Raw genomic sequence first — 60,948 nt, forward strand, 5'->3', positions numbered from 1 at the left:
ACACGTGGCAATCGCGCAACGGATCTCCCGGACCAACGGCCACGATCAAACGGACTGACGGCCACGATCAAACGGACTGACCGCCACGATCAAACGGACTGACGGCCACGATCAACTCAGCTATGGAGAAACCAGACCAAATAATGTTCTTCCCTCTCTTCCTTCGGTCTCTGATCTTACCGGTTTAACATTCATCCGGTTTTTACCGTATACAGATAGTCCCCACACTTTTCGGACCGTAGTTTATCGGAGTAACGGGAAGTGGATGCATCAAAAAACCGGTGTCTCGATTCATTCGTTGTTATCTTTTCATTTTGGCGGGAACAGTTGTGCCACGTCCCTCTGTCGTTGGCCACGTGTTCTCATCCCGGATGGTCAACTCTGACAACCGCCGTAACGCACGTCGCTTCAATTCATTCCTCATTAATTATGGGACACGTGGCACTCCCCGGTTGGCTGAGAACTGTAACCGCCTGGATCCCACGTCTATATAACGTCTTCCAACACTTCATTTTTTCATTTTACGGTCCCTTCAATCTCTATCTCCAATCCTTCACTTCTTATACCTTCAATTCTCCACTTCATTTCTTACTGCTTCAGTTCTTCATTTCTTCTTCATTTCACTTTTCATTCCATATTTTTCGTTTCACTTTTCATTCCATATTTCTCGTTGAGTCATTACTGACATTACGCGAACGGAAATAGCTTTGCCACCTCCTTCATCTAACCATTTTTTGTTGAGTGTGCTGTTGCTTCTTCCTCTTGTTCCTGACCATTTTTGAATTCTGACTGTTCCCCTCACTTCTGTTCTTAACTCCCTTTTCAAATTCACCCAATCTCTCTTTTCCATATTTTCAAATGTCTGCCAACACCGAATCACTTCCCATGATGTTCCCTCGGTTTCTTCTCAAGGAACCGAGCCAACTTCGCCGCCTAAGGCAAAAACCGCCTTCGAGCCTACTGCTTCGGACATTGTACCGGCCAAACCTAATTTCAACAAAGATTTTGAGGTTGAAAAACCTTCTCCGGTATCCGATAGAGGGTTTGATGTGAGACGATATCCCTCATCCATTACCGAGGATAAACTCGACTTAGTCCGGGCTGATTGTGGATGGGACAACCCCTCAGTCCAAGTTTTTGCCCCTGAGCCAGACGAATCAGTCACCGACCATCGGGAGGGCTTCCTATATGTTTATACTTATCATTTCACCCTCAAGCTCGCCCCCCGGTCGATCCGGTCATCTTAGACATGTGTCGGACTTACAACGTAACCTTGGCACAGATTGGTCTGATTGTTTGGAGGGCCGTGGCCTGCCTCCGGCTGTTGGCCAATAATGCAGGAAAGAAATTCACGCTGGCCCACTTAATACGATTATACTCCCCGAGGTTGTTCCGGGGTGGTGTAATAAAACTCGCAAAGCGTAGCCGGAATCCAATTTTCTCGAAAATGGACGAAGACAGAGACCGGGGCTGGTTGGAGCGATATGTCCGGGTTCGGACCTCGGACATTATTCAGGACACCTACATGCCTTTTCCGGAAAGGTGGAATAATAATCGTATGTCTGAACTCTTTTAATAATTGCCTTTGTATGTTTTGTCGAACTTCAGTTCTTCCACCTTCTCACTACTTTTCTTATTTATGTTAGCCGTGGGTTGGATTCCTCCAGTCGGGATCTCAATGAATGGGTTACTGCTCTCCTCAGCCAATATGCCCACGACGATCGGACGTGGGGACACCTATCACGTGGCCGATGGGTTGCCCAGAACCACGGTAATACTTTGCTTCTATCCGCATTCATTGCATCTTCTACCTTTCTGTAACATCTTCGATTTTCAGGTTTACCTAAGGGCTCGGTGGATCCAAGGCCGGAGTCAGCAGCTGAGCCCGCAACGTCGGTACCCGAGTTCGATTCAGCGGGTGTATCTCGTATCCTTGCTGCCGCCGCCAAGAGAAAAAGGCCCTCGGACAAAGGGCAGAAACCGAAGAAAAGGGCGAGGAGTGTCGTTAGGACTTTAAGGGATGAAGTAGAGCCTGAGCTTCTCGTTCGGAGGATCAGTGTTGCCCCTTCTGTGGCTTCCATTCCGGAGGGGGGCATTACCGTTTCACCACCTCCTTTAGCTGGGGAAGGACCTTCAGCTCTGACATTATACACATGTGAGGAAGAAATTCATTACCCGACTCCTCTAAGGTCGATTGAATTCATTGATATTTCAGGCGATGTTTCTTCCGAAGAGACACCTCTACAAAGGACAAGAAGACCTGGGGAGGCACCGGCTGCCGAAGCCGGTCAAAGGACTGAGCCGGTCCTGGAGACCGAAGTCCCCATTGATGTTCATCCGATGCCCGACCATAAGGTTGACGCAACTTCGGAGATCCCTGCCTTTGCCGAAGCTGCTGAAGTCCTTCCGAGTTCTCTAGCCCCGGCTTCAAGATCGGATGAGTTTGAAGACATGATTTCGGACACCCCTCCTACTACCGGCGAAGCTGCCGGTTTCGGACATCTCCCGATCCCTCGAGCCACGAGGGCGGCTAGTCGAACCACCGAGTCCGGTGCTAGGGATAGCTTGGTCCGCACCTTTCCGGCCCCTAGTGTGGAACCGAGGAGGACAAGATAGGCTGTGATCACCGTTCCCGAGGATTGCAGTTTTCTTTCTCGCCCGGTGGGTGTGGCAAGGTACCTGAGGCCCCTTGTCTCGGACTCGGACAAACGAAAGATGAACGGAGTCCCTTGGCAGTGCCTCATTAATGAGGGTATGCACGTGGGCAATCGAGTAAGTATATCAGCCATCTTCGCATAATTTCATTGAGAATTTTAATCTCGTTTATTCAAGTTTTTGACTTCATTTGCAGAGTGTGGTGCTTGTCAACGAAGCCTTTGTCCGTGCTCAGCAAGAGGTGGACGATCTTAAGGGCCAACTGGATGCCCAAGGCCGAGAGACGGAGAAATTTCAACACCTTCTGCGGGTGAAAGAGGATGAGCTGAACCGAGCAATTACTCTTTCCAACCTCCGACCCGAGCTCGATGCAACAAAGGCTGAAAACCGTCGATTAAAGGGTGAGCTGGCCGAGATGGTCGAATATAACCGGAGTCTCGAAGCGGACAAGATCGGCCTTAGCCGAGATAACACTCGCCTTTCTTCAAAGCTTGGTGAGCTCGAAACCACCACCTCTCAACTCCGGGAGGAGCTAGACTCTGTCAACTCCGAAGCTATGAGCATGGCCGAGAGGCATCGGCTGCTCGAATCTGAAAGTGCCCGGTATAAAGACCGTATGAGGGTGTTTGAGGAGAAGGCGGAGAAGAGGACCCAGATATGTGCTGATCTAAAAACCGAGCTCGAAGAGACGGTTGATGCTAATGACACTCTCAAGGCCGAGCTCGAGTCGGCCACCCAAATGCAAAATGTCCTCGAAGAGGCTCGGGATGTTCTGGCGGCAAAGCTGGCCCAGGCCGAGGCCGATTTGGAAGAAGCTCTAAAGAGTGTAGAGGCTGCCGAGGCTTATACCACTATTGCTGCTGAGTATGAAAAGTGGAAGTCTCGGAGGATCACCCTTAAGCAAGCCGAGCATGGATTTGCAGATCTTCCGACCCTAATACTCGAGGCTAAAAGAGTCGAGGAAGAGGATAAGGCTGCCCTCGAGGCTGATTCCGATGACTCCGAGCGGACAGTGTCCGAACACTCCGGATCCAGCCATACCGGATAGATTAGGGCCTGTACTTAACCTTTTATTTTTTTCCTTTGTAGGAGTCTCCGATGTAACATCTTTTGTATAAATAGAACATGCATTTTTCTTTAACTTGTTTGAATGTTCGTTATGACTTCTGCCCGAATTGTCGGTCCGTTTTAAGGAGTCATTATTTCTGGCTGTGCCAGAATATCGGCTTTTCTCTTCATCCGACACATTTTGTCCGGGAATTTTAAGGAGTTTTTGCCCGTGGGACTTATCTTATGCTTTTGTGAATTCGGACTTCTCCGAATCATGACGGGCATTTTTAAGGCCGGTATTTTTCGGACACCTGAATCTCAGCCTTAGCTTAATTTTGATGTAAGAGTCCCCGTTTGTGGGATTAATGATTTTGGCTCGGTTCACTATAACCTCGTTGCCTTTGTCAAATTTCGACCGTAGTGCCCGGAATAGTGTATATGAATGAAGTAATGCTGAAATACGACGATAATCATAGGGGCAAAGTATTTTAACAAGAAGACATCCGAGATATCGTTATCCAATATTTCGATAACCTTTGCATTGCAAGTATTTATATACATGAGAATGAAGTTTTTCCTTCTGCCTTTGCTGTAGCAAATACTAAATGGACACGATTCATTCTGATCGTTTGGTCCTTACATCGGAACCTAATGCAGAAGGTCCGGTTCTTGGTTTTGCCTTAGCAAATATTGCGTGGACACGATTCATTCTGATCGTTTGGTCCTTACATTGAAATCTAATATTATAGGTCCGGTTTTGTTTTGTTGAGCTCCTCAAATTTTCGCTAACCGGGGTAAACTTCGAAGTGGGTATAATAGTCCCCAACGCTTATCCGAGCTGCAAGATCTGGTAAGCGCTGTTAAGTCCCCATTCGTAGGGTGCGGCCCCGAGTTTCCCGGCGTTTACCCTTGTCTTCGTCGAGTAACACGTTGTACTTGTTGCCTCATTAAAAACCTTGTCGGAAAACCCATTTTGGGACAAAACCGTACTAATGAAAAGAGTGCAACACGTGTTTTCAGACCTAGATTCTAACTTTATCCAGTACTTGACCTCCTGCAAAAGAGAAAGGTTAAAAGAAAAACACGGGGAGTCCATACCTTCGGAGTAGTATCTTTTCAGATGAGCCACATTCCATTTATTGCGCAACCGTTGCCCGTCCATGGATTCCAACTGGTACGATCCTTTTCCCGTTATCTCGGTTATCTTGTACGGTCCTTCCCAGTTCGGACCCAGTTTTCCTTCGTTGGGATTCTTGGTGTTCAAGGTAACTTTCTGAAGCACCAAGTCCCCAACTTGGAAATGCCGAAAATTAACTCTCTGATTGTAGTACCTTTCCATTCTCTGTTTTTGGGCTGCAATACAGACCAACGCGTTTTCGCGGAGTTCATCCGTGAGGTCGAGTTTTACGGCCATGGCCTCTTCGTTTGACTGCTCAGTGGTATAAATGAACCGGACAGTCGGTTCACCAACTTCTACGGGAATAAGGGCTTCGGCCCCGTAGACCAACGAGAAAGGAGTTTCCCCCGTGCTAGATTTTGATGTGGTTCTGTAAGCCCATAATACCTCCGGTAATATTTCCCTCCAGTGATGCTTTGATGCTTCGAGTCTTTTTCTCAGATTTTGGATTATTGTTTTGTTCGTGGATTCCGCCTGTCCATTCGCACACGGGTGATATGGATTTGATACAATTTTCTTGATCTTCAACCCTTCGAGGAAATCGTTGACTTTGTCGCCCACCAACTGGGGACTGTTATCACAAGTTATCTCGGCAGGGATGCCGAAACGACATATGATGTGGCCCCATATGAAGTCAATGACCTCCTTTTCTCTAATTTTTTCGAAGGCCTATGCTTCAACCCATTTGGAGAAATAGTCAGTCATAAACAAAATAAATCGGGCTTTACCTGGTGCCCATAGAAATGGTCCAACAATGTCCATTCCCCACTTCATGAAAGGCCACGGTGACACCATCGAATGCAGCAACTCCCCGGGCTGATGAATCATCGGTGCATGTCTCTGACACCCGTCACATTTCCGGACAAAATTCTTTGAGTCTTCCTCCATCCGGTTCCAATAATAACCGACCCTGATAATCTTCCGGACCAGAACTTCAACACCGGAGTGGTTGCCGCAGGTGTTGACACCCAATTTTGTCCCGTCTCTCTGCCAAAATACCTATTTTTAAGCTTCTAATATTTTTGGAAAAAATAAAAAAAAATATATATTATGTTTACTATAATTATTAGCCTCTTATCAATACCGCCATTGTATCATTCTATCAATTATTATTATTTACCGTATTTTTATTATTATTATTATTATTATTATTATTATTATTATTATTATTATTATTATTATTATTATTATTATTATTATTATTATTATTATTATTATTATTATTATAGTTCACAATTTTTATCACTTCAGTATTTTACCAGCTTACGCACACGCATCGCATTTATCTTTGCATAATTAAATAATAGTATTTATTTTACTGTGGATTTTTCGCAATATTATTGCACTGCTATTACAACGCCATTTTTTATCTAAGCATTAATGACGACATATTCCATATTGAGCAATATTTTAACAGAAGTTATTTAAACAAGTCTTTTATTCAAATTTAGAAGTCAAACTATTTCTTGCACTCAGTCCGTGTTTTGACTTACCGGACCCAAATCAAATCCCGATTGACCTCTAATATTTTTGGACTAGTCCATATCTCTTATCTCAATTTTTAGAATAATTCGTGTTTTAATTTATTAGCCTATTTGTTTAAAATACCCGGTCTAAAATTGACCCGGTCCACAAATGGACCGGGTCCGATCCATTTTTTTTATCAGAATAAGGGAAAACCCTTAGGGTTTCCCTCACTTCTCATCTTCTTCCGCCTCTTCGTTTCTTCTTCTTCCTTTTCGCCTCTCTTCCTCTTCCCCCCAAAAAACCTATCCCCACGCTCCTCTTCACCACCTCCACCACACCCACGTTCTCCTTCTGACCTCCCCACTCTCCACTGCCCCTTGCACTCCTCCACTACCTCCTGCCAACCCACTCACCACTGCCACCCCACTTGCTCTGACACCTCCACTACTTCCATCTCCGCCCCACTCACCCGACACTTCCTCACCTTCCCATTACACCACGCTACCCTCACCATCACCCCCACGCTCGTCTGTCCCCCGCTCCTCTCTCTCCTTCACAAAGAAACCCTAGATCTCCCCTATAAATATTGATTTCTATGATCGTTGAAGAAAAAGCTTTTTTTTGGATTCGGAAAACCCCTACAAGATAAATTCATTCAATACCCAAAATCCCTTCAAGAAACAGAGAAATTCAAACTAGGGAGGCTCCTTTACTGAAATCAGATCGAAAATACGAAGGAATAAAGAAAAGAGAAGTTCTGGGTTCTGAAAATCAAGTCAAAAGGGGGGGATTTTTCGGTTGAAGGGAATTTTCTGGTTCAGGAAATTACAGCAAGAAATAGGAAAGGATTTTTGGATTCAGGAAAGGACCTCAAAAAACTGAGGATTTTTCGATTTATAAAATTCCCCAAGAACAAATTTTCAAATGGCAAGAAATCCCCCATAGACGACATTTCTTGTTCTGTTTTTTTTTTGTTTCTTCTTTTAGCCGTATTTGTTTGATATCAAGTAAAAAATCCACAACATTTTTGTTCTGTTTTGCTCTTGGTATCTGTTTGGATTCAAAGGGTATGCAAATTCGGGGTTCGTAGTGTTTCGAAGTAGATCGCAGACTTCGCCTCACTTCGCTGCATCCACAAAAGGTTAGCATGTTCCTTTCCTTTTCGAATCCGAAATTTCGAGTATGTTAGCATGTTTATTTCGTTTTGGTTGAATCTTAGTTTATAACTTGTAGTATCGAGCATGTTCAGGATTGGTTAGTTCGATTCTGGTCTTAATGATTCTCGTATGTTCGTGTCTAAATTTAGTTTGGGTTTTGCAATCTGGAAGTTTGATAGAATATATTTGTTTATGTCTTAACTTTAGCTTAGCTCAATTTCGTTTTTTTTTGTTGTTGGTCGTAGTTCGCAACTCTTATTCAGTTGTGTATGTGGCATGTTCTGTTAGAGAGGTAGGCATTCATCTAATAATAATCTTGTTAGCTTGATCATTTCAAATGGAAGGAGGAATTTGTTTGTTCATCATTCAGAATGTATGACTTTCCTAGTTTGGGTCTTGAAGCTAAATTGTGTCTAAAGTAAAGGGTTGTACATCTAGTTAACTAGCCTTCAACTAAGGAGTGCTAGAAGCAGCATAAAGGGTAAAAAAATAAAATAAAGAAGCTTGTCTATTTACTGTTCTAACCATTCATGGTAATATCTGAATTAAAGTGAATAGGAATGGTTCAGAGATGGTAAATCTTATAAGATGAGAATTGCTTAGTTGATTCATTCCCAACATTACTGCTTGACCAAACCTTGCACTGTTGAACACATAAGTTCGATTGAATGTTGTGCAACATCTGGATAATCATGTTTGCTTCAAGCCTGTGTCATTTAATTCATGTTGAATATGTGTTATGACCATACATGTATGCCATAGCATTGGCCTCAGGATTATGTGTTAATTAGTGTCTCGAGAAATATTTGACTGCCTAGGTTCTGCCTTTAAGGTTCATCCCTATTAGTTTTATTTTGCATAGTTAGTTTTGCCCCCATGTGGAATTCTATGGTATGGTATTTTAGCCTAAACATACTCATCGATTGTGAGCATGCTTATTTATTGTGAGCTTAGACTTGCGCTCTTGTCTGAATCTGGTATACCTCTTCCTGCATGCTATGACCTGCTTGCTTTTCTCACTCTGACCATTGTTTGATTACGCCAACCTGTTTTGTTGATGTTCCTTTGACTCCTGCATGACATCCCCTCCTCTTTTGACATGTATTTTGGCTTATTTCTACTTCCCTGCTTGCTTCAGTCGCATTTCCTACGCAAACATGAGCAGTCGATATATGTTTAGCCACTTAGTGTTTGTTTGGTGTTTGCTGTTGGCAAGAAACTGCCTTCAGTTGTTTCAGTTTATTTGCTTACTATAGCAGCTGATAAGAAACTGCATTTAATATTCAAATTTGTTTGCCGGCATACAGTCGGATATGAAGCCATGCCCAGTTATTGAGTTTGTCATGTGTGAGTGTTGCAGTCAGTATAAAAAATCAGATTCAAAAGAACACAGTTTGTTTATTCAGTGGAGATTGTAGTCATGGTTTAGAGAGTTACGGGCTGATATTTGATTGATCCTTTTATTAATAGTGTATGGTTAAAATATGATGTCCATCTTGTCAAATAATAATGTCCAAGCCCCTGTCTATGTGCTATACACTATGTGACTTTGCGTAAGTCTCCAGCTAATTTCCAATAATGCATATGTGGGCGCCACTGCTGTTTGCCTATGAATTACGCATATGTATACTCGAAGTATAATATACATCACTTGTGTGCAATGCATAGTCTATATTTCAGTTTGTTTCGCTCAAATTTCGTGCGCTTGTTATAAGTATATTTCGATTTAAAAAAATCTGCATATAAATGCATATCGATATTGTGTTCGTGAAATGCAGTTGGATATACATAATATACATAATCAATGGAGTTGTTTTAAATTCATATGTTTGTATGCTTAATCTTATTGATCATATACTAATCTCCTTCTTATCTTTCTTTTATGCATGAACCTTGCGTACGAATCCGAGGACTCGTTTCCTCTTTCGCATTCGGTGTTGGGCTAAAAGCCCAACGTTATCTCCTCTCGGGTCAATCTGCGCCTACAACAGATAAAATATTCTAGGCTAAGCCCAATAGCAATCCCAGGCCTGCAGCAGCACACAAAAGAAATTTGTTGGGCCGAAGCCCAGCGGTAAACAGTTTCCAGCAATGGCCCAAATAGGCCAGACCCATTTAATAGCAGCTTTTCTTAAAATATGGGTTGAACTCATTTTAATTATATTTTCTTTATCTATTTAATTTGTATACTAACCATTTGTTTGTTCTTATCTAGTTTACATAAACCTTAATGAATTAATAGATTAGTTTTAGTGACGAGTACTTAGTTTAAGGAAAACTAATCATCAACTCCATAAATTTTATTATCTTCGGTTATGTCAAAACTATTTATAACGTCTAATACTTATATGTTATTCGAAATGATTGATTCGCAAAATGGCATGACTATATATTTTTTATCGTATCAAGACTTCATTAATATGCCATTACAAACTCAAGCATATTTTATACGAAACTCATTCAAGTTGAAACGTTCATGCATATTTGTAAGCCTAATTAAGACAATATATTTAGAATTCTACTTATAAATCTAGATTTTCTATATTGTTACATTCCTATAATATGAATTATTCAAAGTTTAAAATTGCATAAATCCTTTTCTCAAAAGCCATTATATATAGGCAAAATATCCTAATTTCATACAAGTTTTATCTTGAATAGCATCTATTATATTTCCACATAAAGTCTTTGTAACATTTAAGCTTTATTTTTTTAAATAGCATTTAAAATTCTCTTTTATACGAGCTGTTATATTTTTACAAGTATTATTTTAAATAGCATTATTTATTGCTTTCATTTGAAACCTAAGCAATATTTATACTTCTTATATTTTTAAGTAGTATTTAGAGTCCTCTTTTTGTGAAAATTATTATATTTTCTGTAAATCTTATTTCAACTAACATTATTTTCTTTTAAAAACTTCAGCAATATCTTAAAGTCATTTTCCAAATTTAGGCATTATATTTAATTTAATTAATTAATCTAAGTTGGTAGGATAACCGTGAGTTAACGGATTCTAAAGGATGCCTAACACCTTCCCTTTAGGATAATATAGAGCCCTTACCCAGAATCACACTGGTTAGCAGACCATTAACGGAGGTTTAGTTTTAACTTTACCTTAGTTAATATTTAGGTGTCCTAATTCACCATTAAATTAATTAGGTGGCGACTCCTTGAAACAAATAAACAGGAATCACCAATACGTCATACTCCTAAATCAAACCCGGTTAAAATGGGGTGTGACAGCTTGGCGACTCAGCTGGGGACTTTAGGCTCTAACCATAACAAACTTAGGTTAATAGTTAATTTGTTGAATATCTTGTTTGTTTTCTTTTTGCCTTCATTATTGCTTTTCCCTTATATGGTTTTAAGTGTTTGTATTTTATTCCTTATGTAAATTTTTCTATGTAATATGTATATTATTGCTTTCCTTAAATTGGCATTTCGCTCATATTTCTTCCACTCCTGGAAAACTCACACATATTCACACACTTAAAGCGGCTTCGTAGTTTGCGCCCGTGCACTACTAAATTACCCCTTTAGTTGGATTGGTCTTGTGGATTTAGTCGATCGGCGGTGCAGTCGACGGCCACGGACTTTCCACTTCCAAGTTGTCCGCTTGGGGGAGCCTTGTGTCATAGGAAAACCATTCTTAGTCTACCTAGGGTAGAGCGAAACCAAAACCTTGTAAGGACATGCATCATTTTAAACCTAGGAAGCTTAATACCCTTGGTGTATTAAGTTCATTAGTCAACCTTACCAAATGTCCAAATGAGTCTATGACTCTAAGTGACACTACTCACTATCTATGTGCATTATTCGAAGGACAAATATGTGGAATATGTGGACCTAATACTCTATAGATAAATATTTCAAGGAAACTGACATTTTGTTGCAGGTTGCCGTGGAGCATTAATTAATGCCGGAGGTTGAAGACAACCAAAGGAAATTAGTGAAGTTGAAGTATTAGATATCTTAGGTTGATTTTGAGATGTATTATTGGCATGTAATAATTTTTATTCTTGCAAATTACTTTTAGGAGGAGTTGTGGAATGATACATAAAAGACATGATTGTCCTTCAAATATTCGTTAGGCCTACCTCTGGCATAAAGAGGTCCCTTGCATTATAAAACGCGATGTATTATGTGCAATAATGTGTTTATATGCAATAATATGTCCTTACCGTATACTGACTCATTTTCTTTTTTTCTTTTTCTTGTTTTATCTTTTTTCTTTTTAAAATTTATTTTCAAAATAAAAGGTTGACTTGTGCTAAAGGGGAACTGGCGGAGCATCCATATTTCACACGGTCTAGAGCCAAGAAATCAGATTCTGACTCATCACTAATCACCTGGTTAACTAAAAGGACTCGTTCTAAAATGGAGCAAAGTTTGATCAATGCAACCACTTCATCTGAACCATCTCTTAGTTTACCAATCACGAGTGATCCCACATCTTCTAATGAACTAGAAACACATCTGGAGACCATTGCTCGTCTGGAGCGACGAGTTGCCGAACTAAGTCATATGGTACTTCATAACCGGTCATTTTCTCAAACACCGCCACATATGACTCCGTCCCAGGGATTTCGTCAGACTTTGCCTGTGCCACCTCCATTCCCAAATTTGGACGAATTTAACCAAGCAAATTATTTCACCACTTCTCAGCCAGTTCGTTCCGAACACCTCACTCAAAATGCGCCCTTTTTATTTACAACCACCTCTTCAAAAGCTCAATTCATACCGCCAGCACATGACACACATCAAGTTCCGCCAGTGTATACTTATACCACAGCTCCACCCATGACACAGATTCAAGGACAATGTCGCACAGATGTTGATCATTATGTCGAAGTTGAAAATGAGGCACGGTCAGTTAATGATGAAATGATAAATAGAAAGCTTAAAAGTTTGGAAGATGCCATGAGAAGTTTGCGTGGACTGGGTAGTAATCAAAGCGTGAGATATGAAGAATTATGTGCATTTCCTGAGGTAGAATTGCCACCAGGTTACAAGATTCCAAAATTTGAGAAGTTTGATGGGTCGGGGAACCTTTTCTTCCATTTGAAGGTCTATTGTGAAAAGTTGATTGGTGTGGGGAAGAATGAAGGGATAAGAGTCAAACTATTCAATCAGAGTTTGAGTGGAAAAGCCTTGGAGTGGTATTCTAAGCAAGATACAACAAAATGGCGTACTTGGGATGACTTGACAAATGCTTTTGTGGATCATTACAAGTTTCATGTTGAGATCGCTCCTGATAGAATCTCAATTACAAAGTTGCAGAAGAAGTCGATCGAATCATTTCGAGAATATGCTATACGGTGGAGAGAAAAAGCATCTAGGGTACACCCACCCATGGAGGAGACAGAAATGGTTATTTTCTTCATTCAAGCACTAGAACCGGAATACTATGAACGTTTGGTGACAATGGGTGGAAAAACTTTTGCAGAAGTGATCAAAGCTGGGGACATGATCGAAGATGGCATTAAGACAGGGAGAATAACAAGTCTTGCGGCTTTGCAGTCTACTAGTAAGGCTATACAAACAGGTACTCTCGGAAACGGAAAGAAAAAAGAAGCAGCCTCGGTAATGGCTTTGGGAAACACCTCGTACCGCCATCAACAACCACCACGATACCAGCCTAACGCTCCTCACTCACAGTATTTCCAATATTCTCCATATCCATACGACCAAACTTTGTCATCTTACCAACCTCAATCACCACAAATATCTTACCCCGTTTACAACACACAACCAGCATATCGAGCTCCACGACCACCAACATATCCAGCTCCACCATCACAACCTCATCATCCAAACAATGCATCCGCACCTCGCCCAAATAAACCGTTTCGCAATTTCACACCATTGGGAGAACCACTGAGCGTTGTTTTCGAAAGACTGCAAGCTTCAGGCTTAGTATATCCTGTGGAAGGTAGAATTCCAGATCCATTACCCAGAAGCTTTGATCCCACTAAAACATGTGCATATCATTCGGGGGTAAAAGGCCATTCCACTGATCGTTGTTACGCATTGAAGCATAAGGTTGAGGATCTTATTGAAGCAAAACAGATCACGGTCAAACCACCAACACCAAATGTGGTTAACAATCCACTCCCGACCCATGATGGGGCCACGATAAATATGATTGGAATAGATGAAAATGTTGACGACCCAGCCGAATTTATAGTGCCTGTGGATCGTGTGGAGGAACATGATTTTGTAGCCGTTGCTTCTCCGGCTGTAGTGATAAAGGGTTGTGTGCCTGTCGAGATATTAGGAGCTTCATCAATACCTGTGGAAGTAGTTCGAGCACCAAATCAGTTGCCAGTGCTCGATACAAAAGCCGTACCATGGAATTATCAACAAACTGTGATGGAATGTCGAGGAAAGGACACGATCACTGACAAGGTTAAGACGTCAGGAATGACAAGGTCTGGAAGGTGCTATTCTCCAGAAGAACTAGTTAGATTGGGGCAACTTAAGGAAACCAACGTACCTCCCAAAAGGGTCGTGACTGAATTCGAAGCAGAAGAATTTCTGAGGAAAATTAAAGCTAGTGAGTACTCAGTTGTGGATCAGTTGAAAAAGACCAATGCTCAAATTCCTATTCTCTCTTTGCTTTTGAGTTCAGATATGCACAGAAATGCACTGTTGAGGATTTTGAATGAAGCATATGTTCCAAGCGAAACAACTAGTGAGGCGTTAGCTGGGATGATTGAGCGCGTACTTGACAGCCATCGAATCAGCTTCGATAATGAAGAACTGCCGCCGGAAGGATGCATGCATAACAAAGCACTCCATATAACTGTCAAGTGTCGTAACATGTTTGTGGCTAAGGTATTAGTTGATGGGGGTTCTGGACTCAACATCTGTCCATTAACAAGTCTGAAGAAGATCGGATATAATGTTAGCGAGCTCAAGACCAGTGATATGAATATTCGAGCATTTGATGGGGCTCCAAGGCGTCCTATTGGGGAAATAGAGTTGAAAGTGTTGATTGGCCCTGTTGAATTCATTATGGACTTTCAAGTACTTGATATTTCCACGTCATACAATATGCTGTTAGGTAGGCCGTGGATTCATCTGGCTGGGGCTGTACCATCTACTTTGCACCAAACTGTCAAATTCGAGTGGGATCAACAACAAATATGTATACATGGAGAAGGAAACACGTCTTTCTATATAGAGCAATCCACTCCATTCATCGAGGCAGAAGGAGGTTTCGACGGAGCAGCTTACCACGCTTGGGAGGTTGTGAATGTCACTAAGGAGAGTGAAGTATGTCAAACTCAAGAGTTCAAAAGATCATGCGCCGCAATTATGGTTGCAAAAGAAATGGTGAGAAATGGGTACCAACCTGGATTTGGGCTAGGGAAAACACTAAATGGGCGGGTCGAGCCAGTCGTTCTCCCTACGCAACAGTTTACATTCGGTTTGGGATATGAGCCAACTAAGGAAGAAGTGAAGAAAGCACGAAAAAATAAAATGAAGGAGTTTGCATTGCCAAAACCTATTCCTACCATTGATCAAACTTTCTCAAAACCTTCAGATCTGATTGTTGAAGTTGCCTATGATGATATCGTGGAAGGAGTCAAAAACCTGTTCGTGGAAGATGAAGATGATCATGCTATGATAATCAAAGACTTTGCTGAAATATTGACTTTATAGGCTGCTGAGCCAGGACCTGAGTTGCAAAATTGAACTTCTATCTTAGCCCCGGTTCGTCGGGAGTTTCAGTATTTTCAGTTTAAATTTCCTTTTGTAGTAGGCCGGAGGCATCAACTAGAACATTTAGTTCCTTTTGTCATGTTGCCTCTATGCTTTGTTACGGCCTTTTTAAATTAAGATTCTGTCATTTTGTTTGTAACGAACTACGTTTGGCCTGACTTCCTGTTGGATACGTAGGCAACCCATATCGGGTTCGGCCACTCTTTTCAAATTATTTCAGTATCTTTGTTTGTGGTTGGAACTACGTTTGGCCTGACTTCCTGTTGGATACGTAGGCAGCCCACATCGGGTTCGGCCACTTTTTCAAAATATTTCAGTGTTTTCGTTGTATGGGTGGAACTACGTATGACCCGATTTCCTTTTGGATACGTAGGCAACCCACATAGGGTTCGGCCCTTCTATTTTGAAATTTTTCAGTTTGTCCAAACATTTTGGTTCCTATAAAATACATAAGGATTTTTATACAAAACTTGGTCTTCCCCACCGCTTAAATTCATGTGTCTTAGTATCTTGAAACTAAGACAAATTTTTGAAATCGGTCAAATCACTTTCAAAAAATTTTCATTACAATTTTCTCACTTTTCGATCGTTTAGAACCAAGCGTTTCCAGGACTTGAAACTGGGACAAATTTCGAAGTCGGTCAAATCACTTTCGAAAACTTTCATTATAAGTTCTTATTTTTCAATTGTCCAGAATCAAGCATCTCTAAGACTGAAACTGGGACAAATTTTTAGAAGTAGCATAAAAGTGGCCTTAAACAAAAGTCCATCCATATTTCTAAAATGTGAGTAAATTCAAAAATCGAGTCTTCTTAATCATGTTACATATTAGAGCCACTAAGTATTTCCTTTCAAAGTCATCCAAATCTCATTACTTTTATTTTCAAAATACATTTTTTTTATAACTGAAACTCCCCGGCAAAGCAAGATATGTGGTGAGACATCGAAGAACGTGGACGCGACCGAGACAAAAGTCAATTCAAGGGCCAAGTTCCCCAACATGCACAAGTCAACCAATTTTCTTTTAAACTCACAATTTTTCTTTGTTGAGACAGGTCCAATTAACATGAACACGGTGCATGTATTAAATTATGGGCGTGATCAAAAAGTTAACTTTCTTCAAAATGCAAATACTCTTCAGCGTGGATGCAAAGGTAGCTTATGCCGAACGGTGGGCGTCGTTCCACTCATCACGAAATTTCAATTGCAACAGTGGACACAAGTTCATCTTCTCAACCAAGGGCTGTAAGTTTAATTCTTTTAGACCCAGCTATTGATTCTTATCACTAACAGTTGTTTTAGCTCGTGACATTCATCGATGGATCGAATACATATAATCATGGAAACTGACCTTGATCACCTGTTATTGGTTAGAATTCCTCAATTTCGTCATCACTTCATACATGTTCAAATCATTATCAAATTCTTTTAGAATGAAGTATGTTAATAAGATAACAAGATCGAAATATTGCATCGTATATCAAATTGTGGGGGTTAAATATATATTTAACTTCCGTCACAACGGGACATGGATTAAGATGTGGATATCTTTTTACAATACTATTTCTAAAGTGGACGTGGATTGACATTTACATTGTGGATGCGAGCATGGAAGTGGAAATAGAATTATATTACAAAACAATATACATATAATTGTAGAAAGTGGATACAGATTTATGTTTTCGAAAGTAAAAGTGAATTTATTTTTGCGCCGTATAATGCAGACGTGAAAGTAGATGTAAATTTACTGTTGTACCGTATAATACGGACGTCAAAGTCGACGTGGATTTATATTTTGTACCGTGAAATGCGGACGTAGATTTATATTTTGAACTGTGAAAGTGAACTTGGATTTATTTTTCTGCACCCTGAAAGTGGATGTGGATTTACATTTTTTGCACCATGGGAAGTGGACATGATATAGGCACCCACCTTAAAATGCGGGTATTTCAAAATTCAATTTAGGCACCCACCTTAGAATGCGGGTATTTCAAAATTTAATTTAGGCACCCACCTTAGAATGCGGGTATGTCAATTTTCAATTTTAGGCGCCCACCTTAGAATGCGGGTATGTCAATGTTCAATTTAGGCACCCACCTTAGAATGCGGGTATTTCAATTTCAAATTTAGGCACCCACCTTAAAATGCGGGTATTTCAAAATTTAATTTAGGCACCCACCTTAGAATGCGGGTATGTCAATTTTCAATTCAGGCACCCACCTTAGAATGCGGGTGTTTCAATGTTCAATTCAGGCACCCACCTTAGAATGCGGGTATTTCAATGTTCAATTTAGGCACCCACCTTAGAATGCGGGTATGTCAATTTCAATCCAGGCACCCACCTTAGAATGCGGGTATTTCAATGTTCAATTCAGGCACCCACCTTAGAATGCGGGTATTTCAATGTTCAATTCAGGCACCCACCTTAAAATGCGGGTATTTCAAAATTTAATTTAGGCACCCACCTTAGAATGCGGGTATGTCAATTTTCAATTCAGGCACCCACCTTAGAATGCGGGTATTTCAATGTTCAATTCAGGCACCCACCTTAGAATGCGGGTATTTCAATGTTCAATTTAGGCACCCACCTTAGAATGCGGGTATGTCAATTTCAATCCAGGCACCCACCTTAGAATGCGGGTATTTCAATGTTCAATTCAGGCACCCACCTTAGAATGCGGGTATTTCAATGTTCAATTTAGGCACCCACCTTAGAATGCGGGTATGTCAATTTCAATCCAGGCACCCACCTTAGAATGCGGGTATGTCAATCTTCAATTTAGGCGCCCACCTCCGAATGCGGGTATCTTATATTTCAAGTTCAGGCGCCCACCTCCGAATGCGGGTATCTTATATTTCAAGTTCAGGCACCCACCTCCGAATGCGGGTATCTTATATTTCAAGTTCAGGCGCCCACCTCCGAATGCGGGTATCTTATATTTCAGTTCGGGCATCACCTCCGAATATGGATTCAACTTTCGAAGCAGGGGTTGCAAGTGTAACTTCTCCAACCCTGCCTTATTTACATATATATCTTTATTGCTAACATCCGTTTTTAGCTGATGGCTTTTGACAATATCAAATTTGGCATCACACATCAAATCGTGGAACTTTCTCTTCGGCAGCGAACTGGGGCAATTTGTCGGGAAGGATAATCAGACTTCCCGACACGGGTCAAAGATCTACCTCGAACACTCGTCTCTAATTGCAAGTATTCTCTTGCGTTCCAGCAATTCAATTTTCAGAATTCTAAAGTTTCTATCACAATACCCAGTGTTATCATAATTCAGCACTGGGACAATATTTTGCAAGTTTTGCGCCAATTGGGGTTCAAGTGTCGTAATTGTCCCAGAACTACACTCGACCTGATTCTCGTATAGCCCGAGATATGTAGGCAACTCAGAGACCGGAGTCCGGTCATAATCCTCTCAAGTTTACTTTAGCCGGGACAAAATAGGCTACTAAGTCAACGTCTTTGCCCGACAACTCTTTTCATCATTACCGGGCAAAGAGGGACAAGTTGTTGACACCCAATTTTGTCCCGTCTCTCTGCCAAAATACCTATTTTTAAGCTTCTAATATTTTTGGAAAAAATAAAAAAAAAGATATATTATGTTTACTATAATTATTAGCCTCTTATCAATACCGCCATTGTATCATTCTATCAATTATTATTATTTACCGTATTTTTATTATTATTATTATTATTATTATTATTATTATTATTATTATTATTATTATTATTATTATTATTATTATAGTTCACAATTTTTATCACTTCAGTATTTTACCAGCTTACGCACACGCATCTCATTTATCTTTGCATAATTAAATAATAGTATTTATTTTACTGTGGATTTTTCGCAATATTATTGCACTGCTATTACAACGCCATTTTTTATCTAAGCATTAATGACGACATATTCCATATTGAGCAATATTTTAACCGAAGTTATTTAAACAAGTCTTTTATTCAAATTTAGAAGTCAAACTATTTCTTGCACTCAGTCCGTGTTTTGACTTACCGGACCCAAATCAAATCCCGATTGACCTCTAATATTTTTGGACTAGTCCATATCTCTTATCTCAATTTTTAGAATAATTCGTGTTTTAATTTATTAGCCTATTTGTTTAAAATACCCGGTCTAAAATTGACCCGGTCCACAAATGGACTGGGTCCGATCCATTTTTTTTTATCAGAATAAGGGAAAACCCTTAGGGTTTCCCTCACTTCTCATCTTCTTCCGCCTCTTCGTTTCTTCTTCTTCCTTTTCGCCTCTCTTCCTCTTCCCCCCAAAAAACCTATCCCCACGCTCCTCTTCACCACCTCCACCACACCCACGTTCTCCTTCTGACCTCCCCACTCTCCACTGCCCCTTGCACTCCTCCACTACCTCCTGCCAACCCACTCACCACTGCCACCCCACTTGCTCTGACACCTCCACTACTTCCATCTCCGCCCCACTCACCCGACACTTCCTCACCTTCCCATTACACCACGCTACCCTCACCATCACCCCCACGCTCGTCTGTCCCCCGCTCCTCTCTCTCCTTCACAAAGAAACCCTAGATCTCCCCTATAAATATTGATTTCTATGATCGTTGAAGAAAAAGCTTTTTTTGGATTCGGAAAACCCCTACAAGATAAATTCATTCAATACCCAAAATCCCTTCAAGAAACAGAGAAATTCAAACTAGGGAGGCTCCTTTACTGAAATCAGATCGAAAATACGAAGGAATAAAGAAAAGAGAAGTTCTGGGTTCTGAAAATCAAGTCAAAAGGGGGGGATTTTTCGGTTGAAGGGAATTTTCTGGTTCAGGAAATTACAGCAAGAAATAGGAAAGGATTTTTGGATTCAGGAAAGGACCTCAAAAAACTGAGGATTTTTCGATTTATAAAATTCCCCAAGAACAAATTTTCAAATGGCAAGAAATCCCCCATAGACGACATTTCTTGTTCTGTTTTTTTTTTCTTCTTTTAGCCGTATTTGTTTGATATCAAGTAAAAAATCCACAACATTTTTGTTCTGTTTTGCTCTTGGTATCTGTTTGGATTCAAAGGGTATGCAAATTCGGGGTTCGTAGTGTTTCGAAGTAGATCGCAGACTTCGCCTCACTTCGCTGCATCCACAAAAGGTTAGCATGTTCCTTTCCTTTTCGAATCCGAAATTTCGAGTATGTTAGCATGTTTATTTCGTTTTGGTTGAATCTTAGTTTATAACTTGTAGTATCGAGCATGTTCAGGATTGGTTAGTTCGATTCTGGTCTTAATGATTCTCGTATGTTCGTGTCTAAATTTAGTTTGGGTTTTGCAATCTGAAAGTTTGATAGAATATATTTGTTTATGTCTTAACTTTAGCTTAGCTCAATTTCGTTTTTTTTGTTGTTGGTCGTAGTTCGCAACTCTTATTCAGTTGTGTATGTGGCATGTTCTGTTAGAGAGGTAGGCATTCATCTAATAATAATCTTGTTAGCTTGATCATTTCAAATGGAAGGAGGAATTTGTTTGTTCATCATTCAGAATGTATGACTTTCCTAGTTTGGGTCCTGAAGCTAAAATGTGTCTAAAGTAAAGGGTTGTACATCTAGTTAACTAGCCTTCAACTAAGGAGTGCTAGAAGCAGCATAAAGGGTAAAAAAATAAAATAAAGAAGCTTGTCTATTTACTGTTCTAACCATTCATGGTAATATCTGAATTAAAGTGAATAGGAATGGTTCAGAGATGGTAAATCTTATAAGATGAGAATTGCTTAGTTGATTCATTCCCAACATTACTGCTTGACCAAACCTTGCACTGTTGAACACATAAGTTCGATTGAATGTTGTGCAACATCTGGATAATCATGTTTGCTTCAAGCCTGTGTCATTTAATTCATGTTGAATATGTGTTATGACCATACATGTATGCCATAGCATTGGCCTCAGGATTATGTGTTAATTAGTGTCTCGAGAAATATTTGACTGCCTAGGTTCTGCCTTTAAGGTTCATCCCTATTAGTTTTATTTTGCATAGTTAGTTTTGCCCCCATGTGGAATTCTATGGTATGGTATTTTAGCCTAAACATACTCATCGATTGTGAGCATGCTTATTGATTGTGAGCTTAGACTTGCGCTCTTGTCTGAATCTGGTATACCTCTTCCTGCATGCTATGACCTGCTTGCTTTTCTCACTCTGACCATTGTTTGATTACGCCAACCTGTTTTGTTGATGTTCCTTTGACTCCTGCATGACATCCCCTCCTCTTTTGACATGTATTTTGGCTTATTTCTACTTCCCTGCTTGCTTCAGTCGCATTTCCTACGCAAACATGAGCAGTCGATATATGTTTAGCCACTTAGTGTTTGTTTGGTGTTTGCTGTTGGCAAGAAACTGCCTTCAGTTGTTTCAGTTTATTTGCTTACTATAGCAGCTGATAAGAAACTGCATTTAATATTCAAATTTGTTTGCCGGCATACAGTCGGATATGAAGCCATGCCCAGTTATTGAGTTTGTCATGTGTGAGTGTTGCAGTCAGTATAAAAAATCAGATTCAAAAGAACACAGTTTGTTTATTCAGTGGAGATTGTAGTCATGGTTTAGAGAGTTACGGGCTGATATTTGATTGATCCTTTTATTAATAGTGTATGGTTAAAATATGATGTCCATCTTGTCAAATAATAATGTCCAAGCCCCTGTCTATGTGCTATACACTATGTGACTTTGCGTAAGTCTCCAGCTAATTTCCAATAATGCATATGTGGGCGCCACTGCTGTTTGCCTATGAATTACGCATATGTATACTCGAAGTATAATATACATCACTTGTGTGCAATGCATAGTCTATATTTCAGTTTGTTTCGCTCAAATTTCGTGCGCTTGTTATAAGTATATTTCGATTTAAAAAAATCTGCATATAAATGCATATCGATATTGTGTTCGTGAAATGCAGTTGGATATACATAATATACATAATCAATGGAGTTGTTTTAAATTCATATGTTTGTATGCTTAATCTTATTGATCATATACTAATCTCCTTCTTATCTTTCTTTTATGCATGAACCTTGCGTACGAATCCGAGGACTCGTTTCCTCTTTCGCATTCGGTGTTGGGCTAAAAGCCCAACGTTATCTCCTCTCGGGTCAATCTGCGCCTACAACAGATAAAATATTCTAGGCTAAGCCCAATAGCAATCCCAGGCCTGCAGCAGCACACAAAAGAAATTTGTTGGGCCGAAGCCCAGCGGTAAACAGTTTCCAGCAATGGCCCAAATAGGCCAGACCCATTTAATAGCAGCTTTTCTTAAAATATGGGTTGAACTCATTTTAATTATATTTTCTTTATCTATTTAATTTGTATACTAACCATTTGTTTGTTCTTATCTAGTTTACATAAACCTTAATGAATTAATAGATTAGTTTTAGTGACGAGTACTTAGTTTAAGGAAAACTAATCATCAACTCCATAAATTTTATTATCTTTGGTTATGTCAAAACTATTTATAACGTCTAATACTTATATGTTATTCGAAATGATTGATTCGCAAAATGGCATGACTATATATTTTTTATCGTATCAAGACTTCATTAATATGCCATTACAAACTCAAGCATATTTTATACGAAACTCATTCAAGTTGAAACGTTCATGCATATTTGTAAGCCTAATTAAGACAATATATTTAGAATTCTACTTATAAATCTAGATTTTCTATATTGTTACATTCCTATAATATGAATTATTCAAAGTTTAAAATTGCATAAATCCTTTTCTCAAAAGCCATTATATATAGGCAAAATATCCTAATTTCATACAAGTTTTATCTTGAATAGCATCTATTATATTTCCACATAAAGTCTTTGTAACATTTAAGCTTTATTTTTTTAAATAGCATTTAAAATTCTCTTTTATACGAGCTGTTATATTTTTACAAGTATTATTTTAAATAGCATTATTTATTGCTTTCATTTGAAACCTAAGCAATATTTATACTTCTTATATTTTTAAGTAGTATTTAGAGTCCTCTTTTTGTGAAAATTATTATATTTTCTGTAAATCTTATTTCAACTAACATTATTTTCTTTTAAAAACTTCAGCAATATCTTAAAGTCATTTTCCAAATTTAGGCATTATATTTAATTTAATTAATTAATCTAAGTTGGTAGGATAACCGTGAGTTAACGGATTCTAAAGGATGCCTAACACCTTCCCTTTAGGATAATATAGAGCCCTTACCCAGAATCACACTGGTTAGCAGACCATTAACGGAGGTTTAGTTTTAACTTTACCTTAGTTAATATTTAGGTGTCCTAATTCACCATTAAATTAATTAGGTGGCGACTCCTTGAAACAAATAAACAGGAATCACCAATACGTCATACTCCTAAATCAAACCCGGTTAAAATGGGGTGTGACAGCAGGTTCCTTCGTGCACCTCTCTCATCACATATTCCGTTTCTCCGGGACCCAAACACTTGGCCAAGGGTCCGAAGAAAGACCGTCGATACAATTGGCCGTCTACCAAGCAGAAACGCGCAGCTTTCGTCCTTAATAACCGTGATTCTTTTTGGTCGTTCGGGAGCTTTCCCCCACGCAAGTAATCGATGTACTTGTTGCGCCAATCCCAAGTTAAACCCATTGTGTTTATTTCGGCATGTCCGTTTTCTATTGCCGCATTCATCAAGTGTACCGTAGTCCCGGGTTGATTTCCTCCCCTTCGATCGAAGATCCCAAATTGGCCAATGCATCGACTTCACTGTTTTGCTCCCTCGGTACATGTTGTATGGTCCATTCTTTAAATCGGTGTAGTATCACTTCGATTTTTTCCAGATACCTCTGCATCCCTTCGTCCTTGACCTCGAAAACGCCGTTCACCTTGTTTACGACCAAGAGCGAATCGCACGTTGCCTCGATTATCTCGGCCCCCATACTCCGGGCTAACTCCAAACCTGCAATCATAGCCTCATACTCGGCTTCATTGTTAGTCAATTTAATAGTTCTAATGGATTGTCGAACGGCATCCCCGGCCGGGCTCCTAAGGACGCTTCCTAGCCCGGAACCTTTGAGGTTCGAGGCTCCGTCCGTATGTAGCGACCAGATACCCGAGGATTTCCCCGAGGTTAGCAGAAGTTCTTTCTCAACCTCGGGGACCATAACCGGGGTGAAATCCGCCAAAAAATCGGCCAAGATCTGGGACTTGATGGCCGTTCGAGGTTTGTATTCAATATCATATCCGCTAATTTCTACGGCCCACTTAGTTAGTCTACCTGATAATTCCGGTTTATGCATGATGTTTTTTAGGGGGTAAGTAGTCACTACACATATCGGATGTCATTGGAAGTAGGGCTTGAGTTTTCTAGAAGCACTTACCAATATGCCAATGCCAATTTTTCCAAGTGGGGATAACGGGTCTCCGCATCCCCCAAAGTTCTACTTACATAATAAATTGGGAATTGCGTACCTGATTCTTCTCACACCAAAATGCCACTTACCGCTACCTCAGAGACAGCAAGGTAGAGAAAAAGCTGTTAGTCCGCTTTTGGTATGTGCAACAGCGATCGGCTGGACAAGTATCGCTTTAATTCTTGTAAATCTCTTTGACACTCCAGTGTCCAAACGAAATCGTTCTTCTTCCTCAGTAAGGAGAAGAAACGATGACTCTTAACCGAGGACCTCGATATGAAGTGACTTAACGCCGCTATCATTCTGCTGAGCCTCTGCACTTCTTTGACGTTATTCACTACCTCGATGGCCTTGATCTTGTCCGGGTTGATTTCAATCCCCCGGTTTGACACCATGAAACCCAAGAATTTGCAAGACCGGACACCGAAGGCACATTTTTCTGGGTTGAGCTTCATGTTATACTTGCGGAGTACATCGAAGGTTTCCTGCAAATGTTTTAAATGGTACTCTGTTTCCAGGGACTTGACCACCATGTCGTCAATATAAACTTCTATTGTTTTCCCTATTTGTTCTTTGAACATCGCATTAACTAGGCGTTGGTAAGTTGCACCGGCATTTTTTAGTCCAAAAGGCATGACATTATAACAGTAAGTCCCATATCGGGTAATAAAGGATGTTTTCTCTTGATCCTCCGGGTGTATCAGAATTTGGTTATACCCGGAGTAGGCATTGAGAAAACTTAACATCTCATGCCCGGCCGTCGCATCGATCATTCTATCGATGTGAGGCAACGGAAATGAATCCTTCGGGCACGCTTTGTTTAGATCCTTGTAATCAACACACATTTGAAATTTATTACCTTTCTTTGGCACCACTACTACGTTAGCTAGCCAGTCCGGGTACTTTACCTCCAGGATAGAGCCTATGTTCAAAAGCTTTGTTACCTCGTCTTTTACGAAGGCGTGTTTTGCTTCTGCCATGGGCCTTCTCTTCTGCTTTACTGGTGGAAAACTCCCGTCCAAACTGAGTTTATGAGTTGTTACTTCCGGTGGTATACCTGTCATATCTATGTGGGATCATGCAAAACAATCGACATTAGCTCGAAGAAATTCAATTAACTTGTTCCTGAGCTCCGAAGTTAACCCCGTGCCCAGGTATACCTTTCTGTCCGATAAATATTCGAACAAGATGATCTGCTCCAGCTCCTCTACTGTTGACTTGGTTGCATCCGAGTCATCTGGCATGACGAATGATCTGGGTACACCAAAATCATCTTCTTCATAACCCGGATCTGACCCCGACTGCTTTGATTGCTATTTGGTGCCCTTTTCCCCGGTTGAATCTTCTTCCTTTTGATCCGATTTTTTGGGCTAAGGTGTCGCCTCCTCGACCGCAAACATCTCCCTTGCAGCGGGTTGTTCACCTCGGATGGTTTTTATACCCTTCGGAGTCGGGAATTTTAGCAGCTGATGCAATGTCGACGGCACGGCCCTCATGCTATGTATCCAGGGTCTACCCAGTAATGCATTATACTTCATATCTCTTTCGATTACATAGAACACCGTTTGCTGGATAGTGCCATCGATGTTTACCGGCAATGAGATCTCCCCCTTTGTGGTTTCGCTTGCCATGTTGAACCCGCTGAGTACCCGGGCTACCGGTACAATCTGATCGAGTAGCCTTAGCTGTTCGACCACTCTCTACCGGATGATGTTGGCCGAGCTACCTGGGTCAATCAAAATACGTTTAATTTGAGTTTTAAAGATAAGAATAGAGATTACCAATGCATCATTGTGCGGTTGAATGATGCCTTCTGCGTCCTCGTTGCTGAAAGAGATGGAACCCTCGGGTATGTAATCCCGGCCGCGCTTTTCACGCATAGCAGAGACCTTGGTTCGTTTTACCGGCCCTCGTGGGGTATCGGTGCCCCCAATTATCATGTTGATTATCTGTTGGGGTTCCACTGGCTCGACCCTTTTATGGGTCTCCCTTTCCTTGTAGTGACCTTTGGCTCTTTCACTCAGCAATTCTCGGAGATGGCCATTCTTCAGTAACCGGGCTACCTCCTCTCTTAACTGGCAACAATCTTCAGTTCTGTGTCCATGGGTTCCATGATATTCACACATCATGTTCGGGTCCCGCTGGCCTGGATCCGACCTTAGAGGTCTCGGCCATCTTACATCCGGAATACGGCCAATGGCCGATACGAGGTCCGAGGTGCTGACGTTGAAGTTGTACTCCGATATCCTCGGCGAATCTTTGTTGCTGGCAGAGCTTCCGGCATCACTCCTGAATGAGAGACCTCGACTGTTCGACGGGCGCTCGACCCGTTTATCACCCCGACCGGAGAAATGGCTCGGGCCAACCCTGGATTTCTCCGAATGGGAATATGGCCGATACCTTTCCCTCGATGACCTCGCCTCCGGTTCGTAATTTTTCCTTGATCTCTCAAAACTTTTGTTCATGTTTACTGACCCCGGGGGAAGCTCGAGTTGGTCATCCTCCACCCGAATCTTCGACTCGTATCAGTTATGGACATCTGCCCATGTCACTGCCTTGTATTCCAGCAAGCTTTCCTTTAATTTGAACGAAGTCGTCGAGCTCCGAACATTGAGCCCCTTTGTGAAAGCTTGTGCAGCCCATTCCTCCGGAACCGGGGGGAGCTCTATTCGTTCCCTTTGGAACCGGTTGACAAATTCACGCAGTAACTCATCGTCTCTTTGGGCTATACGAAAAATATCCGCCTTCTGAGCCTGCACCTTTTTTACTCCGGTGTGCGCTTTTACGAACGCATCGGCGAGCATTTTGAAAGAGGTGATTGAATGCTCGGGCAGATAGTCGTACCAAGTCAATGCTCCTTTTGATAGAGTTTTCCCGCACTTTTTCAGCAACACGGATTTGATTTCATCTTCCTCCATATCATTGCCTTTTATAGCGCTGGCGTATGAGGTCACGTGTTCGTGAGGGTCCGTTGTGCCATCATATTTTTGGATATCCGGCATTTTGAACCTCTTTGGGATCAATTTCGGAGCCGCACTCGGAGGAAAGGGCCTTTGGATGTACCTCTTTGAATTCGGCCCTTTCAAAATAGGCGGAGCCCCCGGGATTTGATCCACCCGAGAGTTGTATGTTTCCACCCTTTTTTCGGTCGTGTCTACCCGCTTCGCCAACGTTTCGAGCATTCTCAGAACCTCGGTGGATGAACCAGCTCCGGACCCATTGCTTTCAACCATCCGTGACTCATCTCTTCTGGGTTCGGCAACACCCTTCGCCTTCTCCGGGGTCATTTTATCTCTTCCATTTTGCAACTAGGCTATTGCGATTCCCTGTTCGGCAGTCGCTGCTCTCTGTTCCTGTAACATTTCAAAAATTAAACGTAAGTCAATATTACCAGTTGGGGTATCCGGCCCTTTGTCCGGAACAAAGTAATTGAATTGTGAGTATTTAAAGGGTCAGTGGCCGGCTGGGCGGCATTCTCCTGGTCCACGGTGTTTTGTCGGTTGAGGCCCTCCCTCGAATCAACGGGGTTAGGGTCAGCGGGGTTTGGTAATCCACGTGGCCCGCTGCCTTCATTTTCGGCCACGATCTCGTTGTTGTTGACGTGACCAGATTGCCCACTGTTATTCATTTGGTCCGTTTTTTCAGGGATGAACAGAGGATGTTTTTGATTTTGATGGGTAAGATAGAGATCAAGATCGAAGATCACTATTATCCTAGCCCCACGGTGGGCACCAAACTGTTTACCCCAAATTTGAATAATCAATTAAATTTGTGAGTAGGTATAGGATATGTGGTTAAGCCTCAATTTATTTGGTGGAAAAAGGTATGTATGGATATGATATGAAGAGAATAATAATGATCAGATATTCGCTATAAATCGATGTATTTATTAATATATGAGTATTACTTAATTGAACAAATCTAAGAGATGAACACAATGAATCCGGACCAAAATCTGATATTGAGAGAGAGATTTGTATATATTTTTTAGTACAAGATGTTCTTGATATGAGGAAGCCAACCCCCTAAAAGTGGAGCAATGACCCCTATTTATAATATTACCTCATGGGCTTCATACAACATGAAGCCCCTAAAAAATAAAGAAAAAACTCTGAAATGGATTAGGTTGAATTAGATTGGCCGTACGGTCTGACACCCGTACGATTGGCAGTTAAACATGGCAGAACGATACCGACATGTGGCAATTACGCAACGAATCTCCCGAACCAACAACCACGATCAAACGGACTGACGGTCACGATCAAACGGACCAACGGCCACGATCAACTCGACTATGGAGAAACCAGACCAAATAATGTTCTTCCCTCTCTTCCTTCGATCTCTGGTCTTACCGGTTTAACATTCATCCGATTTTTACCGTATACAAGTACAAGACCCCACGACAAGAGACAATTATACAGACACACAATTCAAATTAGAAGCTTATAAACTCCTTACAAACAAAAAGACATGAGAAAACAAACATTATTGACAAGGACTTTCGATAAACACTTAAATCTACACTTGGTTTAACCAGAGATGTCAATGGTCTTCATCTCAGGCTTCTTCTCCTCTTCTTTTGGAACATTAACAGTAAGCACTCCATTCTCCATCGCGGCCTTAATTTCTCCCATTTTAACATTCTCAGGCAATCTAAATCTCCTTAAAAACTTACCACTGCTCCTTTCCATACGGTGCCATTGATCGTTCTTCTCTTCTTGCTTTTTACTTCTCTCACCGCTAATCTGCAAAACTCGTCCTTCTTCAACTTCAACTTCAACTTCAACTTTCACTTCCTCTTTCTTGATCCCTGGAATGTCCACTTTGAAGATATGGGCTTGTGGGGTCTCTTTCCAATCAATTCTTGCATTTGCAAAAGCAGAGGTTTCACGAGCAGAGGATTGGACACTCGCAATTGGTAAGTTGTCGAATGGGTCAAATATGTCGAGGGATAATGGGTCGAAGATGTTGCTCCTGCGACCACCGAAGAAGCTTGGAATCAGAGACATTTTTTAGTTATATTTGAGTAATTAACTGTAGAAAACAGAGGCTTGAAATTGGAGTATTGATAATGTTTGATTTACTTGATGACTTTGCTGATGAACGAGAGAAGGTGCGGTGATATTTATAGGCGATGAAACTGGAATCTAGGATGTTCTTCAGTTTCGTTATTCTTTTTTTTTTTTTTTGGGTTAGAGACAGAAGAAGTCTCTACAATATTAGACAGATTTAAGAAAATAATTATTACACTTTTTGAATACGGTACCTCTCGCTCTCTCGAGAACACACTGGAAAGGTAATAAGAGATGCAAAATATATTGGGAGACGTTTCCACATAATTTTTTTTTGGAATTTCTTTTTTTTTTTAAAAATCAAATTATTATTTGGTTATATATTATAAAATTTTGAAGTAAAATATATGTTTAAATACAAATTTAAGTTTGTTTTCTTAACTTCAATTTCAAATAACGTTTTCCCTTCAAATTTCAATTAAATTTTGTCCAAACGTTCAATTATTAATTTTCATGTAATCTAATATATCCAAACATTGATGTTTAAACCTTTTTGCAATAATACATGGACATTCCGCTATACTTTGGCAACAGTTTCCACCTAAACATTTTTGTTAGAAAAAATTACAGAGATTTTGAAACTGGCTTTGGTAATGTATTTACTATCCTTAAAGAATTTAAGTATCCATTAAAATTGTTGCAGGAACTTGGTAGAATTCTTTCAGCATTTACAAAATTATATGACCCTACTTGACACACTCCACTCAAAGAGTCACATGCAAGGTCAAGACACGGAACTCCAAGACATGCAAGCTATATGGAGGACAATATCATTCTCCTCTTCTTCAAAAGGATTTGTCCTCGAATCCGAACCTAACAAAACCTAAGGAAAGATATACTCATAGTTTGAGTGATAGATTGTTAGGTAGATTTTAGGGCTATTTTAGTCATATGATGGCGGACTCCATTATTGGTTGTAGAACATTGAAATTTAATTATCAACAACTAATTTGAGTTTCTCACGAGAACAAAGTGTTGTGAAAATTGAAAGAGAAATCTGATTATTTTACGTTTTGGGATAAACAAATATTTATAATACCAAAAAATGTCTGTTCAAACAGACTTAAACCCCTTAGAAATATGTCCATTTTTAATCATATTCAGTCACTTTGAAAACAATTTTTAATCATAACCGGGCTCCTCAATTTGGCCCAAAGCCCAATTTCCCCAAAAATCATGTCAAAACATTGGGTCATTGGCCCTTATTCCCCTATATTGTGCTGCTCTTTAATTTTTGCTCCTTGTACAAATAATTTTTTTGTGATTTTTTTTTTATATTTTTCTATCATAATATCCCACAAGTTATACTGCATGATAAAAGAGCTTGTGCCCCATTAAACATAGGTTCAATTGCTAAAGGATAGAAATTAAAGACCAACCCATTTGCAGGATAAAAATTAAAGACTTGGCCATTTGAAGGGCAAATTGGCCAATTTCTTAAAGACTAAAACGTTATACATATCTTTGCAAGTACAACGAGAATGCTCTAACCTTGAATACATGACGCACAGTGTACACGAAGCTTCTATGACATTGAGCTCGTAAGTACATAAATACACAAGACTATAAATACCCACTGGACTTTAGCGGGATCACCATACCAGTTGGAGATGAGAGGACGTGCCTAACCAACGTCTACATCGTCCTGAATAATGAAAATAATAATTTATTATTCTTAACAATAGGTCCTGGAAACTTTTTGGTTCATCATACAATTATTTTTGGTTTACATATAACTACACGGATCTTTCGTATCTGCATCATTAAAAGAGGTAGTGCTCCCGACAAAAAGAACGTGTGCACATATGAATAGCATTCGCATGTAAGGTAAGTACCCGAATAAGAATAGGAGTAAGACAGTATAAAAGAGACATTAGAAATAAAACAATGCATCGATATATATAGAAATCTTTTCACATAAATACATTTATTTCGCATTAAGTTCTAAACAACAATTCACATACATCTTTGAAGGAATTTGTTATATAATATTGTTATAGGCAGTGACATGTGCAGAATTTTGAGTAAGCGGTGTTGATATTTATAGAAGAAAGAACAAAAATTTAACTATCACATACATAATATCAGACATATTCTTGACCCATTGATTTAATTTAGTTTTAAGTTGGAAGAGAGGTATGAGGTTTAATACTACTTAACTACAATTTTAAGCAAACAATGTTATTTTTCCAAAATTATGCTTAAGGTTGAGGTTCAAACCTCCAACCTCGAAGACCAAACTGCGCGCTAAACCATCTCACCAAGAGATATCCTTTGTCAAGAGGTTTCATTTAGTTTAATATATTACTTTATGCATGGTATTAATGTATGTATGTGTGTATGTGTGTGTATATATATATATATAATAATAATAATAAAAAAAATCGACGAAGAGGTGTCGGGTTCGCTCATCGTGAGTCCGCCCCATGTTATAGAAGTAATGCACCGCGAATAACTTCATAGCGGATAGTCTCTTCCACCACCAGATGATAATCATGCACCATATGGTTGAAACATGGTAGGTAGTCTCCCCGCTAAGAAATAGCAATGTACCATGTGTCATAACATGACGGGTAGTCTCTCCCACAGCTATCAGGCAATAATAATGCACCATGAGTCATAAAATGACAGGTAGTCTCCCCCACTACCAAGCAATAACAATGCACAATGGGTCATAGCATGGCGATAGTCTCCCTCGACTACCCTGAAATAACAATGCACCATGGGTCATAAGTAGCTTCCTCCTAAAAGTCGTATGCATTATTCAAGATTTTAGTCATTTTCAAGGAACTTAATAAAATTTCTTACAATTAATTTTTTGTGCAAATTTAAAAAAAAAGTTGTGGTCTACCAAAATACCTTAACAATAATTGAATTAAACAATGATGAATAATTAATGGCCCAAAAAGCAAAAGATATATTTATTAAAAAGGAGAGAAAGGAAAACAGATAATCAGACTCTTTTTTGTTTTGTTTTGTTTTTTTTTTTTTTTTTTTGTGTGACAAAATCATGAGACAGTTGGAATGCAATTTTATGCAGCACAAAGAAGGGTTGCTTGGTGAAACAGTTTGTCCTGCCATAAGTAAGTCGGCGAAATTGGTTTAATTGAATGATATATCTATCATCAATTTGACAGCTTCAAATTACATATTAAAAGTAAGAAACTTTTTCATATTGTAAAGATTTGCCCACACCTAATCAAGAAAACTACTTTGGTAGATTGTCCAAAAAGCCATTGACAAGGACATTCATACCAGATTCTCAATGGTTTCCTTTACCAAAAGCTACAATCTTATCACTAGTCAGTGGCTTTGCTTTTCCTTACTCACTATTACTCTAACCTTTTTAAAATTTTAAATTATGACGAAATTTGACGCGATAGGAATAGCAAAAATAAAGAATGATTTAATGAGACACTGCATGAAATCTTTGGATCCATAAAAGCATATTATTAATGTAAAATATTTTTTTTAAAGTTAACTTATTTACAAATATAAAAACATATCATTTTTTTTGGAACATACAATGTGACGTAAAAGGAGTATAAATAAATTACGCCACAAGTCCACACCTCATATGATTTAAGACCCATCCCACACGTACCCGCCTATCAATCTATAACTTCTCTAGCCTCTATAAAAGTAAACACTAACACAACAACTGTCTGCTCTGCTTCTCAACTTGGAAGCTTTTCAAACTAAAACTTCTTTTGGTTCGTATTCTTGCATCTTGAGAAGGAATATACTTCATATGATCATGGATAGTTTGATTTTTCGAAATGTTGTTCTAGAAAACTGTTTGGGCATAGAGTTGTCACAATTTATTGAAATTCTAGAAACTTTAAAAAGTTATTTTTATAATTTTCACTCCGAATCATTGATAAAAATTTAAAAACAACTCTTTTGTATTCATGTCAAACACAACTTTAATTTTCAAATATCATTTTCAACTTCAAAACAAAGTAGTACATTAATACTTGTTTTCAAATTTCACAATTCTTATGTCCAAACGCCCACTAAGTTTCCGAATTTGTGCAACTTTGCCAGCTTCTTTACGATGTACTTTCGATCATGCTACTTGATGTTAAAGAGAATAATGAAGTTACTTAGTGTAGAGTACTTAGTTTGTTAGCTTGTAATGATTAGTTGGAGCAATTAGATGGGGACCAGCTGTAGACAGATGTACAAGTTAGATAGGTCAGTTGTCAACTTATATATACTCTGTACAGTTCACAAATTTTGGTAACTCAATACAAATTCATTTTCCCAAAGTTTGAGTTCATGATTCTCTCTAAATCAGTGCCCTAAATTCATTATGGTATCAGAGCGTTGAATCACAGAATTGATTCACCATTTACGATCCACTGAATATCATTTTCTCCACAGTTTATATGTTCTTCGTTTTTCCTTTTCTTCAAATTTCCCAATTTTTCAAGCTCAAAACCTTCAATCATGGTGAGCAAAGATACAATCAATGATGTTGAGAAGAATTACAACCATCCTCTTCATCTTCATCAATCGGACACTCCAGGATCCATTTTAATCATAATTCAACTCACAGGCGAAGAGAACTACGCAATATGGAGCAGATCGATGCTGTTGACTCTTCGAGCTAAGAGTAAATTAGGTTTTGTGACTGGAACCTGTAAGAAGAGAGATTATTCACCAGATTTGGAAGAACAACGGGAAAATTGCAGTGTACATGTATTGGCGTGGATAATGAACACAATTTCAAAAGAATTGATGAGTGGGATTGTGTATGCCTCAGATGCTACAACTATTTGGGAAAATCTGAAGGAAAGATTTGGTAAATTTGACGGTTCACGAGGATATTAGTTGCATAGAGAAATTTGCATAATTTCTCAAGGTATTTCTACTGTTTTAGCCTATTTCACTAAGTTGCGAATCCTTTGGGATGAGTTTGATGCCCTTGTACCTCCACCTTCATGTGAGTGCCCTAAGTCAAAAGTATATGTGGATTATTTGCAATATATGAGGCTCTATGCTTTCCTCATGGGATTGAATGAGTCCTACAATCAGGCTAGGAGCCAGATCCTAATGATGAACCCTTTGCCAATAAAGCATATGCAATGGTAATATCAGATGAAAGTAAAAAATTGACAGCAGGAAAGGGTCACATGGTGAATGATCCTACTGCTTGGTATGCTGCGGCAAAAGAAACTGCAGGACCAAGGCAGTTTCAGCATCAAGGAACTGGGCAAGGTGATCCTACTGCTATGTATGCTGGTGGAAGAGGAAATGGAGGACCAGGACAATTTCAGCCTCAAGGACATCAAGGAGCAGGCCAATATCAGAGACCAAAGAAAAATTATAATCTTGTTTATGAGGTGTGCAAGCTGAGAGGACACACTAGGGAAGCTTGTTGGAAGGTGATTGGATATCCCTCTGATTACAAGCGCAGAAGAAGGTTTGTGCTAGGCAGAAGATGGCAAATGCAGTTGAAATTAAAGATCCTTTCAGTGCTGTTGTACAGGCAATGCAACAACTTATGCATTTTACACCACAACTTGCATTTACACCAGAACAGTACAACCGGATATTAAAGCTGTTGAACAAGGAAGAAACAAATGATGATGCAGTAAACATGGAAAGTGTTGAAGCAGCCAGCATGACAGGTATTGGAGCAGCCAACATGGCAGGTATTGAGAAAGCTTTTACTATTGATAGTAGAAGTAGAAGATGGATAATAGATTCTGGTGCAACAAAACACATAACCTCAAACCTAGGACTGTTACTTGATATCTCTTTTGTGCAAAAGGAACATAGAAAAAAGGTTCACTTACCTAATGGACAATCAACACCAATTACTCATACATGCTGTTATAGGTGGAACACTGGTGATATATTGAGAGATGTTTTGGTAGTACCTGATTTTAAGTATGATTTATTATCAGTTTCACAACTCACTAGACAACTACATTGTTCAGTAAACTTTTTCCCTGAGTTCTGTATATTTCAAGACCTATCCACTGAGGCAGTGAAGGGGATTGGTAAGGAAAATGGAGGTCTTTACCTTTTGCTGGACAAGTTACATAAGTAGAATAATGATGAAGCAATAAAGCTGTTGGCTGTGGATGCTGGCAATGATGAAACATTGTGGCATAGAAGGCTAGGGCACCCATTAGAAAATGTTTTGAGAAAACTATTAGCTATTAAAGGTAGAATGAGTCATTGTACAAATAATGCATGTTCAGTCTGCCCCTTGGCAAAGCAGACTAGGCTGCCTTTCTCATTAAGTACAAATAGAAGTAGTAATATTTTTTATTTGATTCATTTAGATGTTTGGGGACCCTATAAAGTAGCTACTCACAATGGATATAGATACTTCTTGACATTAGTCGATGATTGTTCGCGAATGACCTGGTTGTATTTGCTGAGAATGAAGACTGATGTGACTATAGTAATAAGAAATTTCTTGTTGATGGTTAAAACTCAATTTTCTTGTTGTGTGAAGATGTTTAGATCTGATAATGGAACTGAATTCTTCAATAAAGAATGCAAATTGTTATTTGATTCTATGGGTATTGTCCATCAAAGTAGTTGTCCATACACCCCACAACAAAATGGAGTAGTGGAAAGAAAGCATATGCATATTTTGGAAGTAGCAAGGTCTATAAGGTTCTAGGGTAATATTCCTATAAGGTTTTGGGGTGAATTTGTGCTATTAGCTGTGTATTTGATAAACAAATTGCCAACCTTAGTTTTAAATGGGAAATCACCTTATGAAATGTTTCATAAGCGCACAACCAAACTCGATCATTTAAGGACTATAGGTTGTTTATGTTATGCAACTAAACTGGTCAAGGATGATAAGTTTTCACCCAGGGCAAGTGCTTGTGTACTAATGGGATATTCCATAACTCAAAAAGGTTACTTGTTGTATGCAATTTCAGACAGAGAATTGCTGGTACGTAGAGATGTGGTGTTCAAGGAGCACATTTTTCCCTTTAAACAAATGCAGAATAGGTGTGCAGTTTTTACTGATACTATCTCCAGTCAGATGAAGGAGCAATAGGTTGAAAAAACGGAGCAACAGATTGAGGAAATGGATTAATTCCCAGAACATGAACCTACAAACACTCTTACACAAGTCCCAGACCATGAACTAGCAGATACATATGATTCAACAAACACTATAGGAGATGCTATGGATATTGAGCCAATTGAAAATGATCATTCTGCACCCGCACAACTAGATGACCAAGATGCATTGCCTATCTCAACAACTGGAGAGAGAAGAAAATTAAATAGAACTGGTCATCCACCAATTTGGCACCAGGACTATATTACACACAATGGCAGGAACAAACAACCACATACCTTAGCCAATTACATTTCTTATCAACACATTTCCCCACATTACAGAGCTTATTTGGGCAAGATATCCAGTGAAACTAAGCCGAAATCATATCAAGAGGTAGCTGGTGACAAAAAATAGATAAAAGCTATGCAGTAAGAACTGCAAGCACTGAAAGATAATGGCACTTGGGAGCTGGTTCAGTTACCAAAAGGGAAGTCAACAACTGGTTGCAAGTGGGTTTTTTAAGATTAAATACAAAGCAGATGCTGAAATTGAGAGGTACAAGGCAAGATTAGTAGCCAAAAGGTACAACTAAACTGTTGGAAATGATTATCAGGAAAAATTTTCACCAATGGTGAAAATGGTGACTGTAAGGACAGTTATTGCATTGGCTACTATTGAAAATTGGAGAATTTTCCAAATGGAACATAATGCCTTTTTACAAGGTGATCTAACAGAGGAAGTATTCATGGAATTGCCTCAAGGGTTGCAGATTCAGGGGGCGAATAAGGCTGTTTGCAAACTGGTGAAGTCCCTATATGGACTTAAGCAAGCATCAAGGCAATGGAATTGCAAATTGACAGATGCTATGGTGGAATAATGATATACACAAAATCACTTGGACTATTCTTTGTTCACCAAGAGAAAGAGGTCTAGTTTTGTGCTAATTCTGGTTTATGTCGATGATTTACTTATTATAGAAAATGATGCAGAGCTGATTCAAGACACAAAAATAGTCTTACATGATAGCTTCAAGATCAAAGACTTAGGAGAACTGAAGTTTTTCCTTGGGATTGAATTTAGCTGATCCAACAAAGGAATATTAATGAACCAGAGGAAATATGCCTTAGAGTTGATCTCAAAAGCTGGAATCTCTGTAGGAAAGACAACATTAACACCACTAGAATGCAACATGAAGCTGACTGCAATAGAGATTGATAACTGTGGAGCTGATGACTTATTTGCAGATGTGCATTAGTATCAAAGAATAATTGGCAAACTGCTGTACCTCACCATTACCAGGCCAGATATAGCATATACAGTTCAGTCCTTAAGTCAGTTCCTTTAAAATCCAAGGTTAGCACATTGGAATGCAGGTTTAAGGGTCATTAGATACATCAAAAATCAACCAGGCTTGGGACTGCTTATGCCATCAGAAAAGAGCAACAAGTTGATAGTTTTTTGTGATGCAGATTGGGCTGCATGCCCAAACACCAGAAGATCTGTTACTGGTTACTTGTTAAAGCTGGGAAATTCACTCATATGCTGGAAATATAAGAAGCAGGCCACAATATCAAGGAATTCTGCAGAGGCTGAGTACTATAGAAGCCTTGCTTCATTAACTACTGAAGTAGTTTGGGCGACTAATTTGTGCAAAGAACTGGGAATTGATGTGGAGAAGCCAATTTCAGTTTATTGTGACAGTAAGGCAACTATACAAATACCTGCAAATCCAGTTTTTCATGAAATGACTAAACATATAGAGCTGGATTTTCATTTCATTAGAGAGAGGATACAACAAGGCCTGCTCGAGAATATCTATGTTCCTACCAAAGATCAAGAAGCAGACATACTGACAAAAGCTCTGGGAAGATTACAACATGAAGCTTTGCTGTCCAAACTAGGAGTTCTAAATGTATTCAGTACACCTAGTTTGAGGGGGAGTAAAGAGAATAATGAAGTTACTTAGTGTAGAGTACTTAGTTAGTTTGCCATTAATTGTGCAGTTAGTTTGTTAGCTTGTAATGATTAGATGGGGGCCAGCTGTACAAGTTAGATAGGTCAGTTGTCAACTTATATATACTCTGTACAGTTCACAGATTTTGGTAACTCAATACAAATTCATTTTCCCAAAGTTTGAGTTCATGATTCTCTCTAAATTAGTGCCCTATATTCATTTAATGTGTTCTTTAAATTGCTCATCATCTTATTCTTCTCAATTAATAACATTAAGGTTAACCTTACTTTTCCGGTTAGAATAATTCTTATCAAGTCCTGGTGTCAGCCCAAGGCTTTGGTTGAGTATATTTACGAAAAGAACGAGAAAATGCGATGTTAAAGTACGATTGTATATATGTTTTGTCTTTTTGCCTCAGTTCGTGAAGGCTTAAATCTAACTGAATACTTTATATAATTCTAAGTAAAATATGAAAATTATATGGACCACTCGCAAACTGCAGTCTTGGACGTTTAAATGAAAAAGGCAGTGAAATATGTTTGTTTAACTGGGGACGGAAGGGAGAAGCCTTTATCAAGACTTAGTAGGCATTTGGTCATGAAAATCAAATATGTTTTGCTTTATTTGAAATTTTAAAGTTGGAGTTGTGTTTGGTTATAGTTTTTGCCAAAAACATTTGGTCGTTTGAATGTACTGAAAGTGAAAAAAAAAATGAAAATAGGGTTTTAGGTGTTTCCCAAATTTCAAATACAACTTCAAATTATATTTGAAATTTTCATAGCCAAACACTGATTTCAAAATAAAGTAAAAAAAATTCCGAGAAAAAGTGAAAAATACTCATGGCCAAACAGGTCCATATAGATGGCCGATATGTTCCATATGGACTAGTGTCCTTAGGGGTCGTTTGTTTCATGGAATAAGGCGGGAAATGTCAGGGTTAAGTTTGCGATTAAGTTTATATTCCGTACTTTGTTTGGTTGAAGGTATAACTAATCATTGGATAAATTTATACCTTCAACCAAATATAGTATAAATTTGATCCCAAACTTAATCCTGAAATGCTCACCTTGTCTTATCAAACTTGGTGTTATTTTATCTCACCTAGTAAGTGTAATACGCAGTCCAAAAATTATAATCCCGGAATAACATATATAACTTAGTGTGCGAACCAAACATCTTTTAAAATTGTTAGCTAATAGTAATACTTTATTCGATTCTGCAGCTGGTAGAAATTTTCCTTCGCTAGAACAATATTGCGCTTGGCATAAAAAAGTCAGTGAGAATTAAAAATTTAATTGAACGATGTGTCTATAACACCAAAACACAGACGAAGTAAGAAAAAGAATTTCATGTTGTAAAAAATAGTCCCCGTCTAGTGCAACTTTAATTGGCAAATGTGAAGTTGGTACAGACTACAGAGGGTCCAAGAAGCCATTAACCGGGACACATTCATCATTACCTTACTCTAAGTCGCTATTATATGAATTAAACCGCAATTAGTTAGTACACCTCATTAAGACCTATCTCAAGTACCCCCTAGAAATCAATTTATTTTCTAGCCTCAAGCAATTTTTTTCTAGCCACTATAAGTAAACATAAGTGCGACTAGTGGCTCTTCAACTTCGACATTGGAGAGCTAGCTAGCTTTTCAAACTCTATACAATAATGTTGTATGTATTGTATGCTGTTTGTGTATTTTTTAGTGTCTGCAGCAGCGAAGCGAAGGTGAAGCTGCCGGCGAACGTGGTTGTACCGGCAGTTTTTGCATTCGGAGACTCAATTGTGGATCAGGGAAATAATAACAACATAGGGACGCCAATCAAGTGTAATTTTCCACCTTATGGGAAGGACTTAATGGATGGCACACCAACTGGAAGGTTCAGTAATGCCAAAACCCCACCTGACTTATTAGGTATCACCCTTTGTATATATATTACTGTATATTATAGTACAGATAGATTACCAGTGAATATTTATTAAGAAGAGTTATTTACAATTGCATTTATGTCATCAGGTTCATAAATGCTAGGCTTACTAAATAACTCATAGCCGCATGGCTAGTTCCAACAACTTCTTTCATGCGTGGAGCTAGAGTATAACTTATCGGTGCGGTTGAATGGCAAAATCTCATATTTGTCTTAAGGAAATCCATTAAGGATATACAAATTATTAATTTTGAATTCAATAACTTAAAATGACTAGATTCAGGAATCCATAAGCTTCAAATTCTAGCTTTACATCTAACTTTTTCCTGCAGGTTGTCTAAAATTATTTTTTATACAATTAACGGGCATGTGTCCTTTCTTTAAGTAAGAAACAAATTGAGGAGGTGTCTACGTAATTACATAATAAAAGTATTATTATATGCTAATTAAAAGGATTCTATTGAGGAATTTGACATGCCTCCATGTTTCAGCTGAAGAATTGGGGATCAAAGGGCTAGTACCAGCTTATTTGGACCCGAATCTAAGGGATGAAGATCTCAAAACTGGAGTAAGTTTTGCATCAGGAGGTTGTGGATATGATCCTCTAACAGCTTCCTCCATGGTAACTTCTTACTCATCTTACCTTTTTTAAGAGCTAAAGCAATCTTTATTGATATTTGTGTTGTTGTTGCCCGTAGCCACAACACATAAACTGATGCAAAATTTAATTTCTTTCTTGGAAAATATTTCCCTCAAAAGTATTTTCGGTGTTTGGTTGGTAAGTGAAAAATGTTTCTAACAAAATATTATAGTATGTGAAAAACTAATTACGAATGATATTAAAAAATCAGAGATGTCTTAATGAAATCTCTTAGTACTAAAGATTAATAATAGTCTTAATTAAATGTTAGCTTGAAAAGTAATATAAAGTTCAACTATAGTTCTATGAAAAATAACTTCCGCCCATAAGTAAACGAAGTCATTTTCCCAATTTTTGATGGAAAATAATTTTTTTTCGAAAAGATATTTGGTAACCAAACACCAGAAAATGACTTTCTTTCTTATGGAAAACATTTCTTGAATATATTTTCATTATACCGAACACACGGCCATATTTATGTCCGCAAAATCAACACTAATCATTTGACTTACGTTCTTCATTTATGTTAACCAGTCAGTCCTACAACTGTTGGATCAATTAACTCTCTTTCAAGAATACATTGAGAAGCTAAAGGGATTAGTTGGGGAAGAAGAAGCCACATATATTTTAAGCAACAGCTTTTACATGGTGGTTGCTGGTAGTGATGACTTTCTCAATAACTACTTTTTCACCGGATTTCGCCGGAATCAATACCATATTAACTCGTATACCGATCGTATAGTGGCATGGGCTTCCGATTTCGTACAAGTGGGTATACATATATATATATATATATATATATATATATATATATATATATATATATATATATATATATATATGCCTATTTGCATCTATTATTCTACCTGCTTAATGTGAAAATTAATTTTATGATGATTAATTCTCAATGTTGACCCTCCAAATCACTTGAATTAATTTTTTGTAAGGAATTGTTCAAGTTAGGTGCAAGAAGAATTGGGCTTATGGGCATTCCTCCAATAGGATGTTTGCCCATGCAAAGAACACTACTCGGTGGAATTATAGCTAGAGGTTGTGTGGAGGAACACAATGAAGCGGCACAATTGGCCAACACCAAAATGGCAGTTGCAATTGATTTATTATCAAAGACGTTGCCTAAGTCCAAGCTGGTTTTCATCGATATATATGATCTTGTAACTGATTTCATTGTCAACCATAAAAAATATGGTATGATAAGTATAATATATCCTTCTCTAAATTAATATCTCTAGATTCTTAGCTTCTTTTCTTTTCCTTCTCTTTTGACAATATATTTGAATGATTGATTTTTAGGATTTGAAGAAGTAAAGAAAGGGTGTTGTGGTTCAGGAAACATAGAGGTGGGCATGCTATGCAATAAATACAGTGCAACGTGTGAAGATGACACAAAGTATTTGTTCTGGGACAGTTTTCATCCCACCGAAAAAGGTTATAGGGTTCTCGTTGATCAGATCATCAAAAATAATATGAACAAAATTTTCAAGACAACTGTATGAGTTCGTCCTTCATCAGCGATTTCATTGATAAAGCTTTAGTTTTGATTCACATGTGAACGTGTTTGTGTCTAGAGAATTTTGATATTCTTTTGTATGCATGTGTCGTTGTTTTTCCTCCACATATACCCCATAATGTTATATGTTGAATTTTAAGAGTGTGTGCTGAATAAATAGTCGGCATTCACAAATCTTTATCAGTACCGTTGTTTGAATTTAACTGTGTATCCTTTACACCTCTTAGTCAGTAGATATAGAGTACAGTTACTTGTTGAGTTTGAAAAGTTTTAAACAAATTCATACATAGTGAACTTCTCCATTAAAATGACATACTAGTATACATTAAGATGCAAAAGTAAGTTTTCTATCGATAACATATATATATACTTGGGCTCCGTAACATAATGCAATTCGTCCGTCTCATATATATTGGAGAAGTGTCTTCAAGAAGCGCAAACATAGAATAAAAATAGAGATAAGGGTCAAACACACACCTCAACTATCATTTTTTTTTTGTGTTTCATATCTGAAGTATTTTGAATTATCCGAAGTGAGACTTTCCTACCTAAACTATCACCAGATAGTTAGCAAAACACACCTGAATGCTGACTAGACTAAATGTTTGAGTTGAAACACCAAAATGCGCGTGAAGCATAATTTTCTCAAAAAATTTCGTCCATTTTTTTTTTAATTTTCCAATTAATTCTTTAAAACCCTAAGCTCTCCCCCTTCTTCTTCATCATTTCTCAACCACTTTTCTTCATTTCTTCTTCTCATGTGCAGATTTATTTCTTCTGCATTATCAGCCTTGTTCTTCATTTCTTCTTCTGTAAGAGCTAATTAGATTTTCTCCTTCATTTTGTTTCCCTTCATCTTCTTCATTGGTCATATTTTCTTGTCAAAATGAGGAAGAATGTCTTTTGCAAATGTGGGCAGATTATCCACGTGGAATTAACTTTTAACCTAACAATTATTTTTGCCACAGTGGAGTGCCACGAGGAACAATTTTTACACCAAAGAAGAGAGTGTAGTACGCGCACCATCATATATAAGTCGAAGTGTGTTTTGCTAACTATCTGGTGATAGTTTAGGCAGGAAAGTCTCACTTCGGATAGTTTAGGTATGAAACACGCAAAAAAAAGTGATAGTTGAGGTGTGTTTTTTACCCTTATCTCAAAATATCAATAGTGACTTACGTTTTAAATAATTTTAAAGCTTCAAATTTAGTTTGGTGAGAGCATAAGTTGAGGCCAAATCATAATCGATATGCATGTGTTGGATAGACTTTGAGCCTGTTTGGATGGGCTTATCTAAAGCAACTTATAAGCTGAAAATAGCTTATAAGTTGCTTTAGATAAGCTAAACCAAGCGGGCCTAATTATTTTTTTGGGCTTATTTTAAGAACAAAATGGTTTTAAGCTAGCCAGCCAAACACTCAAAAAAAACTGAAAACAGCTTATAAGCTGTTTTTAGCAACTTATAAGCCAATCCAAACGGGCTCTTTCTCTATAAATAGAGTCAAGCCTCCTTTCTAATTAGCAGATAAAAATCTTAAAGAGTATTTATAAAATCGGTTATTGATGTCTCATCTCTATATGTTCCTTTGATATTTGGCACAAATACCATGTTTCGTGTCATTTTACATCACATTCCTAAGACTTTTATTGCCTAATATATGATGAAATCGTCGTATTTGAGCTTATGTCGCTATATTTCATGTGTCTAGGTATGATGAAGACAAACAACGGGAAACCGAGCAGTTTTGGTTGATTCTGGAGGTGATCTTGTGGACACGAGTGAATGAGAGAAGCTTGCGACACTTAAGTGAATTTTTGGAAGGATCAAGCACAAATGTGCCACACCCGCGTCGCGGATGTAACACGAGGTGGCACTCAGGTACCATACCTGCGTCGCATGCCCATAACGGAAAAATCAGCTGCAGGAACTTCTCATCAGGCGTTGAGACAAATAGGGGCTGAATTCACTGAAGACCTCGCGTTGGACCCGCGATGCGTGGCCAACGAGGGAATGCCCAATTTTGTCCGATTTTAAGTAGGATTAGGACCCTTTTATTTGGTTAGCAACCCTAAGCTATAAATAGATATTTTGTTCATTATTAATGACGTGCTGGGATTATTCCAAGACTTGTAAGCCGTCATATTACCTTCTCTCTAGGTTTATTTTATTTTTCATCTTTTTCAACCCTAGATTATTCATGAATTCTTCTTGTTCATTGAGAATCATGAGTAGCTAAACTTCTTAATTCTAGGGTTGTGGCATAAGACTTGAAAGTTAGTTTGATGACAATTATTCTCTATTGATTTTCCATATTTTGGGTTGCTTATTTATTCTTGATCTTAATTTTTTAATTATCTAGCCAATAGTTGAACACTATCTGTGATGTGTGAATTGAACTAGGGATAGGGAATTTGCATGCGTAATAAGAATAAATAGGGCTTGTTCAATATAATCGTTTCGCTAATGAGGATAGGAATATACCCTTTAGCCTTGCTTATTTGATTCCGGAGAAGTAAATGCGTTGTTGTTACCTCTGACGACCATAGGAATATAGGCGTTATAGTAGCATCTACAGGCTTGTGAGCAACTCGGAAGATACTCATAAAGTTATAAGTAACCCGTCAACTAGTAACCCAGGAAATAAGATAGGTGGAATTGTCTGAAGATCAACTGGATTGTCGAAAGCCATGACCCTAGAACTTTCTCTCATCTGATAAATCTTACAGTCTTTGTCAAAATACATCACAAAAACACCCATCACAAATTGTTTACTTTTCAGTCTTAGTTTAGTTACAACAAACACCTTGATTTTCACTTCCTTGAATAGTTTTATTCGAATTTGAATTAGTCCGATCGTAGAGTCTAAGTCTCTGTGGGATCGATATCTGGACTTAACAGTCTATACTACTTGTACAACCACGTATACTTGCGTGTGCGTTTGGGACTAACAAGGTTTTGGCGCCGTTGCCAGGGACTTAGAAAAATTTACTGTTTTTCTAATTTGAGTTTGTTTTTCTATTCAAGTCTTTACTTTTTTTTTGTTGTTCTACTTGTGTCACTTCAGGTTTCTTTGGTTTATGCCAAGCACTAGAAGTTCAGGAAAACTGTTAGCTGATCTTGATCCTGAAATCGAAAGAACTTTTCGCAGACAGAGAAAAATGGCTGACGAAGCAGCAAGACTTGCTTTTGAACAGACAGAAAGGGATAGAAACAGAAACGGGGATGAACCGGGTGCAAGAGCAGCTGCAAGGGCACAAGAACAACAGATTCTTTTGTCTAGTTATGCTAGGCATAGTCTGGAAACTATTGCTAAGGCTATTGTTAGGCCTGACATTACTGAAAATTTTGAGCCAAAAGAAGGAACAGTGTGGCTGGTGCAGCATACGTGCCAGTATATGGGTAATTCTAGTGAAGACCCGCATAAGCACTTGATGCAGTTCGTGGAGTTGAGCGAGAATTTCCAATATAGAGATGTTCCCGATGATTTTGTGAAGCTGTCCTTATTTCTGTTCTCACTGATTGGCGAAACAAGGGAATGGTTGACGGATCTGCCTGTAGGTTCTATCACTTCTTGGGAGATATTATCAAATAAATTTATCGACAGGTTTTTCTCACCCAAGAAAACAAAGGAGATGCGAGGAAGAATTGCTAGTTTCACTTAGAGAGATTCTGAATCTCTTCCACACGCTTGGGAAAGGTATAAGGGCTATTTGCGAGACTGCCCACATCACATGCAGCCAAAGGAGATCATTGGAAACTATTTTGTAGAAGATCTTAACCATGAATCCAGGGGTTTGTTGAATGCTTCAGCTCAAGGGCAGATTTTAAACAAAACATATGATGAGATGGAAACTCTCCTAGAGATGATGTCAGAGGGTCACTATGAATATCATGACACTAGCCGGGGGTTACCACAGAAAGCTGCTGGGGTTCTTCAAGTTGATGATGTTGCAGCTATTCGAGCTGATATAAGTACTCTTAGTAATGTTATGATGAGGGCGTTTCCTCAAGCTCAGCAGATTCAACAAGTCCAACATATTCAACAGGCAGCATGTGTAAGTTGTGAGCTTCATGATTATAGCAATTTCCCATTGAATCCAGAGTCTGTCTATTTTGTGGAGCAGCAGAACCATGGTATTGGAAATCGGGGAATCTATTATGGAAAAAATTACAACACTCCATTTGGGAAGCAGGACTTCCACAAGACGACCAATTATCAACAACCTCAAGCTCAGCCAGCTAGCAATTTAGAAGAGATGATGAAGCAGCTCATAGCTCAAAATCAAGTGACACAGCAGCAGAATCAGAAAGTTCAAAGTGAGATGCAGAAATCTATTCACGAGCTTGAACGTCAGATGGGGCAGATGGCTCTTATGCAGAATGTCAGACCACCGAGTGCTCTTCCTAATGATACTGAGAAGAATCCAAAGGAGTGCAAGGCAGTCACCTTGAGGAATGGCAGAGAACTTGAAGAAGTGCCTCCAAAAAGGAAGAATATAGCAGAAGCGGAACTTATCCCTGCTAAGTGAGCTAAGCCAAAGCAGACAGTCACAGAGCAACATGTAGAAAAGGTGGTTCGACCACCCCCTCCCTTTCCACAGTGACTTCAGAAACAGAAAGCTGATTCGGCTTGCAAGAAATTTCTTGAACTCTTAAATAGGTACACATCAACATACCATTGCTGGACCTTTTGCAAGAAGTTCCAAAATATGCTAAGCATATCAAAGATGTGGTTGCACACAAAAGGCGTTGGACAGAGTTTGAGACTATTGCATTTACTGAGGAGTGCAGTTCTAGAGTGAGGAGTAAAATTCCTCCAAAGTTGAAAGATCCGGGCGGCTTCACGATTTCGATTACTATTGGCAACATTGAAGTTGGGCTAGCATTGTGTGATTTGGGTGCTAGTATTAATCTGATGCCCACCTCTGTGTTCTGAACGTTGGGCTTGGGTGAGCCTAGGCCAACCACTATTACGTTGTAGCTGACTGATCGATCTCTTGCTTATCCTGATGGTATTATTGAGGATGTTCTTATGAAGGTAGGCCTATTTATTCTACCGGTTGATTTTGTGATACTTGATTATAAGGCAGATAATAGTGTTCCTCTCATCATGGGGAGAGGATTCTTGGCTACTGTTGATGCTGTGATTCGAGTGAAAGATGGGAAGATGTCCATGACAGTTGATGGACAAGAGGAGACTTTTGATGTGTTTAAAGCTACCAATCTTCCAGCCCATTATGAGGAGTTGAAGATGATTTACGTGGTGGAGCCCGAGCTCACTAATGCTGAGTTAGATCACTTTCTAGCTTCGCGAGACCCTTTGGAGACAGCTTTGGTGTATGGGGAAGATTTGATGATTGATGCAGACGTCGAGGAGTGTATTAGCATTCTCTACACTTCATGTGCTTATCTATGAGCAGGCACACCGTTTGAGGAGCTAGACAGACCAGAGTCATGGAAGAAGCCGAAACCATCTATTGAAGAGGCTCCAGTTCTTGAGTTGAAGCCATTAGCCCCTCATCTTCGCTATTCATTCCTGGGTAGTGGAGACACATTGCCTGTAATCCTCTCTGCTTATTTGATTGATGTGCAGGTTGAACGTGTGTTACAAGTGCTAAGAGATCGAATCCGAGCCATTGGGTGGACGATAGTTGATATTTGAGGTATTAGTAGTTCGTTTTGCATGCACAAAATCTTATTGGAGGAAGACAACAAGCTTAGTATTGAGTGCCAGAGATGATTGAACCCGATCATGAAGGATGTGGTGAAGAAAAAGGTGATCAAGTGGCTTGACAGCTGTATTATTTATCCCATCTCTGACAGCAAATGGGTAAGTCCTGTACAATGTGTTTCGAAGAAAAGGGGCATGACTGTAGTAGAGAATGAGAAGAATGAATTGATGCCTCAACGAACTGTTACTGGTTGGAGAATATGCATTGACTATCGCAAGTTGAACAACGCTACCAGAAAATATCACTTTCCTTTGCCCTTCATGGATTATATGCTCGATAGATTGGCTGGACATGATTATTATTGCTTCTTGGATGGATATTCGGGTTACAACCAAATCATGATTGCACTTGAGGATCAAGAGAAGACCACATTCACATGTCCATATGGTACGTTTGCATTCCGGAGGATGCCTTTCGGTTTGTGTAATGCTTCAGGTACTTTCTAGCGATATATGATGGCTATTTTCACCGATATGGTGGAAAACTATGTGGAGGTATTTATGGATGACTTCTCTATTTTTGGGGATTCTTTTGATGACTGCTTGAACCATCTTGATGCCGTGTTAGCTCATTGTGAAGAAACGAACTTGGTACTTAATTGAGAAAAATGTCATTTCATGGTTCGAGAGGGCATCATTCTTGGGCACAAGATATCGAGCAAGGTAATAGAGGTTGAAAAAGTGAATATTGAAGCAATTGAAAAATTGCCACCCCCTGTTTCAGTTAGGGGAGTGCGCAGCTTTCTTAGGTATGCAGGCTTCTATCGACGGTTGATCAAAGAATTCTCTAAAGTTGCTAATCCAATGTGCAAGCTTTTAGAGAAAGATGTGAAGTTTGTGTTTAATGAAGCCTGTCTGATGACTTTTGATGGGTTGAAATAGAGGTTAGTATCTGCTCCTATTATCATCGCACCCGATTGGTCTCTACCGTTTATTTTGATGTATGATGCAAGTGATTTTGCTGTGGGAGCTGTCCTTGGTCAGAAAAGGGACAATATTTTTCATCCTATTTACTATGCCAGCAAGACACTTGATGCAACCCAGATGAACTATACTGTCACCGAGAAGGAGTTATTGGCGGTTGCCTACGTCTTTGACAAATTCCGATCATATCTGGTGGGCACGAAGGTGATTGTATATACTGATCACACTGTAGTTCGTTATTTGTTTGTGAAGAAGGATGCAAAGCTGAGGCTTATTTGTTGGATGTTGCTGTTGCAAGAGTTTGACATCGATATTCTTGACCGAAAAGGGCACAGAAAATCAGGTAGCAGATCACTTATCGAGATTGGAAGATCAGGAACATGTGGATGAAGCAGTGGCGATTAAGGAGACTTTTCCGAATGAACAACTCTTTGCTCTTCAATCAGTTGAGGTGCCATGGCATGCAGACATGGTGAACTTTATAGTAAGTGAGATTTACCCCCCTGGTGCTAATCACGAGACGAAGAAGCGGATTTGGCATGATAGTCGTTTCTATATATGGGATGAGACCTATCTCTACAGGGTTGGCATAGATCAGCTGATCAGAAGGTGTATTCCAGAGGAAGAGGTCTCCGCGATTCTTGAGAAGTGTCACTCATCACCCTATGGGGGACATCACGCTGGTGACAGAACAGCTGCGAAGGTTCTTCAGTCCGGGTTCTATTGGCCTACTTTGTTCAAAGATGCTTATGAATTTGTGCGAGCCTGCGACAGCTGCCATAGAATCGAAAATATCTCCAAGCGTCATGAAATGCCTTTGAAGGGCATTGTTATACCCCATTTTAACCGAGTTATATTAGAGTACAACATATTGGAGATTCCTATATTGTTTTATTTTAAGGAGTCGCCACCTAATTGATTTAAGGTGAATTAGGGCACCTAATTATTAACTAAGGTAAAGCTAAATAAACCTCCGTTAATAGTCTGCTTAATCAGTGTGATTCTAAGTAAGGGTTCTATATTATCCTAAAGGGAAGGGGTTAGGCATCCTTTAGAATCCGTTAACTACGGTTATCCGGCCAATCTTAGGTTAATTAATTGAGGTTTAAAATTTAAGAAATAGCTTTTGAGGGAAAAAAAATGATAACTTATAGCCAGCAAAGTTTAAAATATTATTATATGAATGAGGCCCTCTATATGGTGAAAATAAATACTTAATGTTCAAAGCGGTATTCCTAAATGATAGAATCTACCCCTTTCTAATCCTACATGAATCATAGGTTCTCCACCTAATTTTAAACCACACACAATCCAAAACACAGACAACTTAGCAATCATAAAAATGGATGAAAGAAAAAAGAATAAAATGCTATAGGCGGTCTCTAGCGAGTTTCGCCTGCCCGACGTGGTTTAAGAATTGCGGAATGAGATGACTCTATGGATGGGTGTGTCGAGTCTCATCTGAGACTTTGTTTTAATAAAGTCCCGAATTAAGACTCCGTTTGCTCCGATGTGTACATGTAAAAGAAAGGGAAATAAGATTAGTATCTGAATCGAGACCATATAAACTGGTCATTTCTCAATCAAAGTTAATGAGAGAGCAGCAAATGATCATTGGACTAATCACGAAACTTCAAAAGCTAAAGCGGAATTTGACAATAAACTAAGCATAAACACATGAACCGTGGGAGCTAAACAAAAACAGAATTCAAACACCGAAATTACTGAGGCATGAAAATTACTGACTATTTTTAAAGCTATACCAACACATAGAACAAGCTAATAAAATGAACAAATCTAACATGTATGATTCTTGAACTAACTGCGTGATCAATTAATGCTATGCTATGTTTACTAAGACTAAGCTCGGCTAAACTAAACAAAACACTAGCACAGATATTAACTAACACACACTTAACCAAGTAGATCAGACAAGCTCATGCTAATGCTAAACACTTATCAAAGTTCTCATAGAACAAACAGGGACTTTAGTGACATCATAATAGGCAAGAAATGGACAGACTTTGTTATTTTTTTTTTATCAGCAGGCAAATGCAAGACAAGGAAACATATTTCGTCAAATCCCAGTATTAGATGTTCAAAACAAATGCACATTAATATCCGCCTTTACCCAGCTTAAACTGATCTTTGATCTTGCTAAACATGCTTTCAACAGTTCATAGAGTACATTGCATGCATGTAAATAGGCTACAAACACACTGAGTCTAAGCCAGTCTGAAACAGAGAAAAACAACGGCCACACACAGCCTTAAAACTGCTAGTATCATGCTAGTATCATTCAAACGATATACCGAAGATCAAATTATCCACAGTGAAACATACTGAACTCAAACTAAACAAAACTAAACCAAACTAATCTAAGCAGAACTGGAATAATATCTATCAATATTATCACATTACCTAAACCAATAAAAAATGTAAAGCATATGAAAATGGATAATACAAAACAGAGGCTGAAGTAGGCACAACGTCGATCGAACTGATTACTCAACATACTGAATCTCGACTAAACAGGACCTAAGCTACCAAATAAGTAGGAATTAAATACTCTTAAGCATGATTAAACTTAGCAAATAAGAAGAGCACAACTAAACATAACCAACTTTAACATATGCAATCCTAGTTTAAACTACTGAATAACATAATTATACTAACAAACTTCAACATGCCAAATCAAACACCTGACGATACTTACTCCTTAACTAATACTGAAGTCGAAACAAATACATGTCGACATAGAAAGCTAACTCATACAAACATCACATCGAAAATAAAAATGAACTTCAGAGAAGAGGGTAAATTGCTGACCTTTTGCAAGTGCAGCGAAATGGGGTGCGGGGGTTTCAGATTTACCTCAAAAGACTGCCAAATCCGAGCTTGCGAGGCTCCGGTTCACAGCAACAACAGAGCAAACGAAAAAGCAGAAAAAATTGTTTAGTATTTTTTGACTCGATATTCAAAAATAGAGTTGATGTACTAATATTGCTTAGGGGATTTTTTGCCACCCAACTAAAAACTCCCCTCTTTACGATGCAACTAACCCCTATTTATAGGGTTTTTTGCTCTTTTGGCGTTGAAGAAAGAGGGAGGAGCGGGAGAGAGAGAAGAGCGTAGGGGACAGAAGGAAGTGGAGATGGCAGAAGCCGGGGAACAGGGCGAAGTGGGGGACAGGGCATGGTGGAGAGGAGATGACGAGGACGATGAAAGAGAGGAGATGGAAGAGAGAGGGAAGAGAGATCAAGAGAAGGGAGAAGGGGGAGGTGGCGAGCGGCTGGTCAGATGAAAAGAACCCTAGGGTTCTTTTGTTCAACTGACCCGGGTCGGGTCATTGGGCTGGACCGGGTCAGTTCAAATACTGAGTTGGGTTGAGGTCGAATAGATGTGGGCTGGGCATTAAAATGGGCTGATGAATAAAATGTATGCTGAATAGTGAATCAAAACATGGGCTGGTTTCACGAATTAGGCCTCAGCCCAAATAGTTTTTTTTTTCTCTTTAGGATTTAATTATGGACCGAATTAATGCAGATTAAATACTACTTAATGAAATATGTAATTATTAGTGCTCAGATGACAAAATTATATGACATTGTAATAGCCGTGCAATAATATTTTGAAAAGAAAAAAATAAATAAGCGCTATCATTTGACTGTGCGAAATAAATGCGATGCGTGTGCATAAGCTGGTAAAAATGCTGAAATGATAAAAATGTGCATTATAATAATACTGGTAATAAAATAATAATAATAATAATAATAATAATAATACTAAAGGTAGTAGTAACGGTAATAAAAGATAATAACAATAGTGATTACAACAGGATAATGCAATGCCGGTATTAATAAAAGCTAATAATTATAGTGAAAAATGCAAATAATTATTTTGTAAAGTTGCCAAAATAATTGAAGCGAAAAATAGGTATTTCGGAGGAAAGGTGGGACAAAATTGGGTGTCAACAGGCATCTTAGAGATTGAACTATTCGATGTGTGGGGTATCGACTTCATGGGTCCTTTCATACCATCCAAGGGAAATAACTACATATTGGTCGCTATAGACTATGTCTCGAAGTGGGTGGAAGCCATTGCACTTCCCACCATTGATGCTAGTGTGGTGGCAAGATTTCTGAAAAAGAACATTTTTACAAGGTTTGGGACCCCTCGAGCCATCATAAGTGATCAAGGTACGCACTTTTGCAATCGACTCTTTGATAAATTGCTGCTCAAGTATGGGGTGAAACACAAGATAGTGACTGCTTATCATCCTCAGATGAGTGGTCAAGTGGAGGTATCGAACAGAGAAATCAAGAGGATTTTGGAGAAGACTGTGAGCATGAGTAGGAAAGATTGGTTACTGAAGCTCGATGATGCTCTGTGGGCATACAAAACAGCTTACAAAACTCCAATTTGCACGTCTCCCTATAAGCTCGTCTTTAGAAAGGCATGTCATCTACCAGTTGAGCTCAAGCATAGAGCATATTGGGAAATAAATCAGCTGAATTTAGACATGGTTCAAGCTGGAGAAAAGAGACTGTTGCAGCTGCTCGAGTTGAAGGCATTTCGCTATCATGCCTATGAGAATGCGAAAATGTACAAGGAGCGAACGAAGAGAATTCACGACAAGCGCATCCAACCTCGTGACTTTTTGCCCGGGCGGTTAGTCTTGTTGTATAACTCCAGGCTGAATATTTTCGAACGGAAGTTGAAAAGTAAGTGGTCGGGGCTGTTTGAAGTCGTTCGGGTAACCGCACATGGGGCGGTTGAGCTGAAGCCGCTGAATGCAGAGCGGACATTCTTGGCAAATGGGCAGAGGGTCAAGCACTATTTTGGAGAGGTCATCAATCTGGAGAAGACCTCAGTGGATCTAAAGGAGGCATGAGGAAAGCCTACATTGTGTCGCGACGTTAAATCAAACGCTTCTCGGGAGGCAACCCATGTGTAAAAGAAAAAAAAAAGAGTCGTGCCACGACCTTAACTAAGGCACTGGTTGGGAGGCAACCCAATGCTTATGTGCATATAGGTCACGTTTGTTCATGTTGCAGGAATAGGGAAGAAGGAGGACCACAAAATAAGCAAGTACGAGTTGAAATTCGTTCTAGGTTTGATATATGAGTTAGACCCGCGACGCAAGGCCAATGCCTGAACGAAAATATTCTGCAACTGCTTTTTCCGCGTTGTACCCGTGACGCGGGTGTAATGCCTGAACAGAAATATTCTGCAGCTGTTTTTCCGCGTTGTACCCGCGACGTGGGTGTAACGCTAACTCTGATTTTTTAGGAAAAAAATAAATATTACGCGTTGGACCTGCGACGCGGGATCAACCCAGAATTGGCGGTTCAAATTTCTTTTTTAAAGACCAGATCCGTCCCCCCCCCCCCCCCCCCCCTCTCCCATTCCCTCTCAAACACTCAAACACACCTTTCCCTCTCCCCTCCCCTCTAAAATCCGAATCCCTCCACTCCTTTTCCCCAAATTCCATAGGAAACCCAATTGCAACTTCAAACAAACTTGTGATTTCATCTCATAACATGAAGAGGTAAGCACAATCTTTTCCTTTTTTCCCTTGTTTCTAAAAATTGAAGTTGTGAAACTAGGGTTGTTGGGTTTAGGCGAAATCGGGGTGGGGATTGGTGTTGGTTGTGTGTTATTAATGTTTAGGGCTAGAAGATGACTCCCATGGTAGAAGGGAGGGTTTAACCCACCATTGTTGCTTAACATTCAAAGGGAAAATTCTATGCTCGCCACGTGTTCGTACAAATGCTCGAATGAATGTTTATGTGTAATTGTGAAGTCTTGAGTAGCAATATGACAATAAATAGTCATACAAACCGTTGGACATCATTTGTGCCTACCAAATTGTGGATTGGGTTGAGAAAATCATGAACCACCAACCCAAAGTCCTAACACATGAATTAGGGCCTCTTGATTTTTTCTTAGTTTTCTTTTTGATTCTAGTATAACTTAGTTAACTTCTTTGTTTGCCTTTTGTTTACGTAGTTAGAAGTAAGTGTGGGGTCGGTTCAACCCTAACTTAGGTGTTAATCGTAAAAAGGCCCGAAAAGCTTGAAAGGTGGCCACATAACTCCAAACTTGAAAAATATAGAAAGAAATTAAGTGTGGGGTCGTGTTTAGTTTTGGAATGTGATTCACGTTTGGTATTGTGTTGTTTTGCAGGCAAAATGGTTAACAACAAAGGTAATAGAAAATCGGCTGCTACTTACACCTCCCATGGCACAAAACGGGGGAGAGCCAACCCCCAAAGCTAAAATGACAATAAAATCGCTATCGGAGGGTAAGCAACCAACCGTCCCTATCCTTCGTGCTCCATTGTCCAGGCCCAGGCCCGATGTCCGGGTATCCGGGGAGGATTAGTACGACACATTCAACCCCATAGCAGGGTACATCCATGAGCGTGCCATCAATGGCACCCTATTGCAGCGACGCTTCAGGAATGTACACTCGGCTTGTAGACATGAGGTAGGTGTCCATATTTGAGACACCGGGGCCAGTTAACATCGATCTTGTCCTCGAGTTCTACGCCAATATCACGTTCACCCGACATGAAAAATGGGAGTCGACTATCTATTGCAGGGGAGGGGATATACCCTTCTCACCATCCCTCTTATGTGAATACTTGGGCGTGCCTGATCCTCCTACCGAACTGCTGTTGAACTTCATTCACCGGTCTGATTACAAGGCCATTCGGGAAACCTTGTGTGGTGTGGATTCCAAAGCCTCATGGGCCCGTTATGCGGGAAAATATCGTAAGCACAAGTACATGAAGATGAGTAATTTCAATCAGTAGGCACGGGTATGGTTGTGTTTGTTGAATTACCGAATCACGCCATTGGAGCACTATTCTGAGGTGCCAAAAGAGCGGGTCTGCATTGTATACTTCCTTATGACAGGATAGCCTGTTAACATAGGGTATTTGATGATGGAGGAGATGCAGAAAGTTCGATTACACACCCCGCCGAAGTTGAGTTTCGGTAGCACTCTCACGGCTTACTTGATGAAGTTGAATGACAGATTAGCACAGCTATCTGATAGAGTGTTACCACCTCCTGAGGATGCCCTTGATATTTTAAATGTCAAGGCACCAGAGTTGAACAAGAAGCAGCAGCTCACCCCCGCCGAGGAGAGGGCAGCCCAATCCATAGTGTTGGCCCAACTTTACAGAGGAATGACAGTGGCTGCATCACTTCGAGCTCGATATATACGGTGTGTTTGCTGCAGTCCCGCACACCCCGTACTCCCGAGCTCTTGTGGGAGAAGAGGCCACATTAGCTGCCGATGAGGATGTGAACTCGGCGGACTTGATTGAGGTTGATATAGCCGCGGGTGAGGAGTTAGAGTCCCAGATGGGGGACGAGAATGAAGATTATGCTGCGATGGAAGCCGAGCCTGAGGATGGCGAGGCTGCTGATTCTGATGAGGATGACTAGGCCCTAGTGGGCCCCAGGGAGTTTCTCTCACCTTACTTTTGTTTTTATCTTTTCATATGCGTTGAGGGAAGTGCATGAAAGTAAGCGTGGGGTGGGAGTACGTCTCGAGATAGAGGATGCTTATGCCGTAGGATTTTTTTTTTTTAGGATCTAACTTTAGTTTAGTCTTTCTTTCTCGTTTAGGACTACTGAAAAAAAGGATTTTGTTTTTAGAGTAGGCCCTCAGTAGTGGCATCAGTCATCCGTTAGGATTTTTGTTTTCTTTTTGTTTTTACTTCTTAGTCATAGAAAGGGCTTTTCCTGATGACGGGTGGATGGCAACCTGCTTGAGGGAAAATTAGTCCTTAGGATAGGGGTATTCAAATGCTAGGTGCACGGGTTAGGTGAAGTATTGACATATGAGCGATCTAAAATTTTTATTTTTGTGAAAGCATGCCTTGAATTTTTATCAATTCTCTTGAACGCACCTACAAATGGTTTTGTGTTTGATTCGCTATGACCCACTTGGCATTGTTGATTTTTATTGTTGTTTGATTCACGGGACAACCGGATCCCTTTCGCGTTGATTGTGTGCCATGTGTGTGTAAGGTTTTGCATTTGTATCCATGTTTGGTATTGAAGTCTAGAACTTGCCTTGTGTGTTTGCGAAGCGAAATGAAGTTCGATTAAGCCTAGAAAAGGATAGGGGCGTTTCTTTGATTAGTCACTAAAAAGCCTAAAATGTTTATCCTACGAACTTGTAAATAGTACCCTAGTTAACCCTTTTGAGCCTTTAGCCTTTTATTTGATAGCAGTTAATTAGCCTCTACCCCTTCGTTCTACAAAACTTGATTTTTGATCCAAATACTCTATGAGCACTTTAATCATTGACATATATAATGAGAGTTGGGAGGTGAATGAACAAGGGGAAGTTGTTGTTAATTGTAATCTAGGAAGACTATGGGAGCACCGAATGAAAAGAACTAATTCACTTGTTAGTTGGGAATTGAAAAAAAAAAAAAAAAAAATCTGAAAAAGACAAAAAAAAATGTAGCGAAAAAGTTTCCTTTCTAACTTGTGTGACTTTTAAAAGAGTGGTGCTTAAACAAAGAAAAAATAGGTGAATTAGGGAGGAATTTAAAGGCTGGTTGGTGTTGAATAAGGGATAATAAAGAAGTCGTGCAAGAATGATAGAGGTATATGTGTTAAAGTGCTTAGGGAGGATAGTCACTATTATCCAAATAATTCCTACCCGTCCCCTAGCCTACATTACAACCCTCGAAGTCCTACTTGATTCTAGGTTCGTCTTAATTGTATTAGTGGAGTGGTTTTGGTGAGGGCACATGATTAGAAATAGAGTGGTGAAGTGTTGATTTCTTGGTCATAAGAATGGTTACATGCTTTAAAGTGGTGTCGTTGGGTCAATTGTTTTTAAAAAGTGACGTGTTTTTCAAGAAAATGGTCATTGTTGCTGAAAACGAGGTTTTAAATCTTTGGCATGGCTTTCGTAACTTGGCTCATTTTTTTGGTTTTGAAATCTTTCCTTTGGGATGGCCATACTAGCCGAATCCCGTTGCAGACCTGTTTGAATGAGTTAAATGAGAAATGCAGTCTGGTGTTGGTTCGTGATTGCTCGAGGGCGAGCAAAGTCTAAGTGGGGGTGGTCATATTTGGCATAAATATCATGTTTCGTGTCATTTTACATCACATACCTAAGACTTTTATTGCCTAATATATGATGAAATCGTCGTATTTGAGCTTATGTCGCTATATTTCATGTGTCTAGGTACGATGAAGACAAACGACGGGAAACCGAGCAGTTTTGGTTGATTCTGGAGGTGATCTTGTGGACACGAGTGAACGAGCGACGCTTGCGAAACTTAAGTGAATTTCTGGAAGGATCAAGCACAAATGTGCCACACCCGCGTTGCGGATGTAACACGAGGTGGCACTCAGGTGCCATACCCGCGTCGCATGCCCATAACGAAAAAATCAGCTGCAGGAACTTCTCAATCAGGCGTTGAGCCCACGTCGCGGGAATGCCCAATTTTGTCCAATTTTAAGTAGGATTAGGAGCCTTTTATTTTGCTAATAACCCTAAACTATAAATAGATATTTTGTTTATTATTAATGACGTGCTGGGATTATTCCAAGACTTGTAAGTCGTCATATTACCTTCTCTCTAGGTTTATTTTATTTTTCATCTTTTTCAACCCTAGATTATTCATGAATTCTTCTTGTTCATTGAGAATCATGAGTAGCTAAACTTCTTAATTCTAGGGTTGTGGCATAAGACTTGAAAGTTGGTTTGATGACAATTATTCTCTATTGATCTTCCATATTTTAGGTTGCTTATTTATTCTTGATCTTAATTGTTTAATTATCTGGCCAATAGTTGAACACTATCTCTGGTGTGTGAATTGAACTAGGGATAGGGAATTTGCATGCGTAATAAGAATAAATAGGGCTTGTTCAATATAATCGTTTCGCTAATGAGGATAGGAATATACCCTTTAGCCTTGCTTATTTGATTCCGGAGAAGTAAATGCGTTGTTGTTACCTCTGACGACCATAGGAATATAGGCGTTATAGTAGCATTTACAGGCTTGTGAGCAACTCGAAAGATACTCATATAGTTATAAGTAACCCGTCAACTAGTAACCCAGGAAATAAGATAGGTGGAATTGTCCGAAGATCAACTGGATTGTCGAAAGCCATGACCCTAGAACGAAGATCAATTGGATTGTCGAAAGCTATGACCCTAGAACTTTCTCTCATCTGATAAATCTTACAGTCTTTGTCAAAATACTCCCACTCACAAATTGTTTACTTTTTAGTCTTAGTTTAGTTACAACAAACACTTTGATTTTCACTTCCTTGAATAGTTTTATTTGAATTTGAATTAGTTCGACGGTAGAATCTAAGTCTTTGTGGGATCGATATCTGGACTTAACAGTCTATATTACTTGTACGATCACGTATTCTTGTGTGTGCGTTTGGGAGCAACATCCTTAAACACTGAAAGAGCAATAACTGATGTAAGTTGGTGAAGCTTGAATCTTAAACACCGATCGTTAGTTTGTCACCGCCACTACATCATTTAATTTAATGATGCGTTTATGTATCTCGATTCCAACTCAAGATTATATTTCTAACTAGTGTGTCAGCCCGCGCTTCGCGCAATTGTAAAAAATACAGTAATTTGTTTATATAGTTCTAATGAATATTTTATTAGAATTGGAGCTTAGATAAAGGAAACAAATTATAAGGAAATATCTTCACTTTTATACATATAGTCATAGATGTTACACATCTAATAAATAAATCATTACATGGAAAGAGGTGAATGGATATACTTGGAGAGTTTCGGGCTTTTAAAAATTAAGTGAAAAAATGAGGTGAAGAAACCACAAAAAAATGATACCTCACTTTTCTATAGACCTCAATTATATAAAGTACTATAAATATGGCGTCGATAAATCTTTTCGCAAAATAGTAAGAAAATTATTTCTTGCTTTAGCTTGTCAACCCATGTTCATGTTCCTTGAATCGCTCAAATGAGATTAACCTGCAAGCATTCATTTTTCAAATTAAATAGATACGAAATACCAGAATAATTAGATCGTTGCTAGAATTGATAATTGTTACTAACTTATAACTTATAAAGATGTAACTTGGCTTTTCAAAAATTTCAATTCTTCAAGGAATTTCCATAACTTTAAAAAGAAAAGGAGGTTTCATATTAAATCATGCATTGATTTAAGAATACGTAAATCAAATAACCTCTTCGATTCTTGATGTAATAAAATCGCCACAGATTGTTACAGGACTTTTAGGAACTTTACTTGGGTAAATATATTATGATGCAACAGAGAATATTAATGATTATACAGCCGCCCTACCTTTCAAGGTGGGGGTAGGTCTGCGTACACTCTACCCTCTCCAGACCCCACATGGTGGGATTATATTGGGCTTGTTGTTGTATACCTGAACATTGTCATAAAGTTCAAACAATGGCACAGCTAGAAGCTTTCAGGTTTTTTTGCTTTCCTTTGCATTTAGAACCTCCA

At 39.1% G+C, this 60,948-nt stretch overlaps 3 protein-coding genes across 4 annotated transcripts; 2 read left to right on the forward strand and 1 right to left on the reverse strand.

Moving 5' to 3' along the window:
• Positions 1-28,960: 28,960 nt before the first annotated feature.
• On the reverse strand, positions 28,961-29,802 carry LOC132638119 (18.2 kDa class I heat shock protein-like). The gene has a single exon (XM_060355099.1). The coding sequence runs from the start codon at positions 29,626-29,628 to the stop codon at positions 29,149-29,151; it is 480 nt and encodes a 159-aa protein (XP_060211082.1). The 5' UTR covers positions 29,629-29,802; the 3' UTR covers positions 28,961-29,148.
• Positions 29,803-40,256: 10,454 nt separating this feature from the next.
• Positions 40,257-42,948, forward strand: LOC132603830 (GDSL esterase/lipase EXL3-like). 2 transcript variants are annotated; one of them, XM_060317145.1, is made up of 5 exons: positions 40,257-40,602; positions 41,107-41,237; positions 41,790-42,023; positions 42,203-42,461; positions 42,567-42,948. In XM_060317145.1, the coding sequence occupies exons 1-5, from the start codon at positions 40,356-40,358 to the stop codon at positions 42,767-42,769; spliced, it is 1,074 nt and encodes a 357-aa protein (XP_060173128.1). In that variant the 5' UTR covers positions 40,257-40,355; the 3' UTR covers positions 42,770-42,948. The 2 variants fall into 2 exon arrangements, with proteins under 2 accessions (XP_060173128.1, XP_060173195.1); XM_060317212.1 differs by lacking the exon at positions 41,790-42,023 and having other exon boundaries at positions 40,261-40,602.
• Positions 42,949-53,787: 10,839 nt separating this feature from the next.
• LOC132614336 (uncharacterized) lies at positions 53,788-54,333 on the forward strand. Its single transcript, XM_060328762.1, has one exon. It carries the CDS (start codon positions 53,788-53,790, stop codon positions 54,331-54,333), a length of 546 nt encoding a protein of 181 aa, XP_060184745.1.
• The last annotated feature ends 6,615 nt before the right edge of the window (positions 54,334-60,948 follow it).

This window comes from Lycium barbarum, chromosome 1 (assembly GCF_019175385.1).
Source record: "Lycium barbarum isolate Lr01 chromosome 1, ASM1917538v2, whole genome shotgun sequence".
In the NCBI taxonomy this organism is placed as follows: Eukaryota; Viridiplantae; Streptophyta; class Magnoliopsida; order Solanales; family Solanaceae; genus Lycium; species Lycium barbarum.

Coding starts and splice junctions, on each gene's coding strand:
- LOC132638119 (XM_060355099.1), bottom strand. CDS start 29,628: ATGTCTCTGATTCCAAGCTTCTTCGGTGGTCGCAGGAGCAACATCTTC.
- LOC132603830 (XM_060317145.1), top strand. CDS start 40,356: ATGTTGTATGTATTGTATGCTGTTTGTGTATTTTTTAGTGTCTGCAGC. Junction 40,603..41,106: donor AACCCCACCTGACTTATTAG/GTATCACCCTTT, acceptor TCCATGTTTCAG/CTGAAGAATTGGGGATCAAA. Junction 42,462..42,566: donor TGTCAACCATAAAAAATATG/GTATGATAAGTA, acceptor ATTGATTTTTAG/GATTTGAAGAAGTAAAGAAA.
- LOC132614336 (XM_060328762.1), top strand. CDS start 53,788: ATGAGTAGGAAAGATTGGTTACTGAAGCTCGATGATGCTCTGTGGGCA.